General features: G+C 37.0%; 3 protein-coding genes across 3 annotated transcripts; 1 reads left to right on the forward strand and 2 right to left on the reverse strand.

The window, feature by feature from the left end:
- Positions 1 to 18,298: 18,298 nt before the first annotated feature.
- LOC122608994 lies at positions 18,299 to 19,270 on the reverse strand. The gene is made up of 2 exons (XM_043782058.1): positions 18,979 to 19,270; positions 18,299 to 18,918 (listed from the first exon to the last, which is right to left on the reverse strand). The coding sequence occupies exons 1-2, from the start codon at positions 19,268 to 19,270 to the stop codon at positions 18,299 to 18,301; spliced, it is 912 nt and encodes a 303-aa protein (XP_043637993.1).
- Positions 19,271 to 22,735: 3,465 nt separating this feature from the next.
- On the reverse strand, positions 22,736 to 25,875 carry LOC122607715 (hypersensitive-induced response protein-like protein 1). The gene is made up of 6 exons (XM_043780743.1): positions 25,833 to 25,875; positions 24,862 to 25,053; positions 24,664 to 24,784; positions 24,494 to 24,585; positions 24,277 to 24,373; positions 22,736 to 23,244 (listed from the first exon to the last, which is right to left on the reverse strand). The coding sequence occupies exons 2-6, from the start codon at positions 25,048 to 25,050 to the stop codon at positions 22,886 to 22,888; spliced, it is 858 nt and encodes a 285-aa protein (XP_043636678.1). The 5' UTR covers positions 25,051 to 25,053; positions 25,833 to 25,875; the 3' UTR covers positions 22,736 to 22,885.
- A 22,935-nt stretch (positions 25,876 to 48,810) lies between these two features.
- Positions 48,811 to 52,300, forward strand: LOC122606852 (homeobox-leucine zipper protein HAT5-like). Its single transcript, XM_043779729.1, has 3 exons — positions 48,811 to 49,365; positions 51,020 to 51,408; positions 51,682 to 52,300. The coding sequence occupies exons 1-3, from the start codon at positions 49,242 to 49,244 to the stop codon at positions 52,108 to 52,110; spliced, it is 942 nt and encodes a 313-aa protein (XP_043635664.1). The 5' UTR covers positions 48,811 to 49,241; the 3' UTR covers positions 52,111 to 52,300.
- The last annotated feature ends 19,789 nt before the right edge of the window (positions 52,301 to 72,089 follow it).

The following is a 72,089-nucleotide window of genomic DNA, read 5'->3' on the forward strand; positions in this document are numbered from 1 at the left end:
TGTCGTGAGTGCGGAATCCTCACGAGATAACTAGTTTGATTAGTAAATTGGTATATCGCTAATTATCAAATAAATAATCATCCGTATTGTCCTATCTTCGTTTCTATAAGCTATAGAACGAACTTAGGTCTCTGGAGTACTTGTATGTCGAACATCTATATCTTAGGGTATTCGTTCGTATATATATGTTTCAGGTCGAACTGGGCTTGCTGGGCTTTGTTCTTACGAACTTAGCTGCCAGCCCATCTAACGAAGTTAATCTTCGTTTGTACCAAACGAAGTTTATCTTCGTTTGCCTCTAACGAAGATATACTTTATCTTCGTTAGATGTAATACTTCGTTATATTCCTAAGTGTTTCATCTTAAGGAATCCTAACACATATTATGTTTGTACTTGTATATCACACAACAAACATCATACATAACACATATATATATATATATACAACTCCAAAACATGTAATCGATCATTACCAAAACATAAAGTCCATAATCTATCAATTACATATATAGATACGACATAAATTAACATAATGTCTCAATCTAAACAACATATTAAATCTAAGTTGCTGTTGTCACATCAACGTGCATCAACAAACTCCCCCTTGACAGCAGCACCTTCGATTTCTTAGTCTTCAAAATCTGATCATTCATCAAACAACAATCTTTTGCTATTTGCATGAATATCTTCATGTAAGCAGAGCTGAAGTATCTTACGATATCTACTTTCTTCATACTTCCAAAATGGCAAAAACGAGCACTCCGTATCATATAACTTCCTCAGATCATTTCTTGAGAAGTTCACCAGCTGCATCGGATCATAAACTCTTCTCAACAAAATCTGCTTCTTTGAATCTGCATACATTTTGGCTTCACCAGAATTTCGATCAATTTCCCAATTATCCATCTTGTCCAAGACATCTTGTGCCCATTTCTTGGCAGGAACCTTGATCATACATTTAATATCATGTTGAACAAACTCAACTGTTTTATCTGGCTTAACCACTCTTTTCTTCGATCTTGGCTCAATCTTAAATTGTGGTTTATCAGAATCTTTCATGTTCTTCCTTAACCAAAAATCTTTTCTAAGATTCTTACCAACAACGTCAGCTAAGCCATCATCACTTGGATTGATAATCCAGTTATTTCCAAGCTCATGTAAATCTTCTTCACACAAACTTCTGAAATGTCTCTCACACCATGCTAAGTACTGACAACCTTCTGGTCTTTTAAGCACAAACAACTTCAATTCATCATCATAAAACCAACTCCAGATGATTGTCTTGTACTTTGCAGCATCTTTATCTGAGATATGAGTCCAATACAAATTCGGTTTCCACGTTTCCCTATGTACTATCCAATCATTTACTCTTTTCTCGGGAACACGTCGATCCACAATATGTAATGAATCATCATCTCTGAGAGAAACTGGAAAATCATTTGAATTGAATGGTCTTGTCACATTAATCTCATATTCAGATGGAATCGACACATCACCATTCTTAGCATACACAACAAAATGTAGAACTTGAGTTAGGCTGCTGAATGGGACTTGAAGCATTCTTTCTCTAATATCTGAGCTCTGCTGATCCAACACTCTATTTTCTTCAATCAACGGATCTTCAGGAATTGAGCCCCACACTTCATCAAACCCATAAGGCTTCTTGAATATATCTAGATTTGGTTCAGGGACAAATTCGCCTTCCTCGAGCTCATCACCATCAAAGAATAAATCTGTATAATCTGGATCATCTATTTAAATTTACACAAAATGAACACCAGAATAAAAGAATAAACATAATAATTATAATAAAGATGAAATGTACTTGTATTAAAATAAGATAAATTACATTTTCATTACATAAAATGTCATAACTTATTACACACAATCAAGTATACATTCTATCTATCAATCTTTATCATAGACAAAATTAGAAACCTGAATCACGAGGAGCACCAGAAGGACCAGCACCAGAACCAGAAGCACCTTGCTGAGAAGTTTGAGAAGTATCACCTCCTGTCTCCCCCTCGATCGCTGCACCCTTTCCTCTATCTTCAACTGGGCGAGAAACATTCCTTGCAGCAGCATTATCAGCATCATCATCGTCATTCTGACGTCGTGGTTGAACCGCTGACAATCTGCAGACCTCTTCCGGAACTTCTCCCCCTTGATTTTTGACCCAGTTGATCAAAAATGTTAAGGCAGCGCGAGTAGCAGTGAGATCTAACTCCAAAGTGCGAACTCTGGTCTCCAAAAGATCAACTCGATGACCAAGAACAGGAACAACAGCAGCAGTCGGTCGTGGAGAATCAGGCATTGCTACAGAAGAAGCTTCAACAACACGTCGACGCTTAATTCTGGTATACTGAAGATCAATACTCCCTTGCCTCTTTGCTGGACTAACCGAACTTGCTCTGTTTATAGGATCTTCCATATCCTCAAAAATCTCACGTAATTCAGAGTCATGCTGAGCTGCAACATCAGGATCAATCTCAGCAGCAACAGCAGGAGTAGAGACAGCTGAATCTGAAAGAGCAGGAATGGCATGACAATTCTTGCTTCGACGCTCTCTATGAAACGCAACACCTTCTTGATCAAACGACTGATGCGAATGATCACTTTCAGAAGCAGCGGCGACATCATGAATCAGCTTAGTTCGACGTTCAGCAGCAGTAGAATCATCTGTGTCTGTCGCATTTGTAGCAGCAGAACCGTCGAAACTATCAACATCATCTCCATCATTTCCAACATCCAAACCAGCAGACTCATCCCCGGAGTCATCATCAGAACCATCAACAGAATCATCCGAACTTTCAGAATCACCAGACTCAGAATCGTCATCAACATCATCCACAAACATATCATTCTCAAGACGAGATCGATAGTTTGGATTAATCAGGTGACCAAAAAGTGGTGGATCATGAAGACCAGCCACATTACTCGTATTGGCTTCAAGATCAGCAAAAAGACGCGAAGGCCAAGCATGAAGAACGTAGCGAGGACCTTGGTCATAGTCTAAGTCTGAACAAAAATGTCTAACGATAGCCATCACAAATCGAGGATACAGAAGAAATCGCTTTCTCCCCCTAGCATTAATCTGATCAACAAACTCTTGATAAAAATATCGGGAGAAAGGATAAGGGCGATTATATACCAAAGCAACCATCTGCGACGCAATCTGTGCAGATAGTTGATCAAAGCCAGCCTTGCGATTGCTCAAACAGACAAGCAATGCATACGCCAGATACCTCCATCTTCCCTGAAAACCACTCTTGTCAAAAGGAAGTTTGACCTGGCCAACAAACCCCATTCTCTGAAAGCAGCGAAGAAGGAGTTCGAACTCGTAAGTCATTTCAACGTCTTCCTCTTCATCTACGTCTGATTCTGCTCCTAGATGCAAAATAGTTCGAAGCGATTCAGCATTGAAATCAAATGTTGTGCCTTCAACAGTTGCTCATACAAAACTTTGGCCATCAATCATGACTTCATGAGCAGTAGACCAGAAAGAATCAATATACAGCTTAATCAGTCTCGGCGAATCACAGAAAGCAAAAGATAATCGCGAGCGAGCAATGTAGTTGAACATTTCATGAAAATGTTCGCAATTATGCTGATCTGGATCTAGGTTCAGGGCAAGATTGTGCTTTTTCACAAATTGACGAGGAGCAAGAGCCATTTCTGCAAAACCAATCACAATATCGAAACAAATATAAATAATCATGATAAATGGATTGTAGAATTGAAAAACCCTAAGTTGAAAAGACCCTAATCTGAAAAACCCTAATTCTTAATTTCGCAAAATAAGTCTGAACGAAGATAACCAATAAATTCGTTAAGTAGACAGAACGAAGATAGAAGCTAAATTCGTAAGCAATAACTAAACGAAAATAGGTCTTAAGTTCGTAAGAATTAAACCTAAATTAACACCTAACGAAGTTTAAGTTCGTTAAGACTAAACTGTACATGCAAGTTCGTAAGTTATAAAACTTATCTTCTAAGTTCGTAACCTATAAACGAAGTCTAAGTTCGTTTGAATAAACCTAAGGGTGTTAAGCTAAATTCGTTCCTCATCAACTTAGATCTAAGTTCGTAAGGCATAAAAGTAACTTCGTTTCTACCCAAGGTAAATTCGTTCAATTCAAATCTAAATTCGTTTGATCAAACCAGGTGAATGATTACAAGAATTTTATAAACATAATCAACACAAATCAAATCGAAGATACATGGAAACCTAAATCATATTCGTGAATGAAAAGAACATTAAAAACTTACTTAGATCTCAGTTTGGACAATGAATCAAGAAAACGAATTAAAGTGAGAGAAAAGAAAAAAAGTTTGTGTTTTAGGGTTTTTGCTCGAAAATAAGAGTATTTTTCGTTTGATAAAGAAATAACGAAGAAAAACCCCTTTATATATGGAACTAACAATGGGCCAACTATGGATCGGGCATAACTTCACAAACGAAGTTAGCCAAACGAAGATAAACTTCGTTTGAACAAAGGTGTGTCGAACGAAGATAGCAGCTATCTTCGTAAGAACAAATCTGAAAATATTCCGTAGTTCAGCAAAAATTTCAGAGTTTCATCCAAGCAATCTTCCAAAACACAACCCTTTATCACAATCTGTACATAGCAAAAAAAACTCGTTAGATAGCAACCTGTTCATGCCTTGTATTAAAAACTTGCTTAGCACCCAAATTCATAATCATAATGTACGTAGATAACCAAACATTGTAATCTTGAATGAAAACCATGGTTTAAACGCTATCCTGAAAATAATCAATGTAAATATGAACCTCATTACCAATATGATTATGACACCGAGAACTTCCTTGGATCATAGATATGCATGACAGCAAACCATCTTGAAACACTTAAGTCCCATTCTAAATGCCGTCTACAAGACTTAACAAACAATGAACTATCCAACAAAAATTCACTGAAGAACTTAGTAAAGTTTCCAAAAGTATGTCATAAATCACAGCATGAAATTCAAAGGAAACTAATATCAAATTTGATTATTTTCATTAAATACATGAATCATAAATAAATAACTATTCCAAAAACCAGTTCATGTATTCATCCTTCACATGCTCTAATCTGCATCACAAATATTATCACTACACACCAAGGATCTTATTGTAATGATATCATCCATGTAAATAACAATGCAATAACAGAAGTCAGCATTCCAACGTTATCTTCTTAACCTGAACACTGCACACTTACCACAGAACTCATCAACGCATTGAGAACAAAATAGTATAATGCAGAAAATTCAAGTTACAATCATACTCAATCAGGGTTAACAAATATGAAATAACTAAAAATCTAACAAAAGATCAAGGGAGGTCATTTCTTGTCAAACCCTAAAATGTCACCACACAATTTAAACAAACCAATTAATAATTTGGTGACAAGTGAAAATCATGAAATTTCAAATGACTTTGACATTTCACATTACACTTGAAAAGATCTTTTTCTAAACTTTAAACAAATTAATGTCCATATTAGAAAATCTTCTTTGTCAACAGTCTACACAACTTCACTAAAAATTCACATGAAGAAATTCAACAAAAATATACTCAGAATTTGAATAGGATCTCTCATGGAATAAGAACTTATAAAATACTTATTTTGACTCAATTAAAAAGAAAAATAACACAGAATAAAATTGCAGAACAATAAACTAATCTAAATTCTAATTAACTAGACTTTATACATTATTCACATTAAGCATGATTACTGCTGATTAGATCAGTATAGCATGTTACATAAGCCTACGGGTGAGAAATAATTCTCTTATTATAAGTTTTGAACCATGACCAACAGCGATTACCGGTATGTTAGTCCTCTTAAACACTCGGTACGTCCAGTTTCCTTTGTGTTATGACACTTTCGACATACCCTGGCCAAGGACAGTCACCATGTAACCCGAGTAGCCTAATATGCCATTGGATAGATTGCGAACTTATGTAACCCACATTCAGATATACTTTCGTAATCGATACAAGCACTAAGATAAAAAATATTCAATATATTCAAGAACATCCTTAACCAATCATGAGACACTTTGTGGATAACTGAATTGAATTACTTTGTGATTTCACATATTTGCTTCTGCATTTCATGATTTATAAGAAACCCGTGATTTTCTATGAGATCCATGTAGCGAACTTTCCGACAACCTATCCCAAGTTGTAAGCTTTAGGTAGGCTAGGTATACAAAGACACCCCGAGGACATACTTGTCCGAATCTCAAAGACCACATTAGCCCCTTAATTTGCATTCATTTGATTTGCATAACAATATCACATTTACTTTTATGCTCATGATTGGTAGAGGTTCTTGCCTATTCATTGAACAAATCTTATAGTAATGCTAGATCTTTCACCAAATTTAAGGACTAGATCAATTCATTACTAAAAAGCAAGCAATCTCAGCCATATATCTGAATATGTTTCCCACAAGAACATTGTATAATTTAAGTTCAAATTAAAGGAAACCTTGGTACTTTGTGTCTACCGATATATCCCAAATTGTAATCACTGAACTAATCAGTTATATTACGATTAAGCAGGCTTAAAAGCTAAAGTATCGTCACTTCTACTCATTTAGCGCAGTAACCTTACTTTATTCATATATATATATATATATTTTTTTTTTTGACACTAGATATATACAAACTTATACTAAGACAACTCTTTTTGTATTTTTTTATGACACACGAGAAATACATTTAAGTTCTTTGAGAGAAACTACTCGGCATTCTTCATACCATTGAGTTGAAATAACAACTCAAGACGAGGTCCATCAAAAGCTTTAGTGTATAAATCAGCAAGATTATCATCAGTAATAACCTTTTCTAAATGAATAAGCTTTTTCTCAAAACAGTCACGTATGAAATGATACTTTATATCTATGTGCTTGGTGACTTTAAAGTTTTTCGGATTCTTGGTAATATCTATGGCAGACTTATTATCAATACAAATAGGAGTATTAGAGATATTCATACCATAATCGCGCAGTTGTTGCTGTATCCAAAGCACCTGAGAACAGCAATATCCAGCAGCAATGTACTCTGCTTCACAGGATGACTGTGCAACAGATGTCTGCTTTTTGCACTGCCACGATACAATTCTCCCCCCTAAAAGCTGACATCCACCTGACGTTGATTTCCTATCCGAGTTGTCACCACCATAATCCGAATCAGTATAAGCTACAAAGTCAAAAGAACCATACATGGGATACCAAAGACCTAGACGAGGCTTGGCTTTCACATAACGAAGGATTCTTTTTGCAGCTGTCAAGTGAGACTCTTTCGGATTAGCCTGATATCTAGCACACATAGAAACAGCAAAGGTAATATCTGGACGTGAGGCTGTCAGATACATCAAGGATCCAATGATGGCTCGATATTGAGTGGCATCGACAGATGGATCATTAGGCTTATCAGGACACAACCCATGATTAGTCTTAATGGGAGTAACAGCATCCTTAGCATCAGACAGGCGAAACCGAGTAAGCAAATCTCTAACATACTTGGTCTGATGTATAAAGAAACCATCTTTCAGTTGATCCACCTGTAGTCCAAGGAAGAAGGTTAATTCCCCCATAGCACTCATCTCAAACTTAGCCTTCATGCTGTGTTCAAATTCCTTGCACATTTGGTTATCAGATGAACCAAAAATGATGTCATCGACATAAACCTGTACAAGCAAGTAGTCCTTCCCTTTCCATTTAATAAACAACGTGCTGTCTATAGAACCTCTGGTAAAACCACTTTCCTTCAAATGAGTTGACAATTTTTCATACCATGATCGAGGAGCCTGATGTAAACCATATAAAGCCTTATCGAGACGATATACTTTATTAGGAAAGTCTGGATCCTCAAACCCGGCAGGTTGTTCGACATACACTTCTTCTTTAATATCACCATACAAGAAGGCACTCTTTACATCAAGCTGATACACCTTAATACCCTTATAACTAGCATATGCCAGAAATAATCGAATAGCTTCAAGTCTAGCTACAGGTGCAAATGCCTCATCGTAATCAAAACCTTCTTGTTGCTCAAATCCTCTAACCACCAATCGAGCCTTATTTCGAGTAACTACACCTCTATCATCGCGTTTACAACGAAAAACCCAACGCGTTGTTAAAGGAGATTCACCCGGAGGTAAGTCAACTAACTTCCATACCTCAAGCTTCCGAAACTGAGCCAATTCTTCTTGCATCGCCTCAACCCATGACGGTTCCTTAAGAGCCATTCCAACATTCTTAGGCTCAACCTAAGAGATAAAGCAGTAATACAAGTACCAAGTAATTGCCCCAGTATCCTTAACTTCAGCAAACATACACGACGGTTTCTTAGATTGATTCCTCGTGCGAACAGAGGCAGAAGCATCACCAATGATTTGCTTGACTGGATGATCCTTGTGGACTCTGGTTTGAGGAACCTTATCGACAGAAAGATTATCTCCCAAATTCGTCTGCACATGTTGCTCTGGAGTTTTGTAATCTAGAGTGTTAGGCTCCTCCTGAGTTTCACCTTCCGTGTCATCAGTATCATAGAAAGGAGAATCAGGTAGAGGTACATGCAAAGTATCATAGAAAGGAGAATCAGGTAGAGGTACATGCAAAAAAATACCCATGAGTACCTCGAGTAATCATCAGTGATCACTAAACAGTAAGACATCCCTCCAATGCTTCGTTTGTTCACAGGACCAAAGAGATCCATATGAAGTAATTCGAATGGTTTGGAAATAGAGTTGAGTACTTTGGATTTATGCGGATTCTTATGTTGCTTTCCTTTCAAACACGGTACACACTTATCTTCCATCCCAAACTTCTTAACAGGCACACCGTCAACTAACCCAAGACTGATAAGTTCATTCATTTTCCGAAAGTTGATATGTCCCATTCTACGATGCCATAGGAGAGATTCAGACTCATTTGCCTTGCTCAACAAACAAAGGGGCTCCTTTGGATTATCAACACCTAAAACTAAACCATAGATGTCTCTCTTCCTAGGAGCTTTGAGCATAATCCATTCTTCTGGAATAACAAAACCCGGCTTCAAGATGTATGCCTCCTTTTCTGTGAAATGAACATTGTTGCCCTTATCACAGATCTGTGAGACACTCATTAGATTGTGAGTAAGTTGTTCCACATAATTAACTCTTTCTAGAGTTAGTTGTCCATTGACGACATCTCCTTGACCGGTGATGTTGCCGCCCTTGGAACCAGCAAAACTAACATATGACCCATTTATACCAGTATAATTGGACAAGAGCTTCTTGTCCCCTGTCATGTGCCTGGAGCATCCACTGTCAAGGTACCACAAATGAATAGGTTTCCTAGGAACTCCCTGCACATCAAATGAGAAATATTAGTTATCATTGGGGACCCAAACCTTCATAGGTTTGGGTCGTCCCTTCTCATCCTTGAGAATCAGTTCAGTCCAATATCTATTGCTAGAAGCCATGGGTGAGACTTGATTCTCAACTTGTCTTCTTACTGGAGAAGACTTCTGACCGTTCGTTGGAGAAGGTCTTGGGGAATGAAGGCCAAAAGAAGGTCGAACACTTGAATGATTTCGGTCATAAAAGAAATTACGACTTGAAGGTGTGTGTGACCGACTTGAACTCCCACTGGGGGTAGTGAATCTTAGTCCCATAGGAGAAGAACCTTTTGGTGGAGAGTCATGTCGTTGAGGGATAGTAAACAGTTTTGAAGAAGATTGAACTTTAGTTTCATAAACCTGTTTAGCATTACCCAACCCCCTTTTACCTTCCGAGGTGGTAACCTTTGAAGGAGAACCTGATCGCCGAGGTCGATTAGGACATACACTGTAAACATGACCTTTTTCATGACAAGCAAAGCAGGAGAGGACCTTAGGTTGTTTCTTTGTATCTACGTTATTATTGGTACTTACAGATACACTATTGTCCACTGATTTACTTGTTTTACTAGAATCCTTATGGTCTCGTTTGGTCGGTGATGTCCTAGACTTACTTGGGGACTTCTATCGAGCAGGCATTAAGATATGCTTCAAAGCCTTAGTTGCTTCGACATTAACAACTAATTCATCTTCAGATTGACTATTCCTAGACTGCTTAGGTAAAGGAGTTTGACGCAACTGACTTAATCGCTTCATATCCTTAATATCAACATCCCAGACTTTATCAATCCTCTTAGGGTCAATTAATGATAACGGGAATTCTAACTCAGTGTAGACCCTACTACTCTTACGAAGTGTAAAGTGAGTAATACTGTCTTTTTGACCATAAGAAGTGGACGAATCTAGGACAACACCTTTCAATTTCTCTTCCTTGGTAGGTTGAGAAGAAACTCCTTTAGACATTGTTGTCTCCTCAGTCAAAGTAGGCTTAGGAGACGAGTCTTGAGATTTACCAACATCAACACTAGGTTGAAGTAGGACTTCCGGGATATTAGGTTCTACAGGAGTATAATTATTGTTGAAAGGAGGAGGCATGCTATTGTAAGAAACCTTAGCAGAGTCAGAACTCTTAGATGGAGAGTCCCCAAATTTTTGCATATGCATCAAAAGCTCATCATGTCTACCTGAATCAACCTTAGCTTGTAAGTCCACTATTTCTATTCTAGCATCAGCCAATTCTTTCTCAATAGTAGAACACTTCTTAGCTAATAAGGCATAAGCTTCACCACCTACTCTTTCTACAGCCACAGCATGTTTAACTTTGTCTTTCATAGCATTAATGTCAGACTCTAAAGATTTAATCCTATCCTTAAAAATCTTTCTCTTTCAGTGACAGTTAAATCTTTTTAATCAATTTATCTCTTTCTTCATGAGCAGCATTAACAACGGATTCTAAATGCTTAATTCGTTCATTCTTTTGTTCAATTTCATCAAACATTCGATTAACAATTTGGCAAACATGAACAATAGTACGAAGAGAATAAGATACCTGTTGATCTGCTTCTTTGCAGTCTGCCATGTACGCAACAAAGTCATCCACACTCATGCCTGCTGGAATTTCATACTCTTTCATCTGCTCTTCAATCGTCTTTTCAACCTTTTCAGTAGAAGAATCGTCTTTGTTCTCAGCAGCGTTCACCTCTCCAGAATCTTTCGTATCAGCAACCTCAACCTCTTCATCCGACTCAGAATCAGTGTCATATACCTGAGTAGAAGATTCCAAGTTCGAGCTTTGAGCATTTTCATACAGATGCTCATCACTGTGGTAAACTGAGGTGTCCAAGAAATCCTCAACAGAATCTGCTATTTGAGCCATATCATCAACTATTTCGGCCAAATAAGCATTATTAGTCTCATCCTGTGGAAGATTCCAGACATAAGAACCATTAGGTTGAGCAGCTACGATAGCCTTGTCATTGCTATTTCCAGTAGTATCTTCAGTCAACAAGAGAGCTCTACTTGCATTCTGATTAAAAGGACGATTACCACCTCTATCTTGACGGGTAGGGGTAATGTTGACATCTCTCTTTGGTCGTTGACATTCTTTGGCAAAATGTCCAAAGCCATCGCAATTATAGCACTTAACCTTTGACTTGTCAAAGCCCTGAGTACCCCCAATAAGCTGTCGACCTGTTCGCTGCATAAATCTTTGCACTCTCCTAGTGATCATCGCCAAATTCCATTTCAGATCCATTTCTTCAACATCATCTGGATCTATTTGGTCATAATCTTCATCAATGAGTGCTGGATCCGTGATCCTCCCAGCAACAAAAGCTTCATGTGCAGCACACATTGCAGCAAAGACATTCATCCTTCCCTCAGCAGATTTCATATCCATAGGCATAGACTTGTAACCAGCAGAAGTAGATGAAATGTTACCAAACGACATATTTCTAGGCTTGGCATTCTCATTTGTCTTTCGAGCCTTGAAACCAGCATCAGAAGCCATGAAACCTGCAGAATCATCTCCATCCATAACACAATTAGGACCTTCTTTCGTGCCAGAAGAACCAACTCCAGAAAAGAATGCATTAATATCAGCTGTAGGATTCTTCATAGTGGCATGATAAAGAGATGGATCTTGTGTGAAGTTGTCTTGGAGATCCTTTGCCTTATCCTTCATTTCTCTGTTTCTTAATGTGGATATAACACCATCTATACGAAGAGATGCATAATCAGCTCTTTCTTGCAATCCATGACGAAATTCTTTATAAGCTTTCGGCAGACCATCCAAGAATTTATCCACTATCTCAGTAGGAGTATACTTAAGATCAAAATAGGCTAACTCAGCAAGAAGATGTTGAAATCTCAAGATAAGATCCTCAACTAGTTCGTTCTTGGTAGCATTAAAGCAATCAAATTGTTTCTTAAGCATCTTAACTCGATTTTGCTTCAATAATGGATCACCTTCACAGTGAGCTTCAATAGCATCGAACAGTTGCTTGGAAGTCTTGTACTCCTGTTTAGGAAACAAGTGCACTAATTCTTGAGGAATGCACATTCTAAGAGTAGAAAGAGCCTTAACTTCAACAACATACAAGGATTTTTCTTCACCTTTTAATTCTCCTACTTTGTAATTAGTTGTAACACCGTTTACAGTAAGAGTTGGCCATTCATATCCTTCAGTGATCATAATCCACATATTCAAATCTTCTCGTTGAATATAATCTTCAAATCGACCTCTCCACGCCCAGAAGTCAGCCAATGAAACTAACTTCGGTGGAGAATTAGTACGTCCAACGAGATGATCATGATAGACAAGAGAATTCAGGTATTGAGCAACAGCAGTGTTGGTTGACGAGGAAGCCATTTCGGAATTTTTTTTTTGCACTAAACGAAGATAGATCTTAAATTCGTTTGAATGAGAGAAACGAAGATAGGATTAACTTCGTTTGCAGGAGGAAACGAAGATAGAATTATCTTCGTTTGAAGGAAAGAACGAAGATAAAGCAAAATCCGTAAGGTGAGAGTAACGAAGATAACTTGAAATTCGTTTGAAGGAACTTAACGAAAATAAAGCTAAAAACGTTGGAAGAACTCGAAACGAAGATGAGGTTAATTTCGTTTGCTAAATTCGTTTGAGAAAACAAAGTTAGCGACAGTAAGGGTGTCGGGAGGTTGATTTTCAGAGAAAAGAATCAAACAAAACGATCTCGAACCTTCGATAAGAAATCGATTGGCTCTGATACCACTTGTAAGTCCCTCGATAGCTATAGATCGCTCTCGAGATCGTCTATGATTATGTCGTGAGTGCGGAATCCTCACGAGATAACTAGTTTGATTAGTAAATTGGTATATCGCTAATTATCAAATAAATAATCATCCGTATTGTCCTATCTTCGTTTCTATAAGCTATAGAACGAACTTAGGTCTCTGGAGTACTTGTATGTCGAACATCTATATCTTAGGGTATTCGTTCGTATATATATGTTTCAGGTCGAACTGGGCTTGCTGGGCTTTGTTCTTACGAACTTAGCTGCCAGCCCATCTAACGAAGTTAATCTTCGTTTGTACCAAACGAAGTTTATCTTCGTTTGCCTCTAACGAAGATATACTTTATCTTCGTTAGATGTAATACTTGGTTATATTCCTAAGTGTTTCATCTTAAGGAATCCTAACACATATTATGTTTGTACTTGTATATCACACAACAAACATCATACATAACACATATATATATATACAACTCCAAAACATGTAATCGATCATTACCAAAACATAAAGTCCATAATCTATCAATTACATATATAGATACGACATAAATTAACATAATGTCTCAATCTAAACAACATATTAAATCTAAGTTGCTGTTGTCACATCAACGTGCATCAACAGGGGGTTTGGTCTTGTATTTATAGTGTTTTACAAAAGTCTTCTCAAACCGACCTACAGGTGCGGTGCACCAAGCATCAGGTGCGGCGCACCTGGCCTTGTTTCCAAAAATATCTCTGCCCAATATGCGACGCACCACAAGGTTGGTGCGCCGCACCTCCCTGTTTTCTCACATCTTCCAACTTTCTGATCAAAATATGCTCCGCACTAGCCTTACAGGTGCGACGCACCAACTCTGTTTTTAGCCAAAACTTGTAATTTTCATTTCGTCTTCACTCGTACACGTCCACGAACCATCCTAATGCATCCTTTAGTCATCCAAAAGCCGTTTCTAACCATTTCACCTGTTCTAAGCCTGCAATCACTAACAATACCATCAAAGCATCGAATATACATATAATTTGCACCTAATTAAGCTTAAAACGTCTTAGAAACAATATGGGAATGTATATATAAATGGACATATCAGGTTACCATACAAAATAGGACAAACAACGCTGGTTGTTTTGATAAGGCTGGGGTAACTATCAGAGGTTGGTAGGATCTCTTTGTTTTTATGAGTGATGCTTTATTTCCCAATGTCTTTAACGTCTTAGTAGATAGGGCAACATTGGAGGATGTGAACAAGTGCGTTGATCCCATTCCTTCTGATGATGACATGAGCCCCTTGTTTAATGAAATTAGTGAGAATCATATAGTAGCATTTTCGTACCCTGATAGTGTTCTTTTCAAAGCAAAGGTTATAGATGTTTTGCTACCTGGGGAACAAGAGATGAAAGGTAAGCACATGTTTTGCTTTATACTTGTCTCTTATGTTTCTGCTTTTGGCTTGACTCCTTTCTCCCTCTTTTATTTTTTATTTATAGATATGAGTTTCATAGATTTTGTGAGGAAAGGAGGTCAAGATGTTGTGCAATCTTCTGCCGAAGCTTCTATTGGGTCTCCATCCATACCTTATGTTACTCCAAAGGTAAGCCATGTTGAAGGGCTTGAATCTTCTCCTTCCAGGGGGGTTTATCCTTCTGTAGAAGGGTACCCTGCTGTTGTAGTCGAGGAAGATGATGATGTGGAGATTAATGGTGTGAAGGCAAGTGATTGGAATGTCCCTGAAGAAGGTATTGGTTCACGTCTTCACAAGAGGAAAGAGTCTGTGTCTCCCTTGGTCCCCTCGTTGAAGAAGAAGAAAACCAAGTTGAAAGGTATATGTCCTTTTAGTTGCTTAAATCTTTGTATCTTGGTTCTTCTGTCTATTTCTTAATTTTTTTCCTACTTATGTGCATCATATGCCATTTTTTGATCATGCAGATGATACTCCCCCCAGGTCTTACAATGACGAAGATGATGTTACTCTTGACTCTTTGCGTGGCATTAGTGATTTGGGTTTTATAAAATCGTATCATAAGCATGCCCAATATCAAAGCAAAATGAATGTTGTTGTGGAGGAGCGTCTGCAGGCAGTATGTTCTCGTACTAAGGAGTTATTGGAGCAGTTGGAGAAGAAGAACCAAGAGTGTGAGAGAGACTAAAGAAATCTGCCGAGGAGGTTAGGATCCAAACAAGTGAAGTCTCTTCGTTGGAAAGGAAACTGAAGGAAGCTGAGGTTGGTTGTAAGATCAAAGAGGATGAAATTGCTGAATTAAAGCGGAAGTTGACCAACTTTGTCTTGAACCTTAACTTGGAAAAAAAGGTGTCATCCGGGTTGGCTAGGCAGGTACAAGAGCATGTTCTGGAGCATGTCGGAATTATAACCGACGTAATTCCTTATGCTTGTAGGGCTTTAGTGGACAATGATGAGTTTGGGAAGCTTGTGGTAGCGGTGATCTCAGCTAACAGAGATGATGAGAGGTCCCTTGTTTTAAAGAAATTGAGCGATGATGGGAAGGTGGAGTTGGCTTCTTGTACTGGCTTCGTTGCTAATTTGGCTGATGCTATTGCCAAAGTTGTGGCTGATTACAAGAATGCCAATTTCCCAATTATTGACAAGTTGACCTCCGATCCTACTGCTTCATATCAGGCCTTGATGCACATTGTCCCTGAGAAGATTATTCCTGTCTCATCGTCAGTCCCCACAGACATTGACACACTTTTTCCTCCTATTGCAGCTCCCGTTCATGAAGCTAACACTGTTGGCCTCTGTGACACACTTTTTCCTCTTGTGACACACTTTTCCTCTTGTGGCAGCTCCCGTTCATGAAGCTGACACATGCCCAGAGACTGCTGCTGATGATACGGTCGCTCCTTCGTAATTATATGATGAAGCTGACACTGTTGGCCTCTAGCCTTCGAACAATTTGATTTTTATGTTCCGTTGTCTGGATAATAATTATTTTCTGGTCCTACATTGTATGTAGGTTATGTGTTATCATGGTTAATGTGGGTCATGATGATTGTGAACATATTATTTTTAGGCCTTTGCGAAGGTCAAAAAATCTTTGAAGGTTTAATACCTTTTGTGATTATTTTTCATTTGCATAGTCTCTAAGGTATTCCCTTTCGAATTTTCTGTGTCTCACGTTATGTGCATGGTTACGAAGGTTATTTCCTTTGTAATTTCCATGTCTTATATTTGTTTGCATGCTTCGTAGTAAGGGTCTTAATTATGATTCGGCTGTCATGTTATGTAGGCGTCCCTTTGAACATACATTTTTGGTCCTGGTTAGCACGTCTTTGATTAATCAGGTTGTACGTACATGGGAAGAGTTATAATATGATAGGGAGCGACCCTTCGTAGATGTAGGAGATCATCGTGTGATCTAAAAAAATTTTATTAATCACTGTGTGATTACATAAATTCCTAATATTCCAGGATTGCTTATTTATTCATCTAAAGGGTGTAACCCATTACATTTATCACTTTTGTGAAAAACATAAAGGCTACTAAGCAACCCGGACACGATGTGCCCTTTGTTTTACTCATCATTCCCCTTGGTCCCAAGGGGTCAAGTGGATTCCTCTGGGTCATAGGTCTTTAGAAGCTTTGATGAATCTGAGGTCGATCCTTGATGTGTGAAAATCTAGTTAAATTAAAATCCTTAAAAATACTCCGAATCAAATACCAAACACAATCGGGCAGTGGACCCGTCTGTATGCAATATAGATTAAAGCAAGTAAAGGTTCATTCCACGGAGACTACAAAGAGCTAGCGAGTTTTAAGTAGTTAAAAAGATTTTGGTTTTTAAAGACACCACGTCATCTTGATTTTATGTTGAAAAAGTTAGTTGATTGAAAGAGTTAGAAATTCCAAAGAATTTATCGAAAAGAGAATTGTCTAATATCAAATAGAATTAAAAGATCATCCACTTTGACTCCATGACACACATTATTTAGGTTGCATCTATATTAAAACCAATTCAACTCGTTGATTTTAAAACGAGGTAGAACAAAGAACTCACTAGTTGCGCACCTAGCTTATTACCCTATCCGACCCGTTAACCAATCTTTCGACCCCTAAGTTCCGGTGACCACCTTCACTATCAAGACCTACTAAATTGACGAATTTGTATTGTTATTGTAAACAATCTTGTCTATCGATTTTACCAAACCGTTAATACTTTGAATTCTATTATCTATTGCCGTTTATTGTCTTGTTACAAGTCAACACCTATTAATTGTACCCAATTAACTAAAACAATACACTCCTAAACCTAGATACATCTAGATCATTCATACACTATCAACGAATCAATAGATAAGAACGCAAGAACTCAAAACATTAAGATTACGACAAAACGTTTAACAATCAACTTGAATTCAAAAGATTATGCAACCATTATTCAATGTGTCACTTCATCTCAGTGGATGATGAAGTTATTTAGCTAGACATAATCATAAATAAATCACAAATAGTAAAATAAAGAGTAAACATCTTGTACCAAAGTGCGAAAAAGAATGAAAAGCTAAGAAAATTGATGTTTGAATGCCTTGAATCCCTTGAGCAACCCCTAGAACTTGGAGAACGTAAAAGCTGTTAAAAAGTGCCTCAAGAAACTCTAAAATCGACTGGAAGTGAATGTGTATCGAATGGGAGGGTTTTGGTCTTGTATTTATAGAGTTTACAAAAAGTCTTCACAAACCGACCTACAGGTGCGACGCACCAAGCATCAGTGCGGCGCACTTGGCCTTGTTTCCAAAAATATCTCTGCCCGATATGCGACGCACCACAGGGTTGGTGCGCCGTACCTCCCTGTTTTCTCACATCTTCCAACTTTCTGATCAAAATATGCTTCGCACCAACCTTCCAGGTGCGACGCACCAGCTCTGTTTTCAGCCAAAACTTGTAATTTTCATTCCGTCTTCACTCGTACACGTCCATGAACCATCCTAATGCATCTTTTAGTCATCTGAAAGCCGTTTCTAACCATTTCACCTGTTCTAAGCCTGCTACCACTAACAATACCATCAAAGCATCGAATATACATGTAATTTGCACATAATTAAGCTTAAAACGACTTAGAAACAATATGGGAATGTCTATATAAATGGACATATCAATCCTTCGCTCTCCTAGGAGCTTTCCATATCTGACAATTCCTTGTCTTGTTTGTAAAGCATAAAGATTGTTTGTTCCGGGACTTTGATCCTTTCTTGGCTTCCTTCTTCATCTTTCACCTTGGTGTTTTGTCGAATCTCCACTAATAGGTGACCTAGCTCTCCCTCTTTTATGGCCTTGCTTATGGCTTTCTTTAGGTTGATGCAGTCATTAGTATCATGACCATGATCGCAGTGGAATTCACAGTACTCATAACAATTCTTCTTGTTTTTGTTGCTGAGCTTTGGTGGGGGTGCGAAGGTCTTTGCCACTTTTTCTTTTTCTAGGATTGCCCTTGGGGTTTTGGTAAGCTTCGGGAGGACTGCTCTTTCCTTACCTTTGTCTTCCTTGTTGTACGGAGAATATTTGACTCGGGTATCTTTGTTATTAAACAATCTTTGCTTTCTTTTACCTCCGGTAGGCTCCCCGTCTTGTGTAGGTACTCCGATGCTATTAGCCGCTATGTCCCTGGCATCAAGCCATGCGTAGGCCTTGGCCTTTTTATCTTTGAAAGTCTCCAATAGCTTTTCTACCAGATGCTCGATAAGGGCTCTGCTTCGGCACCCGTGGATGAGGCCTGATATCCTTTGGGATTCTGGCAAGGTAGGTATCTCCTAAGTTTCATTGGTGTATCTATTTATGAAAGTCCTAGTACCTTCCTCCGATCCCTGTTTGATATTATGAGCCGCGATGTAAGTCTTCTTGTGCTTTTTTTGTTGGCTGAAGTATTCTCGGAATTTCTCTTTCAGGTCCGTGAAGCCAGTTATTGAACCCTTTGGGAGATTGTTAAACCATTCTTTGGAGTCACATTTGAGTACCCAACCGAAGGCTCGGCAAGCTACTGGGTCAATCCATTGTTGCATAGCTTCCACTCTTCTGAATAATTGTAGGAAGTCATCGGGATCAGTTTTCCCTTCATACGTCCCTAGGTGGGATGGACACTTCATATTCTTAGGCAACAGGTATTTTTGTATCCATTCAACTAAAGGTGAAACATTCGACTCGCCTTCGAGGGGGAACAACTGGTCTTGACTAATATTCAACCTTTCGGTGTTGAGCATTGCTGCTGGGGTAGTATATATCCCCAAGGATATCCTCCATAGTATGGATACCATGGAGAATACATTGATTGAAGTCCCATAGTAACCATCGCCTGTGTGGGTTGGGGATCAGGGAAGTGAGACTGAGCCATTGGGTAGCTTCGAGAGTATCCTGGAGGTATAGGACCATACCATGGAGGCATCGAAGGTGGTATTCCCCAATACGGATGATAATCGTATGGATGGGGGACTCCCTGAGGGAGCATTATTGTTGAATCCATGACAATTGGAGTTCTGGAAAACATCGCAAGTTCTGGCCCTGGGTCTGGGACCATCGTTAAGTCAGGGAAAGTGAAGCTTGCATCTTCTGTGAATTCGGGAAGTGGCCCTCGAGCTTCAGATATTGCATGCATTATTCATGGTTGCTCTTCCAACTTGGTCCTCCACCTCCCATTCTTCATTTGTTTCGCTATCAAAGTTTAACGCTCTTCCTACCCCTCGTCACCTGTTAATATACCCCAAGGCTTCATCAAGCAAGGCTCTGTTTCCTAAGAGTTGTTCTTCGTTGATCGGTTCTTCCTGCCTCGAAGAACCTGCCCTGTTGTTCCGCCTTTGATATTACGTGGAGGGTTCGGGGCGAATAAAATCGAACGACGATTGAGAAATCGTCATAAACTCAGGCTGGATCTGAATTCCATATGTCGGCGTGCTGAACGACAAGGATGAAATTCCAATCCCCAGAGAAACAGTTGCGCCGATTGGAGTTTCTTGACCTGCGGCCAACATGGTTTTAGTGAATCAGTGTAGTGGTTTAATGGTGGGTTTTTCTTGTCGATGGGTCCTACGGATGGTGTCAAATGATTGTGTACCAAACCGCGTCTATATGCGTTATAATTCGAAGGTAAGACCCTAAAGGGTTTTTAGGAATTGTTGGCGATTCCCCGAAGGTAGGAACAGTGTTCCTTTATGCCAACGAAGGAGTGTGAAAGTGGTGGTCGAATTGTATTCGACTTTAGGGTTTTTGCTCGATAGGTGATTGTATGTGTTAGGGTTTATTCGGTAGTTGTTCCGAATGTATGATTTTACCGAATGAAGGAGTCCTCCTCCTTTTATAAGAGGAGGTTCCCTGGGGAAGAAGGTTAGGGTTTCCCTATTCCTTCTTTGAATCAAACTCTTATTGCCATGTTTATCTGATCTAGTTTCCTTAGGAGGATATCCTAGAATACTCCGGACTAGGCAAGAGTTGTATTTATCTTTGGGAAGGATTTACATTAATCCTTTCGTATTTGAGTTAAGCACCTTCGTGCTTTTGCCCTTCATAAGGGTGCTTCGTATTGAGTATCCTTTGTATTGTGACTCGAAGGGGTACATCGAAGGGGTACAACTTTTTATTTATTCAATAAAATCGGCATAGGGATGAGCTGACTAGGTTCCAAACCCTTAAAACCTTTGTGTTGTATTGTTTAAAGTTTATAATATGGGGCAATTTTTCGACTATGAAGCCCCGAGCATCCAAATTCTCAGGACCGACGCGGTAAGAAAGTGGTAAAGAAATGGGTGAAAATTGGTATGTTTAGTGCTAACAATCCCGGACCCATGAAACATTGGGTACCAAGAGTTTAGTGTCCTTATGATTTATAGGAATACAATAAAGGAGTGATCAAAAAAGATGATTAGATTAACGATTGTGGATGCTCTAAACACATGACCGTTGATCGAGAAGTGTTCACCACGTATGCCAAATGCAACGGAGCTGGCGTTGTGTTTGGAAGTGATGTCAAAGGGAAAATCATTGTTAAAGGTAACATCGCACACGAAAAATTTGTGTTTGAAAAAGTTGCTCATGTGAAAAATCTTGCTTTTAACTTGCTAAGTGTTGGTAAATTATGTGATAAATGCTTGAAAGTTTTATTTAATGAATCACATGCGGAAATATTTAGAAATGTTGAAGTAATTATTAGATATGAACGTAAACAAGAGTCTACACATTGCAAACTAAATGACTATGAGAAACTTTATTTGTGTTTAGCCACCATACACAATATGTCTACCTTGTGGCATAGGAGATTAGGACATGCTAACATGCGACACATTTAAAAATTCTCTTCTATGGATTGTGTGAGGGATCTTCCTAAATTGAAATTTGATTGTCATTTTTGTGATGCATGTAATATAGGAAAACAAGTTATGGCAAGTTATAAACCAAAAAATATCATATCAACTAAAAGACGTCTAGAACTTTTACATAATGATTTGTTTAGTCCGTCGTCAATTCAAAGTTATGGAGGAAATTTTTATATCTTGGTAATTGTCGATGACTATTCTAGATTTACTTGGCCTTTCTTTTTAAGACATAAAAATGAGGCATTTGAACAATTTAAAATATTTGGAAGAAAAATTCAAAATAAACTAGGATGTACAATTGTGTCAATAAGAACCGACCATGGTAAGGAATTTGATAATGAAGCCCAATTTGGGCATTTTGTGATAAACATGGTGTAACTAATAATTTTTCGGCTACTCGCACTCCCCAACTAATGGGGTTGTTGAGAGAAAAAATTGAACACTTCAAGAAATGAGTAGAACAATGTTAAATGAACAATCTATTCCTCAAAAGTTTTGGTGTGATGCCATCGCCACCACTTGTTATATACTTAATAGAGTGCTATTTAGACGTTTAACGAATAAAACACCTTATGAAGTATTAAAAGGAAAGAAACCTTCTTTGAAACCTTGATATCGTCTATTTTATACATATTTATTTTTTACGATATCATTATTTTTATACTTCCAATTATGATTATTTTTATGGACTTTTGATGCTTAAAATATAATTTATTTGACTTGTAGGCTTAAACGGTGAAATACGATAACAAGCTCAATTAAAACTCAAATTGCAGTGTTGTACTCTACATTCCAATTAAACGAGATAAGAAGTCCAAATATGATATCAAGATATCAGAATGCTAGAATTTTTGATGGTGGGGTTAGACTAATAATGTGCTTTGCAATTAAAAGAAATCCATAATGAATGTGGCAGCCAATATGTAGAAATATTGATTAGTAACGTAACCATATTATTGTTAACGTGTACTAATGTCATAACTTATCTATAACTTGTCTAACCAATTCAATTATCTCATTACACCTTTAATGATTTGATTGTATGTAAGATGTGTTATATGAAATATGCATGATCACCTGGTCTCTCCTATAATGTGCTTTGCTTAAATCACAAACAGAGTCTGATTGTCATTTTAGCAGTTTCTTTATAGGGTAACCACTTTAGCCCGTTTATCAAACTGCGAAGCCACAAACGAAACAAGAGGATGCAGTACCTGAACTCGCACAGGTTCAACAAAGCCATACATATGAAAGCTATAACGACCATGGAATAAATATTACAGTATTTTTTGATAAATTTACATTTAACTTTGTAATTTATTTTGAGTTTTCAAAGAGAAAAGGTCCAAACAATAATATATAACCTATATACATGATTTCAAGTGACAAAGTTGCAAATCAGCTAGTGGCAGAACCCTGGAGAAGCCCATCACGTATCTGGGTGGCTACATCACGAACTGCACCAGGCCCATGAGGGATAAACACAGCTGAGGATTTGGAAGATGCACCGATTTCTTTCATGGTATCAAAATACTGGGTCACTAGAACCATGTCCATAACATCTTTTGCACTTGTTCCAGGAACATTGAGTGAGAATCCCAGCACACTGTCTCTCAAACCATCTACAATGGCTTGTCGTTGGCGAGCAACACCCAAACCCGACAGGTACTTGGCCTCCGCTTCACCCTCCGCCCTCTTGATTTGCAGAATTTTCTCAGCTTCTGCTTTCTCAGTTGCCGCCATCCTTAACCTTGCAGCTGCAGATAACATAAATGTACTTGATTAACAACTGAAATAGGCTCTGAAGGTGACGACATGGGCGGTTTGGGTCGGATTGGTAATTGCTCATAATGGGTTGATGTAAAAAGATAAAAGGAAATTTCGAACTTATCTTTTCTATTAATTTTAGATTTATAACTAATCCTAATGAATACATGGTACAATTTAACTACAAAACAATACTGGAATAACAAGTTTAAATCAAATTTGGAAAAATTTTTGTACCAAATTACTCTATACAGTCTAAACTTGAAACAAAGATAATACAGCTGATTATATAGAAGTTCTGATTATTAACAGAAATGGAATAAAAGAACAGATTTTGTTTATTTAATCCCATGAAAGTAGGGGGATGAGAACCGGCGATTCAGCCATGGCCATTCCCATATTTAAGAACCCATGTGACCGTCTGGACGCATTTAATATGCATATATGATATATACATTGCTCTATGTGTAGTCCATTCCGACCCCTAAAGATTTATACAGACAGTAGTCTTTTTAGATTACTTTACATGTATGGGTTGGAATTGCGCGGTCTTAAAGGCTCCATTTACGTTTGCTCATTTGTAACTTGTTATTCTCAGGTTCATCAAAATGGTGCAATAGTAGATGAAGTTAAACAGTAGACGAGGCCATTTTGGTCAACTAACTCATGAATGGTAGATTTTGGGTTATGCGTTTCTCTACCAAGTCATGTAGGTAAAACAGAAAAAAATTGCAAAAAAATAAATTGGGTTAAACCGGTTGGAAATCATCCAAAGTGAGTATTTTAATGCATTCTAAATCCTAAATCAAGTTATTCAATAATATAGATTATAGAAAATAATATACTATGTGAAATCATAGTTAACCCATGAAGTATTTACAAAATTATACTTTTACCAAAAACCATTTTCAGGTATTTAGGTCAAACTTGTTAAACCAACTACCCAACCCATCCATATTGTCATCTCGATTAGAACGCTACATACTGACAGGGCATATATATAGTATGAATCAAAAGTTTACCAGCATTGATCTCATTCATTGCTCTCTTAACATGCTCATCTGGTTCAATGTCAACGATCAATGTCTGAACAATCTCGTACCCGTAAGCAGACATAGCCTACAAACAAAGATTAAGCAATCCATGTCAGAACTATAATCTAATCGAGAAACGCCAACATCATATAGTATGGAAGAAGAAGAATAACAGACTATCAATTTAATTACAATATTACATTACCTTTTCAAGCTCTTCTTCGACAGCCTTGGCAATTTCATTCTTTTGCTCGAATGTATCATCTAGATCATGCTTCGGAACGAAGGCTCTTATAACTAAAGATTTGAAACATACAGTATCAATACATATATATACAATTATCCATAACTTGACGAATGCAGGTAGTAACATACCATCAAAAACATAGGCCTGGATTTGCGCCCTTGTGTTGCTAAGTTTATAAAACGCATCACCTGCCTTATCAGCCAAAGCACGGTATTGTATGGAAGCCACAACATTCACAAACACATTATCCTGAAAACCACGATATAAACTGTATTAGTAAATATCGGATATCAAACAGTCATTTCAAATTCGACGAACTAATATACCTTGGTTTTAGTCTCGCACTTGACATCCAATTGTTGAACCCTTAATGTAAGATGACCTGCAACTTTTTTACCCATAATCCATGGCACACAATGACATCCCGGGTCCAGAACTTCATCGAATTTCCCAAAAGATTCCTTAATAGCAACAGTAGATTGGTCTACTTGGAACAAACAACATAGGTTTCCCATGATCTTTACTCAAAAAACAAGTTCAACAACATTTCATCAAACACCTTGATTAAATGCATCAAAAACAAAGAGTACAATTCATTCAAAGCAACATTCATTAAATAAATGGCAAATCAACAACCCCCAAAATGTAACAGTCTATACATAAAAGGTTATTGTATATAACAAACTTTCAAATTGTCTATTGATACAAAAACCCGGAAATCAAATTATCTTTTGATATAAGAAAACACAAAATTTACGTATTATATAATATCAATTTCAATATCGATTTTAGCCTAAACATACTACTTTAGTATATTAGATAAATAGAATTTTTTTTTTTTTTATGTTTTTACCAATGACAAATATTAACAAAAAATTACTAAAATGATCATGAATATATCACTAGAAATAAAAATAAAACTTCATGTTATAACTAACTAAACAGTACGGATTTGCATTAAAATTAACATTTTGTTAGTCTAAATACTCTTTTATTTCTGTTGTAAGATGAATTACACATTATAACTAACACGCAAAAATGTGAGAGAATTACAACAAATTCATTAAAATTTATAAAAAACATATCAGAAATAGAGTTTGTTAATTCTTATTATTATTACTCGAAATTCATATGCTATATAACTAACTAAAGTAATGATTTAACAGTATAAAAATTTCAGAAAATTTACATTTTAATTGACCAAGTTTCATAATAATAATGATAATAATGATTTTGTAATTGTAAATTACATATTTCAGGCCGTTAGTATGAAATTAAAATGGGGTTGGTTAGTTACCAGGAATGTGGCGCGGAAGAAAGAAATGGAGAATGAAAATGAAAATGAAAATGAAGTTTATATTTATTTTAATTTTTAAATATATATATAGTAGTATTAGGTAGTATTTCGATGAAATTGATAACCGTCGCGGTTACCCTATGATCCATACAAAATTAAAAGTGGTCCTTAGTTTTATTTTGTTTGGATTTGTTATGTACACGCACCCTTGAGTTTCATTAGTGTGTCAAACTCAAAGTGAACCTTAGGACGTATGGATAAAGAATAAGAATTGCTAAACCGGTCAAACTCGAATACTAAAAAACATAAAATACAAACATCGAAACCAGACCGATATTGGAGGTCCTTTTCTACCTAGAACCTGAAAGCAGCCTCTCTACCTTTAGTAGGGGTAAGGCTGTCTACATATCAACCTCCCTCATACACCGTCGAAGACAGTATTAGGACCCAAAACCCGTGGAAGACGGCATTGGGAGTTACTTACTAAAACCAGACCGATATTGGGTCGGGCGGGTTTGGAGTGGCTCGGGTTCAAAAGATGCTACAATTACAAGTTCATAACATACTGCGAAGGAAATTATGATAAAATGATGAATATTGTTCCATCATAATTTTCTATAAAAGGAGAATACTGAAGAAAAATATAGGTAAGTATAGATAAATAGACACTCATCTATGCAGCAGACTGAAGAACAAGCTGGAAGTGGATTATATCTAGAGTTATTACTGAACATAAACAAAAACAAGAAGATTACATCAAAAAAAATTTAGGGTTTCAAAACGGTAACAATTGCTGCAGAGAGAGGTGTGGCTACAGTGCCCCCTCTCTTTCTTTATATACAAAGGTTATAATGCAAATTACACAAAGAGTCCTTTGTCTTCAATAATATTCATAAGCAGCTATAACTTGAAACTTCATACACTTGTCTATCTTTAGTGCCTCCTAGTTCCAATGCTTTCACCAAAAGTCCTTCTTCATCCTACACATCAACATTCTAAGTTAAACAATTAAATTGATATTTTAACACTCCCCTACAATTTAATTGTGGAGGAGATCAATTAGCCTCAAATCTTTCAACAGTTTGTTGTGTTGAGCAGATGTGAGTCCTTTTGTAAATAAATCAGCAAGATTATCTTCAGTGCCTATTTTCACAGTTTCAACAATTCCTAAATTGATTTTCTCTCTAACAAAGTATAAGTCAATCTCAAAGTGTTTAGTTTTTTCATGAAAAACTTGATTAGCACTAATCTGTATTGCAGCCTTGCTATCACAGAAAATAGACACAGGATTTTCTTGCCTAATTCCAAATTCATTCAAAATTTTTAGAACCCACAAAATTTCACAAGTCATGGCTGCCAATGCTCTAAATTCTGCTTCAGCAGATGATCTAGATATAGTGACTGCTTTTTACTTTTCCAAGATATAGGTGAGCCACTAAGGAAGAGAATGTATCATGTGATACTTTTCCTGACAGTCACCTTCTTGGCCCAGTCAGAATCTACATAAGCAGTCAAGGAGAGATCAGAGTTACCTTTCAAGTGAATCCCCTTACCTGGAGAACCATTCAGATACCTTAATACCCTTAAAGCAAGCTTAAAATGAGACAAATAAGGATTATGCATAAACTGACTTAAAATATGCACAACAAAGGCTATATCAGGCCTGGTGAGGGTAAGATATATCAATTTTCCCACCAATTTTTGATACTCAGTGATGTTTTTAAGAGGTGGATCATCATCACAAGGTCCTAGATTTGAGTCAATAGGAGTATGACATGGTTTACATCCTAATAAGTCATATTCAGAAATAATGTCCATACAATACTTTCTTTGTGTCATGCAAACACCATCATCTGTATCAAGAACTTCTATACCAAGGAAATATCTTAGTTTACCAAGATCCTTTTATAGAGAACTGGTGCTCAAGAACTCCTTGCACTGATTAATTTCCTTAACACAATTACCAGTTATAACTATAATATCAACATAGACAAGTAAAGCAATAAAAACACCATTTGAGTTTTTGGTGTACAAAGAATAATCACTAATGCTTTGTGAAAAGCCATAATCAACAAGAGCAGATGCCAGTTTTTCATTCCACTTCCTAGGGGCTTGTTTAAGCCCATATAAGGACTTAACCAACTTACACACTCTTCTATCAGTAGTAGAAAAATAACCAGGGGGAGGTGTCATATAAACATCCTCAATAATCTCCCCATACAAAAAAGCATTATTAATATCAAGTTGAAAGATAGGCCAACAGTTTTGAGTAGCAATGGTAATTAGGCATCTTATGGTCACCATTTTAACCACAGGAGAGAACGTTTCATCAAAGTCAATACTAGCCTTTTGGCTGTATCCCTTAGCTACTAATCTAGCCTTATATCTATCAATATCCCCATTGGACTTGTATTTAACCTTGTAAACCCATTTACACCCAATAGGTTCCCTCCCATGGGGAAGGTCAGTGAGAGTCCAAGTCCCATTTTTGTGTAAAGCATCCATTTCAGCATTCATAGCATCAATCCAAAGAGGATATTTGCTTGCTTCAGAAAAGGAGGTGGGTTCAAGGTGTTTATTAAGATTGGAAACAAAGCACTTGTTTTCAGTGTTAAGTCTAGTGTAATTCACAAAATTAGAGATACTGTGTTTGGTTTTAGTTCCCAGCACAAAATCATTTAGGTTCTTTGGCAATCTGGTGGTCCTATTAGACCTCCTAAGATTCACAGGGTCATTATTGAGATTAACAGGATTACCATTCAACTGGACAGAGTCATTAGGTTTATCATTATCCTTAGAACTGTGTGAATCCACATCAAATGTTGCATCCTGATCACTGGTAATCCCAAAAGGACTGCCAGAGTGATCAGGTAGACCATTCATACCAGGACCCAAGTTAGGGCTACCATGGTTAGAAGGTCCACTTCCATCACTTGAGCTAGGCTCTCTCCTTTCATCATTGGGATTTAAAGGTCTTAGATGATTATTATCAAAAAGATTATTATCAAAAAAGTTTAAATGAGTAATCTCATTTTCATAAACTTGTTGATTTATTTTTAAAGGAAAGACATGTTCATAGAAAATAACATCCCTTGAATAAAGGATAGTTTTATTATCAAGACTATATAACTTATAGCCTTTTTTTGCATCAGCATATCCAATAAGAACACACTTCTCAGATCTACTACTAAGTTTATCAAAGTTATTCAGGATAGTGGCAAAACATAAGCATCAAAAAACCCTTAGGTAGGAGAGATTAGGTTGACACTTAAAAATTATTTCATGAGGAGATTTTCCAGAAAGAACAGAAGAAGGTAACTTGTTAATCAAATAGGTAGCAGTTAGCACACATTCATTCCACATGTTAAGAGGTAACCCCCCTTGAAACATAAGAGCCCTTGCTACATTGAGCAAGTGCCTATGTTTCCTTTCAACAATACCATTTTGCTGTGGGGTGTGCACACAAGAAGTTTGGTGAATGATGCCCTTTTGTTTAACAAAATTGTTCATCTTATGATTAATAAATTCACTTCCATTATCACTCCTAAAGATTTTCACATTTTTATTAAACTGATTTTGAAGAAGATTGTAAAAACTTACAAGATTATCAAAGGTTTCATCCTTGTTTTTCATTAAATAAACCCACACAGCTCTGGAATAGTCATCCACAATGGTAAGGAAGTATTTATATCCTTGCCTACTCTGCACTCTATAGGGACCCCATAGGTCAAGATGTACAAGTTCACCAAAAGCATTCAATCTATGACAATAATCAGAAAAAGAACTACCATTTTGAGTTAAAGAATTGATTTTATGATGTAAATTAAAGGTTATTGACCTATCCACTTTGTCATAAGTCTCCTTAAGTTCTTCCCAAACAAGAGCAGCCTCTTTAGAAAAAACTTGACCCAGATAAACATCTTCAGACAAAGCACCAAGAATCCATGAAAGCACAACAGAGTTACATCTATCCCATTGCCTAGCTAAAACATCACTGTGAGTAGGTTTTTTATAAGAACCATCAATAAAACAAAGTTTATTTTTAGTCTCTAAAGCAAGTTCCATTGCACAAGCCCATACTATATAATTTTCAGTTCCTTTCAATTTTAAGCTAATTAAAGGTGTACCAGATGTGTCACTAGCATGCAAATTTAGAGGGTCACCAAAATCCAGATTACTAATAAGAGTTCCAAACACATTGACACCATCTTCTAAATCACCATCAAAGTTCCTCAAATTATCATCCATGATAGCAGATACTACAAACTTAGCAAATAAACACACAGAAAAAAAAAACCTTAAACAAGACAAAGAAGACAAAGACAGAAACACACAAAGATAAGAGAAAACCTAAAGGATGCAGGAACAGAGGCCAGATTCAAGAACACTCAAATGTCTTGACAAGTATGTTCAAGAATCCTCTCTTCTACCAAGAAAAGATTAGAACAGACAGATATCAGTTAAAACTCACATAAAACTTGATCACAATACGAGAAGATTCAATAATAAGCTCACAATACACAAATATATTCATTTTAGAAGGAAAATAAGCACAAAGTAACAAGAACCACATAAAGAAAGGAAGAAATCCCAACTGATAGGCCAAACTTTTCACACTTAGAGCACTCCAAGTGAGAAACAATTTGCTACTAGATGGGTAGGTAAAGAGGCTTACAGTGGGGTCTCCAACAGTAATTCCAAAATACAAAAAAGGGACATAATAAGACAACAATATACTCCAATAATATCATATACCAACCCTAAACAGGATTGATAAAGAAAATAAGAGAGATTTGTCAAATATATATCAAATCCTAACCTAAGAAGATTGGACCCGAAAGATTTGACAATAAACCGCTACAAATGGCAATATCCAAGGTCTAAAAAGATTTGAACCCTACACACGAGCAGTAAGAAGAGATTAAGTAAAGGATAATATCAAAAAAGGTTTCAAAATACTTTATATAAATATATGTATGTATATATTCTTATATATATATAAAGAATCAGATTAAAGAAAAATAGTTTTGAACTTGGCTCTCATACCATGAAGAAAAATATAAGTAAGTATAGATAAATAGACACTAATCTATGCAGCAGACTGAAGAACAAACTGGAAGTGGATTATATCTAGAGTTATTACAGAACATAAACAAAAACAAGAAGATTACATTGAAAAAGTTTTAGGGTTTCAAAACGGTAACAATTGCTGCAGAGAGAGGTGTGGCTACAGTGCCCCCTCTCTTTCTTTATATACAAAGGTTATAATGTAAATTACATAAATAGTCCTTTGTCTTCAATAATAATCATAAGCAGCTACAACTTGAAACTTCATACACTTGTCCATCTTCAGTCCCTCCTAGTTTCAATGCTTTCACCAAAAGTCCTTCTTCATCCTACACATCAACATTCTAAGTTAAACAATTAAATTGGTATTTTAACAAATACTTTATATTGTTGATTTTGGCCCAAACCGTTATTGAACTTATGACGAAAGAATACTATACGACTGGAATTTTGTTAATTTCATTATCATAAAATATCTATTCAACATTTGATAACGATTCGTCTCGGTTTTTAAACCATTACTATAAACTCCCTACGTAGACCAAGAAAAGTCTAACTGATGGTCCACGAATGTACAACTTATGTTATATTTAAATTAGACAAAAAAGTAAATAACAAGATAAATAACAAGAACAACAACAAGTTCAATTGTAATAAATCAATGCAAGTATAATCATATGTATCATTGATTAAACGATGAATACATGGTCGATCTTATACACTTGACTTACAAGAATACAAATGAACAAAGGTAATTGCTAAGTCTAGACACACTAAAAACTTGAACAATTACAAGCGACACACACTTTCAAGGTGACTAACACACTTGATACAATGCGGCTGTGTTGCTTTATATAGAGGAAGAATTAGGGCAACACAACCTTCCTTTGATGGTGATAGATGGTGGTTGTCGACATTCCATTGGCTCCTTGTACTTCCAAGTAAGAGCCCTTGTCTTCTTTACCAAAATGGGTATGAGAGAAGACCCAAGTTTTAGTCCCAACATGTACCTTTACCAAGTAAGGTATGTTACAGTTGGAAGAACCACCATGTGACTCTTCTCTTCATATGGTTTGAATACTTCCCGCCATGACAAACATTTGGTTAGCATACATCCCGCTGAAGAAAGTCACTGGACTCGCTGAAGACTTGCTGAAGATATATGTCAGCGAGTAAGTCTAATCAGCGAATCCAAGACTCAATAATCTCCCCCTTTTCGCTGAAGAGACTTGCTAAGTAAGTAAGAAGAATATAATATGAAGGAAAGATGTCTTTTATATCATTAAAGAGAATTACAAGTTGAAGCATAAAGCTTTTACAAATTTAAGACATTTAAAGAGTAGCAGCTTCTATCTCCCAAGCATCTTCCTGCTTGGCAATTCTCAGTACTGGATCTTCTCTTCTGGCCGGCTTCATCAGTTCTTCATCAATCTTGCTGATAACTGATCTAGCACTAATCATCTTTGCAAATCTTCTTCTGATGCTGATCAGAAAACCAGTGGATGCTTGTTCAATTTCTGCCAACCTAAAGAAGAGTTGATCGTTTCTGAAATTTTGGAAGAATATGCCAGCAGGGTTTTCAAGTACTTTTCCTTCTTCAAAAGAACACCTGGAGGAAGCCTCAGATTTAATCCAACATCACTTGAGATAGGAGGAAGGTCAGCAGGCAAGGGTTGCATGGTTTGCTTTCTTTTCTGAGTACGCTTGCCTGCTGAAGAAGAAACAGCTGCTGGAGATCCAAAGACTCCCCTCAGCATGGGTAGGTCTGCCTTGAATTTAGTTTCGAACTTCAGTGCCTTTTCAAAATAGCTTTTCAGCATCCCCTGAAGTTGTTCATAGCTGGCAGCCTTTTTGTCTTTGATTATCATATAAATTTCATACCATTCTGAAGCCCCCAAGTTGGTCAGCTTTATATCTTCAATTTTGGTTGGGGCACTATGTCCTTCCCTTAGAAATTTCAGATTGGTTTTTGTTCCCATGGCATCTTTATGAGCTTCAACTGCTGTTATTCTTTCAGGCCTCTTCCTATCTTTCATGATCTTCAACCACTTGGCCTTCTCCACTTCAAATTTCTCTCTCTTTTTTCCTTCAGTAGCTGCTCTACATCAGCCTGCTTTTGCCTGTAGAGAGCTTCAGGCCCACCAGTGGTCAGCAACATCCTTTATTCTCCATCCATCTCATCTTTCTCCAAGAGGGCCAGCTGTTTGATATATTCTAAATTTTTCTTTTCATTTTCTTTATTCGCTTTTAGCCTGTCCAGCTCCTCCAGGGCCTCTTCTTGAGTTTTTCCCTCAGCAGTAAGTGACAAGATATCAATGACTTGGAATTGATTACCTGCTGGGGAAGTGATGGATACATTTTGAGCAGCCAGAGGCGAGGGTCTTTTGAAGAAGCCAGCATCAGTCAGCTACTTTCTTTGTGCTGCTGTTATATTAGAGACTTCAGCATTTCCAAGGAAGCAAGGATGGAAAATATTGAGTACTTCCCTGGATCTGTCCCTAGCCATTTCTTGTGCAAATCCGCCTTCCCAAGCTGCTCTGACTGCACGAGGACTCATTTCCTGTTCCTCTTCATTACGGGGAGCTTCAGCAACTATCAATTGTTGCTCCCCCTCAGCATTTGCACTTTGTACTGTCTCCCCCTCAACACCAGCTGGGGGAGCATCAGTGATCTCCCCCTCAGCACCAGCAGGGAGCTTCATCAGCATTTTCTACAGCCACCATTGCTAAATCTTCATTTGTAGTTTCGGTGACTGCAGTAGTATCATCTTTTTCATCAAGAACCAGGTCAGCAGAGGCCTTATAAATATCATCTACAGCTTTCTTTACTGCCTCAATGACAAGGTTCATTATTTCAGCATTCACTTTCTCCCCCTTGGAGGTTGTATCATTAATAACAACCTTCACCGTTGCTGCTGGGGCTGCCTGTTGCTGAAGAAGTTGGGACAGCATCTTCTTTATTTCACCAACTTCTTGTTCCAAGTGCATTTGGCGCTTATGATCTTCCTCAGTGAAAGAGACTTGAGGAAGACTGGCCACTTGAGTTTCCAAGGCATTTATGGCCTTGGTATTGCATTCAACCTGGGAGATAAGAGGAGATACCAGGTCAGCAACCCTTTTTGCTTCAGCAGCAGCAGATTCACTGCTGCTGGATGCTTTCTTTGCTGAGAACCATACAGCAGTCCCAATTTTGCACAGCGATCGCGAGAACCCTCGAATGGCCTGCTGATCCTTTTTGATAACTTTAGTATAAGTGTGTAGCTTCTCTTGATCAGCAGCCATAGAAACAGATTTTTCTTTAAGTGTCTCGATGCTGGCAGTGTTATCATTTTGCTTTCTGTACCAGCTCTCCAAAATCTTCACCAAGCTATCATTTTCATGACTTTTGAGTTGAACAGCGAGTGTGGCAGCCTTGGTGAGATCATTTAGTTGGTGTTCCACCCTGGCCAGCTAATCAGAAGAGTTAGTGGAGTAAGAGATACCCATCTCTTTGGCAGTTTGAGAGTTGACAGGCTTGGCAGCAGATGAACAGCCAGGAACACTCTGGAAGGAAGAGGGCATGCCAAGGGAGAGCATGGTGTTCACTAGTTGCATGGGTGGAGTCTGAGGTCTGGCAAAAAGAGTCAGCACCTTAGTTTCTTCATCATTTGCTGCTGCATTATCATCAGCAGCAGCTTTTTCAACACTTTCACTGATGGCTGTTGCATTTACATCAGCAGCAGCCTCTTCAACATCAACCTCCATATCACTCGCTTCAAGTTCATCAGCCTGGTTGGAGGAATCCAGCTGCATTTTATCAACAACAAACTCACCCAACTCAAAATCACTTTCATCATCATCACCATCACCTTCAAGATTTTCAACACCAGCATCTGTCATTTCTTTAACAGAAAAATTTAAAGGGGTAGGGGAACCGGGTGCCTCAGCTTCAGTGTGTTGTATCACCAAAGCATCATCGGGGGTAGAATGTGTTGTCTCTAGCATCACCTGTGATTTAGCTGCTGACAGCGACTCAGAGGGTTGAGAAGAAGAAGAGGGAATTATTTGTTCGGTAGACTCAACTCTAATGGGCTGGGGTGGTCCTTGATCTTCACCAACCTCGCCTACAGAAGTTTGAGGTGGCTGCTTTCGGATACCCTTTTTCTCGTCAGCAGCCTTTTTTGAGACTGCTGATGGGCTGGCTGGGTCTCTATTGTCCTTGGGCAGTGAGGACTTCCTAACCTTAGTAGTATGGCCCTTTGGTACTCGTTGCTGCTGTTTTGGGACAACAGCATGAGGTGAAGTGGAAGAAGAAGATACAAGTGTTTTCTTGGCTTTCTTGGGAGCTTTGGAGGTTGCTGGGGGGATTATCAGCATACCAGCTCCAGCAGGGTTAGGTTTGTAAATTTCAGGATATATAGAGTAAAGTACTTGCTTCATTGCTGGAGTGAGCACATCATACTTTGAGTCGAATTGCTCTGGGTCGCAAGCTGGAATCTTATAAACAGAGCTTGCAACCCTTGGAGAGAGAATAAATTGAGCACCTTCAGGGAGATACTTTTCTTTCAGCTCCCTTCTGAAGATCAAAGAGAGGAAACGTGCAAAGAGCACTGAGCTTGATCTATTCTTTACTGTGACCTTCCCCTTTAGGTCTTCAAAAATTACGCTGGCAAAGTCAATATTGCGACCATTTGCCAGCGCATATATCATTTGCATTTGTGCAGCAGTGGCTTGATCAAAAGAGCCACTGTTGCCACCCAGACACTGGATTACGTGGGTGAACAGCAGCCTCCATACACCTGGTAGATACTTCTTTTGAGGGTTGATGTGCACTGGTTGTGCTGGTTCCATGTTGGTCCCATACCCAATGGTTAACAGCCATTCCTTCCATACTCCAATGGGGACCAACTCCACATATGGATGCTCTTCCAATTGTTTAGGAAGACGAAGAGCATCTCTCAATGAGTCTACAGAGATGAAGATAGTGTGTTATCCTTTCATTACAGTTCCAGTGATGGTGCTACTGGCAACCTTATAATCACATGTCCACCAAAACTCCCTCAAGAGGTGGACACACATTTCCTTGGGATCAGAGTAGATAGCCTTTCTGGCAGGACATCCCATGATGAAATCAAGCATAGAGAAGTATCCTTTGGTTTTAGATGGGATCTCTTCAGATCCCAGATAGTTGTTGGCCTTGATGACCAATTTCGAAGCTTGGAAAGATACTTGATTAGAAGGATTAATGCCTTCATTATCATATACTTTGGAGTTGAGATAAGAGAGATTTTGTTGTTCAGGAACAGATGAGGAATCCATTTTAGATGAGAGTGGAGATGAAAGAAGATTAGAAGATGAATGTTTTGAGAGAATCTGAAAGATTTTGGAAGATTTGAGAGAAAGAAATGAACGTAAAAGAAGGTGAAGGGGAAGAGATTTGCATATATATGGCATGGATATGGGTCCCATAACTGCGAAAAGTGAGTCGTCACATGTACTCTCTTTCATACGTGGCATAAAAAAAATTATATTAAATTGTGGGACACTGTTTATATGTACGTATGAGGGAAGTATGATGTGACTATATGAACCACGATTTCAACTGTACTCGAGTTCATACGGTGCATACAGTGTACAAGTTGCCCATTTGGGAGAAAATCAAGGTAACCGTTTGAGATATAAATAATAAAATATTTAACAAAATAAGTAGTGGAATACGCTCAGATAAATTGAGATATCCACTGAAGAGTCACGATTTTATCAAAAAGGATGGTTACCAAGTTTTTAATCAGCACCACAAAGAAAGAAAGAATGGATGCTGATGAGCATTAAACAATTTTTGGCAAATTGTCAGCCATCAACGGATTTTATATGCCTTTACCAGCAGCTGTTTGCTGTTGGACTAGATAGAGACTTTCAGCACCCTATTACTTTTATTATGCTTTTTCCCAAAGCATCAGGGATCAACGGATTTTAGATGTCTTTACCAGCAGCCGTTTGTTGCTGGACTAGATAGGGACTTTCAGCACCCTATTACTTTTGTTATGCTTTTTCCCAAAGCATCTGGGATCAACGGATTTTAGATGTCTTTACCAGCAGCCGTTTGCTACTGGACTAGATAGGGACTTTCAGCACCCTATTACTTTTGTTATGTTTTTTCTCAAAGCATCAGGGATCAACGGATTTTAGATGTCTTTACCAGCTTGCTGCTGGACTAGATGAAGACTTGTGGCTCTTCATTGCCTTGTAATGTAGCAAGTAAGACATACTTGAACTTGCTGAGGATCTTGATATAAGTCAAGAGATTTTAACTTACAAAAGATATGTAAGTTAAGCAGCAGAATCACCATTTAGCATTCCCAACCTGCTGACGAGATCCTTGAATCTCTTTTCATCTAAAGGTTTAGTGAAGATGTCAGCAAGTTGATCATCAGTGGGGATGAAGTAGATTTCAACATCCCCTTTCATGACATGATCACGAATGAAGTGATACCTAATGTCAATATGTTTAGTTTTGGAATGCTGAACAGGATTATGTGTGATGGCAATAGCACTAGTGTTGTCACACATAATTGGGATTTTAGAAAAATTTAAGTCATAGTCAGCAAGTTGGTTTTTCATCCAGAGGACTTGTGCACAACAACTTGCTGCTGACACATACTCTGCTTCAGCAGTGGAGATGGAAACTGTATGTTGTTTCTTACTAGACCAACTAGTCAGCCTTCCCCCCAACAGTTGACATCCACCACTGGTACTTTTCCTATGTAACATGCATCCAGCATAGTCAAAATTAAAGTATGCAACTAAGTCAAAGTTAGAATCTTTGGGATACCAAAGACCTAGAGAGGAAGTCCCTTTGAGATATTTGAAAATACGCTTGACAGCGAGAAGGTGAGACTCCCTGGGAGATGCTTGATATCTTACACAAAGGCAAGTAGCAAACATAATGTCTGGACGACTCGTTGTGAGATACATCAGCGAGCCTATCATCCCACGATAGAAAGTGGGGTTCACATGCTTACCATCAAGGTCAGCATGGAGATTGTTTGGAGGTCAGCTCACCCATCATACTCATTTCAAAGTGAGAGGACATTAGTGAGCTAAACTTATTACAAAGTTTCTTGTTGGAGGATCCAAATATGATGTCATCGACATATATTTGTACATATAGAACATGAGCACCCTTTCTATAAATAAAGAGGGTACTGTCTATAGATCCTCGATGAAACTTATGAGAAAGAAGAAATTCAGAAAGAGTGTCATACCAAGCTCTAGGAGCTTGTTTAAGACCATATAATGCTTTATAAAGACGATAAACATGGTTTGGCTTGGTTAGATCTTCAAAACCAGGTGGCTGCTCCACATAAACTTCTTCTTCGAGTTTTCCATTTAAGAAAGCACTCTTGACATCCATTTGATATACAGTGAAGTTTCGATAAGCAGCATGTGCCAAGAATAAGCGTATTGCTTCAAGTCTGGACACTGGAGCAAAGGTTTCGTCATAATCGACACCTTCTTCTTGGAGGTAACCTTGAGCAACTAACCTAGCCTTGTTACATATAACAACACCATCTTCGTCCATTTTACTTATATAAACCAATTTTGTTCCAATGGGTTCTTTGCCAGGAGGAAGAGGAACTAAGTACCGGACATGCTGTCTTTGGAATTGTGTTAGTTCTTCTTGCATGGAAGCAACCCATGATGGGTCAACCATAGCCTCTCCAATATTCTTAGGAGTGATCATTGACAAGAAATTTACATAAAGACATGTATTTCTAGTCGTTGATCTAGTCACAATGCCCTGCTGAGGATCACCAATTACTTGGTGAGCAGGATGACTTGAAGTCCATTTAAGTGATGGGACACTTGATGAACCTAGAGTGGCAGCGGAAGACATTTGTGTGGGATCAGCAGGAGAAGGATAAGAGGAGAGATCGATGGTTATAGAAGGTTTAACTAGAGTTTGATCAGTGGAGTTATTTAACTGATTTGAGTTATCATTAATGATGGGGTCATCAGCAGACTCCATGTCTTCAGCGTTAGCTGAAGCATCATGAAACTCTTCATCAGCAGAGTCATCAACTTGCACATCACCAGCCAGTGATCTAGGTTTGGCTGATGCAACATGGATTGATCTTAAAATAGGCTCAACTGGCTCAATCGTATAGATATGAGCAGCAACTTGCTCCAGCTCAGGATCTGCTGAACTGTCCTTAGTGAGTTGCTGATCAAGAGGCGGTGAGCAAAAAGCATCAACAAATGAGTCAGCATCCTCCATAGGAGGATTAGTGAACTCATTGAAGATCTCTTCAGTAGAAGATGGTTGGATATCCTTAAGAGCAGATGAGCTTTCATCAAAAGTGACATGAATGGATTCATCCACTTTTTGAAGACGAGTATTAAATACTATAAAAGCTTTGTTGATGGCAGAATATCCAACAAAGTAACCATCATCAGCTTTAGGATCAAACTTGCCAAGATGATCCTTGTTATTTAGAATAAAGACAGGACAACCAAATACATGGAAGTATTTGATTTGAGGTTTCTTTCCTCTCAACACTTCATATGCTGTCTTGTCATGTCTTTTGACAATGAGACAGCGGTTTTGAGTGTGACAAGCAGTGTTAACTGCTTCAGCCCAAAACCGACTGGGAACAGAGGATTCACTGAGCATTGTACGTGCTGCTTCAATAAGAGTTCTATTTCTCCTTTCAGCAACACCATTTTGCTCAGGAGTTCTAGTAGAAGAGAAGTTTTGTGAGATCCCTTGATCAGCACAAAAAGATTCAAGAGTGTGGTTTTTAAACTCAGTGCCATGATCACTTCTGAGTTCTTTAACCCTTAAGCTATTGAGATTTTCCATTTTCTTAATGAATTTGATAATTTCATCAGCAGCATCACTCTTAAAATTAAGAAAGATTGTCCAAGTATATTGTGAATATTCATCCACAATTACTAAAGTGTATCTACTACCTTTTAGACTTTGGACATTCACTGGACCAAAAAGGTCCATGTGAAGAAGATGAAAACAACCCTTGTTTTGTCTTGAATGTAGCTCTATGGCATTTGCCTTTTTCACAAGCACCACAGAGTCTATCTTTTTCAAAGGAAAGAGGAGGAAGACCACGAATAAGGTTCTTTTTGGCCAGTGAGTTTATGGTTTTAAAGTTCACATGCGACATACGCTTGTGCCATAACCAATTTAACTCGGATGTTGACTTAGCAAAGAAACAAGTCTCACTATCAGTCTTGATAGGAGTGAAGTCTACAAGATATACATCTAGTTTTCTTGGTGCTACCAAGACAACTTCCTTGTTGATGTTTACTAGAGTGCCTTGATGTTTATCAAGGATTACTTTGTAGTCAGCATCACACAGTTGACTTATGCTGATGAGATTATGTTTCAATCCATTTACATAAGCAACTTTTGAGAATTTTATGAGGCCATTAGAAAGAAGACCATACCCTTCAGTCTGTCCAGTGGAGTTGTCACCAAACACTACTGTAGGACCAGGTGCCTCTATATAGTTATCCAGCAGGGATTTAGAGCCAGTCATGTGTTTTGAACAACCGCTGTCCAAATACTACACTCCCTTTCCCAGCGTGCCCTGCATGGATATAAAGAAAGGATTTAGGCTTTACTTTGTTCATCCATGGCCATGTCAGCAAGATTAACAAAAGGTACTTCAGAGGAGGTAGTTGGCTCTTCAGAGAGAGCCTCCTCAAGAGTAGTATGATTTCCCACAGAGACGAGACCAAAGGTGTTATCTTCTTCATTGAAGGGCATTACACTGGTTTCATTACTGTGAAGATATGCTTAGCTGCTCACTACCTCAGGAGCACTATACTCAACTAGCATTGAAGGTTGCCCCCAAGCATTTGAGATAACTCTTTGAGAATGGGGAAGTTCAATGCGCTGAGCAGCAATGTATTCAGCGATGTTTACATTAGTGATAGAAGAGGTGTCACTGAGTATAGGTTCAGTAGAGAGGTTTTCACTGATCCTAGTAGAAGAAGATGTTTCAGCAGATATAGAGATGTTTGGTTGAACTACAACCCCTGGAGCATCTCTTGAGCTGACTGAATCACATTCAGAGGCAACATGTCCTCTACTGCTACAAAGATGGCATTTTTTGTCAGAGGGGTTGCCTTTTTTATTCTGAATGAAGAAGTCCCTCAGCTGAGAAGAAAGATCATTCACTCGCTGAGTGAGCTCATTTATTTGAGGAGAGGAGGAAGATGAAGCCTTGCTCTTTTGCTTAGACTTGGATTTACTCCTTTGTCTAAGTTTAGGAGGAGGCAATTGAGGAACGGGACCAAGGATGGACTCACCAAGATGATTTTGAGGATTTTGAGTTCCTCTAATCATGGTCCATTATTGCTTTACAGCAGGATAGGAAGAAAAGAAACCCTGCTGAGACTGATTCACTCTGTTTGGAGTGATGGGTCTAGTTTGACGATTTGGAGTCACTGACCTCATTTGCCTATGAGGTAAGTACTCCATGTTCGACACAGAGGATTGACTATGCTGAATAGGAGTTTGTCCTCTTTGAGGAGTAGTGGGTCTCATTTGCTGATGTGGCAAATGTCCCCGCTGAGGAGTTATAGGCCTTACTTGCTGATGTGGCAAGTGTCCTCGCTGAGGAGTGGTAGACCTATTTTGTGAAGGCAGTCTTCCCTTTTTAGGAGTGTGATGCCTTAGATTGGATTTTATAGGCATAGATTGAGATGCCATATGAGTTTGAACATCAGCAGGTACAGCCTTTGTGGGAAGTACTTGCTGATGTCTTGCATCAGCGAACCTAACTCGTCTATTCATTAGACGATCATGTTCACACATGGGATTAGCATGGGTAGGTTCCAGCTGAGAGGAAGATTGAGCACTAGAATGTTGCTTCTTTTAAAGGGCTCAACACCTTTTACAGATAGTCGCTGAGGAGCAATGGGTACATATCCATTACTTGAAATTTCCCCTTTAAAGGTTCTAGGAGGAGAATGTTGAATTCTCCCTTCATGTGGCATCATGCCAACAATGGGAAGATGAGAGAACATGTCAAAAGTACTGGTTGAGGGACTAGTACTTTTAACATTTGAGGAAGAGGGCACACTGGTGGAAGATGTAGCCTTAGAATCCATCTCAGCATGGTAGTCATTTTGTCCCTTGACAAAATACCACTTTTTCATCTCTTCAAGAGAGATGGAAGCTGAAGATGGTGGAGGAATAGAGATTTCAGGCTTTACATCATCATTAAATGAGTCAGCAATAAAGGCGGCAACATCAAAATTGCCACCAATCACTGCTTGTACTTGAGCAGGGACTTGCTCACTCAAACATTGATGATGAAATTTGGAAGCCTTTGACCAAGAGGTCACAATCTTCTTCAGATTAGAAACTTCAGCCTTGAGAGTTTCATTCTCAAGTTGGAGTTTCTGAGTCATCAACTCATGAGATTGAAGTTCAATATGAACATTTTTCAATTTCATAAGTTTTTCAGATTTTTCACTTAACTCTACTCTAGCGGAGTTAAGTTTAGATTGAAGTTCAGCACGCAGACTTTCTACGAACTGAAAATCACAAGACAAAGAATCAATAATTTTGGTCTTGTCATGATCAGAAGGAGAAGAAAGAAGAGAGTTTACCTTTTTAACAGTGATATTTACCCACTGACTAGAGAAGACTTGATCCTTTGTCAGAGCATCACCGTCAGCAAGTGCCATAAGGCACATGGCATCAACATAATCGTCATCATCAGAATCATCTGAGTCAGCCCAATCATGTTCTTCAGCAACTAGTCCTTTTGCTGGAACTTTGGCATCCTCTGTTTCAGCCACCTTTGCCTTCAGCTGATAGTATTTGTTCCTGTATTCATCAGCAGATTTAGAAGGTTTAGGTTTAAAAGCAGCTGGGAATAGAGACTCTGCACTCCTTCTGGTAGTGACCCTTTCTGCCACACCTCCAGCATTCTTCCTGTGATTTATCAACAGGAGGTTTGAGGGGAGCAACCGTTTTGCGATTGTTCCATCTTCTAGAGTATTTTCTACCAGCAACAAGGGCAAAGCCCATAAAATCATTAAACAAGTCTTCTTTCTCTTCATCGTCTAGCTCATTAGTGAGAGTTTGAATGGGTGTTGGAAGATTTGAAATACTGGCACCATCATAGAGATCGATGGGCTCAGTAGAAACAAGAGCTATAGGGTCAGAAATAGGATGGGAGGATATGCTGACAGAGGAGGAAGAAGAAAAAGGGTCAGCATGTCTTTTGGCATCAGCAAAGGCTCGAATGTTTTGACCCAATGCTCTCTCTTCAAATTGAAGAGTACCAAAGAGTTCTTCAAGATCAAAATCTTGAATTTTCTTTGTTGTACGAAGAGTTTGTCTTAAGTTTTGCCACTTAAGAGGAAAAGAGTCGATGATATTATGGCATACTTCAAAATTATCATGAGTAATGCCAACATTTGTCATATCATTGAGCAACCGTTTAAAGCGAGTATAGGTGCTCTCAAGACTTTCATCAGGAAGAGAGAAGAAGTTTTCATAAGCACGTTTCAAATCAATTTTCTTGATTTTGATGAGGTCAGCAGATCCTTCATAGGTGCTGACCAATCTATCCCATACTTCTTTTGAAGAGGGATACTTGATGACTAGCTTCATGATTTCAGTGGGAAGAGTGACAATTATCATGTTTTTCAGCCTAGCATCAAGATTTACCAGCTTTCTTTCTTCATCTGTCCATTGAACCTCTGGTTTAACCAGGTCAATGACTATCTCAAGAGCTTCAGGTGTAGCTCCAGGAGTCCTTTGGACATACATCGACACGTATGGACCCTCAGTTAATATAGTCATTAAATAGGGTTCCACACCAGAGATGTGAAGAAGCATCCTCTCCTTCCAAGACCCAAAATCCTTGGGCTCGAATTTAGGAGGTGTCGACACATAACCAAAGTCACGTGTGTTCACTAGGCTGGGAACAGAAGACATGTTCTTGTTTTAGAAAAAGAATTTTAAGAAAAGTTAAAGAACAGAATTTTTAATGTAAACACAAGGAGGCAAACAGATCTTGTTCCAATGATTTAGGAACGGTGGCTCTGATACCACTTGATGGTCCACGAATGCACAACTTATGTTATATTTAAATTAGACAAAAAAAGTAAATAAGAAGATAAATAACAACAACAACAAGTTCAATTGTAATAAATCAATGCAAGTATAATCATATGTATCATTGATTAAACGATGAATACATGGTCGATCTTATACACTTGACTTACAAGAATACAAATGAACAAAGGTAATTGCTAAGTCTAGACACACTAAAAACTTGAACAATTACAAGTGACACACACTTTCAAGGTGACTAATACACTTGATACAATGCGGCTGTGTTGCTTTATATAGAGGAAGAATTAGGGCAACACAGCCTTCCTTTGATGGTGATAGATGGTGGTTGTCGACGTTTAATTGGCTCCTTGTACTTCCAAGTAAAAGCCCTTATCTTCTTTAACAAAATGGGTATGAGAGAGAAGACCCAAGTTTTGGTCCCAACATGTACCTTTACCAAGTAAGGTATGTTATAGTTGGAAGAACCACCATGTGACTCTTGTCTTCATATGGTTTGAATACTTCCCGCCATGACAAACATTTGGTTAGCAGACATCCAGCTGAAGAGAGTCACTGAACTCACTGAAGACTTGCTGATGATACATGTCAGCGAGTAAGTCTAATCAGCGAATCCAAGATTAAACCCTAACAGTTTCGTGTTGTTATATGGAGTAACGTTCTCATCATAAAATTAAGCTGTATTGGATGTTAGGTGTCGCTTGTTAATTGAAATGTGCATAGCATTACTTTTTTCAATACCTTTATTTGCCAATAAAAAAATACTATACACTATAGAAAAGTCAACCACTTTCCTTGTTTATCATTGTAGTTTTGAATTACTTTATTTGCTTATCTTTTGTTATCTCAATCAATGAAGTTAAGCACTTTCATGGTTATTCGTCATTGTACTCATTGTGGTTTGAATTGGTTTCTTTGCTTATCTTATGCTGATTATGTCAATCAATGACATAGCTTTCGATGTTCTAGCTTGTGGTTTCTTTATACAAAGATTAATGTCTAGTTAACATTTATAAGACTTTTGATTATTAGTTATGTAACGAACAGTTTTTCGTTGAAGTATTAAATTTCAAAGCTTCTTATATGAACATCTTGGGTTCGCCAAATAAATGTTTATGTGAAATGTTAATTTCAAAACTATTTTTTTTTAATATTAGAAAACTGATCAAAATATATTGTGATCAGAATATAACACAATGTGTTTTAATTGTATTTTCTAAAAACATGATGTGTTTTTATTGTGTATTTTAAAAACACATTGTGTTAAGTTTTAAATCACAATGTATTTTTGATAGCGCGTAAAAATCAGAAAATTGTTCAAACACACTATGATATATGAACTAAACACAATGTTTTTTTGAAAAAAAAAAAACACACATTGTGTTAAATTTAGATCTCAATGTATTTTGGTCAGTTTTATAGTTTTCAAGAAAAATTTGAAAAAGAAAAATTTAGTTTTTAAATGATTATAACCAGAAGAATTAAAGGTTTCAAGTTGAGCCACGTAATCCGGGTCAAAAACTCATATTTTCAAATGATCCAACCAAAGCAAACTTTTCCAATTTAAATTAGTGTCTTCCAAATATATTTTTGAACGAAAATAGATCTATCGACTTAAACATGAGTCATTTGTTGCAACAATGCAAGATTATAATGAATACTAGATTGCGATTAAACCCTGCTCAGTAGTGATGTGACCATTTTCACTTTAATGGGATGAGGCCGTGGAATCTTCGAGGCAATTCTATATGTTTGGTTGTGGCACATTTTAAAACCCAGAAACAACGTCAATACGTCATGTACAATGTCAATCAGGATTTTATTGTTGATATATTTTAACCCTATCATTTCATTATCGTTATATTTTTATCTTTAATCGTGACACAAAGAACGGAGCAAGATATATCTCCATCTTGAAGACTAAGTGGGTCGCTAATGTGCAGTGGCACCCTTGGTTTGCTGAAGTGGATGCATTGGCTATGTCATTATCCATCAATGTTGCAAGGTATCATGGGGACGTGTAATTACCTCGGGTGCATTACAAAAAAAACATTTTAGAGTGATAAAGAGTAGCTCGTCTTTAGTTGTTGTTGGGGATTTTAATCATTGTTTTGTGTATCCAAATTTACATGAGTTTTTTTCATCCGTTGTTGACTTTGCACTGTGTTGAAAATAGATTTTACACTAAGAAATTTATAACAGTCAAAATTTGAAGTAGATTCTAAATCATGATTGTCTACTACGTAGAATAATGTGTATGTATTTTATACTTTGTTCTCTAATATTTCTGTCTAACTTTTCTTTTATAAATATACTTAACTAGCGTTATAACCGGCCGTTGGCAAGGGATAACCATGAACCATAGATTCGCATCTAGGCTTTTAAGTTTTAACGTGTCAATAGTTAACAACAGATTAAGTAATACATATAGTTAAAACAATGTACTGTAAGTTTAAAAAGTATTATGAATTTAAAAACGAAAAATAAGAAAACGATGATTTATGGTATTTTAGAATTGCTATATTTAATTTGTGTAGATTATATTTCTATATTTGTAAAACTAAATATATACCAAAAATTATTTCATAATAATAAAAGGAAAAGAACAAAATTTAGTATTGTGAGGTGGAGCTAAATTTTTATACATAGTATTGTTTGTAGAATTGTAGCGGGGCTCGAAAACTGTTTAATAATGAAGAAAGTGAAGCAGGACACAAAAAACCTCTTTATCTACGATTATCGCTGTCGACAAAGTCCTTAGGTTTGATATATACTAGCCTTAATACCCGTACGATGTACGAATTTACTATATATTGTTGCAATATGAGCATATTAAACATGTATAATAACATGCATACATATGATTGACATAAAATTGAATTAATAACGGATTTAAAAGACATATAGGTTAAAAGTTAAAACCAATATTCAAAAATATGCAAACCTCTATACATAGTCCACGCGGGCACCAAAAGATACTTAAATATTGTTAAATCTTGAATCGCCAAAACTTAACATTGGCTTGCATCTTGCTCGGTTCAACAATGACGAAAACAAAACTAATAGTGTTTCGTTCGAATTAATAGCATGAATAACAAAACTCCTTCTATATGTTTTGTTTTGTCGGCTAGAATCACAAAACCAATTGTTTGTTTCTATGTTATTAGGATGGAGATATCTTACCGGCATCATATGGCTCATACAGGATGAATTGATGGTATCCAATTGTAGTACCGGCCGGGACTAGGGTTCCTCCATTACCCTTTTTTTATTATTAGTTTGGTTTACTTACTACTTATTATTAGTTTAGTTTCTTTATATTCTATAGATAAAATATTGTAAATAATGTATGAGGATGCCACATAAGCCATTATCCTACGTGGCAATGTTATAAGATAGGTTTGAGTTTTTAGAGGCGCTAAAATCGTTCAGATCCCTACTGTTTTAATAAATATATAAATATAGATATAAAGATAAAGATATTTACAAATTGCTTCGGGCCTGCACCGGTGAATGGCGGTTTAATTAGGCTTGTTCTGACATAACCCATTATAGTTTAAAAGACAACTTGGACTGATCCATAAGCCTAAAACTATAGCCCAAAACATCGTCTCTTTAAGCCCGAAACCCGTTTTAAAAATATACAAAAACTTGGTCATGAGTGCCGAGTTCAATCTCCTATAAAATTTTCTAAAAAATAGAAAAACGAAAATATTGCTTCAAATTCGAAAGTAAAAATTGCATAGGAAAAATGTAGGTAATATTGCTAATAGATTTAGTTCACTTGGACTTGAATTTCTGCCCCTTCGTCTTATATTCGATGGCATTATCTTCAATGTCCTTAAGCAAATCTTTTACTAGCTAGTCTTTAGACAATGTAAAGAAGCGATATAATAATCTTCGTATTAAGTATTTTAATTAGTCTTTTGACCAGTATGTCCACATAGGAATTGAAGCGTAAAATACTTCCATTCCATTACAGGTTTAATTAGTTTTGAGTGTAAATCAAGTTTTGGCTTACACTAGTCCAAAGAGTTAACACCTTTAGGGTGGAGGGAATACTCACTCCTTACCCAATCCTATCCAATTCATCCTCCAATCAAAACCCTTCAACTCACAACTACCCAATTCTACCCAATTCTTACCCAAATCACTGACAATACATACCCAATTCTTACCCAATCCTACCCAATTTTCTTTTCTTTTTCAATTTTTTAATTACAAAAATATATTAACTTCTAAAATTATAAAAAAACAATACATAAAACTTTAAATATATAATACATAATAACTACAGGGACTAAAAATGTTCAAATTAAAAGTTTTTAGTATTACATATATGTATTTACAAAGTTCTGAAACTACAGGGACTAGTCTTGGTATATTTCGAAACTCCCTATCTTCTCCAAATAGTCAAATACTACCTGTAAACCAAGTATATATGTATGCATATATATTTATATAAACGGGAAGGTTTAGAAAAAAAAAAAGAAAAAAGAAAAACAAGAACAGAGGGCGACGGCTGCTTTTCGACGGTCAAAAATCCAACCCAAAGCTCGGCTAGTTAACCCGATTCTCTACCCGATTCCCTTTACCCGATTGATACCCAAGAGGTTGCGGCGGTATACCCGATCGTGGTCAGGGTACCCGGCCCCTTACCCGACCTGTATTCCCTCCAGCCTTATATCCATGAGTTCGGGTTCAAGTACCACTAAAATGTGTGGTCAACTAATAAATTAAGACTACACGTCACACAAAATAATAAAAGAGAGCCCAAGACAAAGGGGTAGGGGCATATGTTTTAAAAATATTCACTACACCTCTCCCACACTCTTAATCCAACCAACCAAAAGGAATCCCACCTCAAAACTCAACTCTTCTCCAATTCCATCTCCTCCTTCTATACTTTCACACTGTAATTCCTTCTTTATACCAAAAATAATATCATCTTTGATATATATATATATATATATATAGCCACAAATTTCACTTCTCATCAATCTGACTGGTTTGTTTTGGGTGTGATGGGTGTGAGCACCAGGTGTTCCCATACTTCCCACATCACCGAGATCATCATCACCAGCTTCTTTCGGCACAAGAGGATTTAATCAAACAAAAAACATATACTATATTTCATATATACTAATTCACTAAAAAGTTAAGTCGTTATTAACCAAGTTTGACCAATCTTTATGGTTGATTGAAAAAGTATTCAGGTTTGTTGTACGTATAAAAGGCCGGGTTGACATGGCAGCTCGGAGTTTTCTTTTTGGTGGCGGTGATGGTCAGGGAACAACAAAAAGGCTTCATGGCTCTTCTACTCTTAATCCTCTTGATTCTTTCTTGGTTTCAAGATCCGCTCATTTCCAAGGTAACTATATATTATTTGCTTACTTTTACATATATAAATGGTCGATCAAATTTTCTCTGTTCAGGTTACCCAGAAGGCGTGTTTTTTACTAACCTTTTCGAAATGTTATATTCCTTAATACTGTATATATTATGTTATACCGTAGAACGTCTATAAATTTATACTCGATAAATTAATAACTTCAATCAAATTAATAATTTGTTTAGTCCCAACTTGGGAATCATACAAAATTGGACTCCAATAAAATAATAAGTTAATAACTTTTTTGAAATCACAGTGTATTTATATTGGTCTCCATGAAACTATAAATTAATAATTACTAAATTATTCCAAGTTTTAGTAGAAAATAATATATAGTCACTTTTTTTTTTTGGAACTTTAAATTTATATTGAGTTTATCGATAAATCTCGTCAAACTCAAGAATGTAGTGTAAGAGTTTGGAATTTGTTTACTCGTATTGTAAAAATAAGTAGTGAAAAGTTTTATCTTTAAATCACCCTTAACTTCGTCATCAATCAGATTTTCACAGTTTTTCCAATGTTTTGAACCTCATAACATTTGTTATTTTTACTAGTATAATCTAGCAAGTGATTTACATCTATTTTATGTTGATAATGCATACGGGTAATCAAGGTTTCATACTCACGAATGTCTTTTTCAAAATTTACATCATAAAACCTCTTTAAATTAATAAATTATTAATTTATCGATATAGTAATTCTCGTTAAATTGATAAAATATGTTAGTCCCAACATTATTAATTTATAGAGGTTTCACTATATATATATACAGTGATGTAAAACAAGTATTAAAGTAAAACAAATAAGACAAGATCTTGACTCTTAAATCATGGTTAAATTGATGCACGAAGATTCACGAAGCAATTAATGTACGATGATTTACATGATGCACGACGATTATCACTGACAAAAAACCTATTGTTTTATTTGTTTTACTTTAATACTTGTTTTATTTTACCTAAAACCTATATATATATATATAGCCTGCTATTTTTAGTTGTATATGTTAGAGTTTTGGATTATGTGTTGATCAGTTTTAAATCCAACTCAGCATATTTGAAATTGTATATGATTGTTTCATGATGATATGGTTTTGTCCTAATTTGTCAAATTATTCTTTATGTTTTTGATGCTTCCGCACAAATGAGTAACTTTATTGTAACTATTTATAAGCATATCTAAAAAACAGGGTTCAATGGAAATCCAATGAAATGATTTCTCTTTTTTGTAACTTGTTGTATATGTGCTGATGATTGATAGATTGCTTGTATCATTGATGTTGCGTTGGATAATGAAATTTCGCATTTCAGGAAAAAAAAAAAAACAACAAAAGATACTATTCGAGTCTTTTAGTTTTGACTCAATGATTAAATATAATTTGCTCATCTAATGACAATAAACCAAGAGTATTATTGTGGATACAAATGAATCATACATATTTTGATCTTATTTGATTGAGTCTATGTGGTAGATACATGAATAATGGATCTTGGTGGTTGACTTTTGTGCTCAATACCTAATACGATCAAGACACTTAACTAGTTGACCTTTCTTGTTCTTCATAAAAATGGGTCTTATAATTTGATTTTTACCTTTAATTGATTAAAAAATGTCTGATTTTCGATACTTATAGGTTCCCGGTCAATGGTTAGTTTTGGAGATAAAGGAAGTGGATCCAGGGGGCACTGTTTTCAATCGTTTGATCACGAAGAAAATGGAGATGATGATTATGATGATTACTTGCACCAGCCTGAAAAGAAAAGGCGGCTCACAGTTGATCAAGTCCGGTTCTTGGAGAAAAGTTTTGACTTAGATAACAAGCTAGAGCCAGAACGCAAGGTCCAGCTTGCAAAAGAGATCGGACTGCAGCCTAGGCAGGTTGCCATTTGGTTTCAAAATCGCCGAGCACGTTGGAAGAATAAGCAACTTGAGAAAGACTATGATGATTTGCAAGAGAATTACAATAAACTTAAAGCCCACTACGATAATCTTGTTAAAGAGAAGGAAAAACTGAAATCCGAGGTAATATTAGTAGAAAACAGGTGTTCACATTTTTGTGATTAATAGTAACATACTTTCATTAGGTAGAGGTAAGGTCTGCCTACATCTTAACCTCCCCCATACACCGTCGAGGTATTGGGGCTCAAAACCCGCCGAAGGCAGCACTGAGCAGTTACTTACTTACTTATACTTTCATAAAAGTATACTGCTATCACTTAACCATAGAAATAAAACTTTGCTTATTTTAGTTTCAATCCTTAAAGTCTGCAAAATGTAAGTGATCTCTTGTTTTAGGTTGAGGAATTAAGCGATAAATTGATTCTACATGAGAAGGGAACTTCAGATTCATCAAGCACTAGAAGCCCGTTTGAGCCAGAACTATGTAAAACACATGTTGATCACGGGTGTGAAGAAGATATATCCAAAACCATGAGCACGGAATATGGGCAAAACGGTACTATCATAGAGAAAAGCGTCGTGGCTGACAAAGAGGTTTACATGTCTCTCTTAGAACGAGTTGATTCATCGTACGTATATGAACAAGAACAAAGTGATGGATCATTGGATGAAGAAAATAACTTGAGCACAATGTTTCAACCTTTGGTGGGTGATTACACATTACCAAAGGTTGAAAATGGCGGATATGCGGAGCCACATTCGGTGAACTCTTATTACCTCGGGCTCCCTGGAGATGATCAAGCCTTCGGTTTTTGGTCATACTGAGTCAACTCAGTGGTGCATAACTAACTCAATTGAGTTTCAGTAGCTCAATGATGTTGGTTGTTTGTGATTTACTTGTACTTTATTTTTGTATCTAAAGGTTTATGTTTGCTAAAAATAAGCGATGATAACGTTGTGAATTATCCATAAATTATTTGTAAACTATGTTATGATATGTATTTTATTTTGTTCACGCATAATTTGCACAAAATTTGTTAGTTTCGGGCAACATAATTTTTAGGATTACAAGTGTACCTGCACAGTGGTTAATGATGAGTGATTTAAGTAAAATGAAATAAAAGATGCCTTAATAGCGCAGTGGCATCCCTGTGTTACAATGAAAGTTTGGGCCCTGGGAAAGCAGGGTTCGAATCCGAGCAATCAAAGGTTTTTTTTTCAATTTAGCGTCGTGCCTTCTGTAGCGGTTAAATTGGTGTGGTTTTTCCTCCCCTGTGGTTCCCTGACTCGTGGATCGGTCGCTAGTGGCTGCCTACCCAATTGGATGTAATGGCTAGCCATCCCGTGACACGAATGTTAAAAAAAAAAAATGTTAATGGTAGGCTACATTTATACTTTTAAGCTTATTTAAGTAAAATGAAATTAGGGTTGTGGTAATTTGAAAACTAAAACTTTCGTAAAAACTAGAAAATTTGTCAAAACACAATGTGATTTGAATTTGACACAATGTGTTTTTATAAGTTCATATGACAATGTGTTTGAATAATTCTATGATTTTCAAGAGCTATCAAAAACAATCTGTGATTTAAAACTTAACACGCTGTGTTTTTAGATTACACAATAAAAGCACATTGTGTTAAATTTATATCACAGTATATTTTGGTTAGTTTTTTAATTTTCACAGAAAATTTAATTTTCAAATGAACATTTCACACAAATTAATAAAAGAGATGCCCACGCAAAGGGGTAGGTGCATATGTTTTAAAAATATTCACTACACCTCTTTCACGCTCTCAATTCAACCAATCAAAAGGAATCCCACCTCAAAACTCAAGGGCGCGTTTGGTTCACAAAATGTTTTTGGAAGGAATGAAATCTATCAAAGGAATTGGAATTTGAAGGAATGGAATATGACAAAATGTTTTTTATTTTTTTGCAAATTCAAATGTGTGAAGGAATGAGATTCCTTCCTCCATCCCTAAAGGGCAGTTTGGTTAGAAGAATGTTTTTGAAAAAATTGGAATTTAAAAGTATTAATATATGTCTTCTGTTTGGTGACAGAATTCAATGGAATTCAGTTAAAGGATTCCAAGTATAAAAGTATAAAATGACAAAATTGACCATTATTAAACTTTTATAAATTCTTTCATTTTAATAGATATATACTATTATATATTCTTTTACAACAACAACAACAAAAACAATAATAATAATAATAATAATAATAATAATAATAATAATATATACTCCTTTAATAAAAACAACAACAACATGCCTCATTAAAGGCTCCATCTGAAACAAAAATTCCATCAAAAACAAAAAAGCCATCGTCGGTGCACCTAATCGTCTTTTCACCCTATCAAGATTCAACATGCACACACAGTAGTGGTGTTTTACTCCGGCAGTCTCCATCGAGTTCTTTTTTCTTTTTCCAAAGAGCAACGTTATCAAGATCCCCTTTTTACCTCTATTGATTGTAACACCCGAAATATTTTAAGGTAAAGAAATTAACCCATTTTTATAGTTTTGACATTTAATTAATTTCCTAGTATCTTATTTTTCGATATGGGGTTAATTTAGTTGGAACTTTAGCGGATAGCGGGTAAAATATCCACCAAATTGAGAAGTGGGTCGTGGCACCCATAGGAAGTGCCAGACATCTTCTTTTGAGTATGAATCATACTTCCACCTTGGCTCACCTTCATTCTTCATGCATTCCTCTTTCATTTCTTTTTTTTCAAAATCAAGTCAAATTCCTTCAATTCAAGCATAAGAACAATTATATTAAGCATCACCATCAAGTAATCTATATTCAAGAATTCAAAGTTAGGGTTTGTGGGTTTAGTGGTGGTGGCTGAAAATTGGGAGAAAAGGAGGAAGGGATTGTGAATCTAAAACCCCAAGTAATTGTTTTTCTTGTTGAGGTAAGGAAGTTCCCCAAATTAGCTTTATCTTTCTTTTGAATTTAGGGTTCATGAAGGAACCAAATTGGGGTTTTGCTAGAAATTGAATTATGATTATTTTCCCCAATTACTTAGTTAACCTAGTTGTCATTGAGTTATATGATATGTTGTTTATGAAAATGATGAGTGCATGTGATAAATTTTAGTTCTTGAGAAAAGATGAATTTTGACTAGTTATGGAATTATTGATGAAAATGGTAGGTTGAACTACCTAGTGTGTTTGTTAAAGAAAATGAAGTTCAATGACAAATGGGTTGGGTTTTGGGTCTAGGAAGGCTAGTGATTGAGTATGACTAGGTTGAGCTAGTCATAGTTGTGAATGTAAGCTTATGCATTTTTATGATATGATCATAGGTTGAAAATTTGCTTGTGCTTGTTCATTTAGCGTTATTATCTTTGTTGCGGAGGAGGTGAGTATATTTGCATACCCTTATGTTTACGTTGGGTCAAATACCATGAGATGTGAATGTTCCAAGCATGGTAATTGATTTGGCATGAAGCCCATGTGGGGCATTGTTTATGAGGCCTAAGAACCTCCGGGGCCTAAGAATCCCGATAGTTGATGTGATATGAGGCCTAAGAACCTCCGGGGCCTAAGAATCCTGATAGATATGATTGTTATGATTGTTTAGCTTATATGGATCCATATATGTATTGTTTGTGTGCAAGATGAATATGTAAATGTGACATGACGATGCCATAGGTTACATGTGAAAGTCCTTGTACTATGCTCTCCTTCGTATTCGTAAATGTATGCAAGTATATTCACTAAGCCTTTGCATATATCTTAGTTGTTTACACTTTTATAGGTAGTTCCGGGAGAAGGAACTAAGTGTGTTGATAAGCTTGAAGTTGTAGATATCTTTGAAGAACTTGAAGGTAATTAGGTCATTCTCGAACGAATGACGATCTTTTGGTATAGAAGCTTAGACGTCCCACACCTCATGGCTCATGGTACATTTTGGTTTGAGGTCATGTTTTGGAACTATTTCTGTAAATGTCCAAGTTGTAAAGTCTTTGAAAATGGTATTGTTGTTTATGGGCGAAAATGTTGTCAAAACGGGTAAATGACCCGTTAGGGTTGTTCTTGGATTTGTAAAACAAGTTATGTTGTAATTATGTTTGTAATGCGTCTACTTGTTGTTGGAAACCTTTGAAAAGTGTTTTGAGAAGTTCGCTTTGAAATTTGAAGTTTCCAAGTTGGATCAAGTGTTAAAATGAGTTTTAGGGTTGCTGTCAGGTGGTCCACTGCGGCGCAGTGGGGGTGACTTTGCCCACTGCGACGCAGTGGAATCCCACGGAAACAATTTTGGCTCTTCCCACTGCGGCGTAGTGGGAGATGTTATGAACCCACTGCGGTGCAGTGGGACATGTTCCAGTTCTGGCCGAGGATATCCACTGCGGCGCAGTGGGAAGTCCTCGACCCACTCCGACGCAGTGCGGTGTATGAAAAAAAAAAATTTAATGTTTTCGGTTTATCGAGTCATGTCCTTTCAAGTTGGTATCAGAGCCGAGGTTTAAGGGATTTAGGTAGTCCCTCGCGTAGAGAGTGCCTAGACTTAAACTTTAGTTGAGACTCTACCTTAGGTGTCCGAAATTCTATATGGGACCGAAGGATATGTTTAATGATGCTAGTTTATCGACTTGTTAGTATTTGAGGCACAATAAGAAGTCGGCCTTATTGTGGTTGGAATACTAACAGATTTATAAACTAATGGCATCAAACCTTGAACGGTGTTGTATAAAGTTTTAGGTTTCGACCATAGCTCGTGAGGAGAAATAGGTCGTGTGCTTAAATTAGTTCGTTTATTCTTATTATAGTATGGAAGAGCAACCCCGTCATGAAGAAATCGAGCACAATGAAGAAGAAGAGCCCGTATTTGACGAGGCTAGCATGGATATATCGGATCAAATAGGGAGAGCATTAGAAAAATTTACTCCTATCTTGCTCAAGAGATTGAATCAAACCTTGGAAGGAGCGGTGAATGATCACATCGCTCAAATGATTAAAGAAGAAGTTGCAATCAATGTGCAACGGGAATTTGAGAAGCGTGATGCCAAAGATAAAGGCAAGAAAACCGAAGATGAAAAGGAGGTGGAAGTTACGGGGGAAAGAACCTACAAGAAAAAGTTCACTTTTCGGGATTTTGAGGTATGTCACCCACCCGAGTATCACGGTGATCGGGATCCTATTGTTTGTACTCGGTGGATCTCAGAAATTGAAGGGGCATTCCGTACTAGCCAATGTCCCTCACATTTGAAGGTGAACTTTGCGTTTGGTATGTTAAGGAATAGTGGAAAGAGGTGGTGGGATAGATTGTTGGCTATTAAGAAGGGGGCACTAGATGATGTTGAGTGGCCCGAATTTAAAAACATGTTTTTCAAAGAATTTCGGTCGGAGGCCGAGGTAACTAACTTGAGGAGTGAATTCCTCAATGATTGTCAAGGCAAAATGACCTTGAATGAATTCCGAGCTCAGTTCTTGGACAAGGCTCAATTTTGTCAAGAATTCCTTGAAAACGACTAGTTGCTCAAAGAGCAATTTTACTTGAAGTTGAGGAAGAATCTCCGGGAGAAAATTAGTTTGCGCCAAATGGAGTCTTTCTCCATGTTGGCGGTGTGGCCCGGGATCATGAGATTGAGATGTCAAGAGTTGATGAAGGTGTTTTGAAAAGAAGGTATGAAGATGTAAATTCTCCAAGCAAGCGGCCTAGACAAGAGGGTAGTCCCGGGAACCACCCCAATAAAAGAAATGTTCCATTTTGTCGCCAATGCAAGAAAAATCATCCGGGGGTTTGTAGAGCGGCGGACAAGGGTTGTTACACTTGTGGGAAGCCGGGGCACACTAGCCGGGAATGTAGGTCTAAACCCCAAAGACCCATTATATGCTTTAAGTGCTTTGAAGAGGGCCACATGAGAAGCTCATGCCCAAAATTGACGGAGGAGGAGAGGTTAGAAGAAAGAAGAAGGGAGGCGGAGAGGAAGAATGCTCAAACACATGGGAATCAAAGAGGAAGGTCCTTTCAACTCTCCGTGGAACAAGGAAGAAACACCGATGACGTTGTCACAGGTACATTCCTTGTATACAATGTGCCTATGCGTATTCTCTTTGACTCGGGAGCGAATAGATCATTTGTTGCTATTAGAATGATTCATGTTATTCCTGTGTCTAAGTCATGTCTAGAAAATGCTTTGCAACTTGAGGTTGGTAATGGTAAGATGGAATTAGTAAAGGAGGTGTATAGAGGGTGTGAGATAAAAATTTCTTCGGAACTTTTCCAAGCCAATTTAATTCCTTTTCCAATGGGAGAATTTGATATAATCTTGGGTATGGATTGGTTGAGCTCATGTAATGCAAAAATCGCTTGTGATGAAAAAGCCGTATATCTAAAAACTTCCAAAGGTGATGACTTGGTGGTTTATGGTGATAGGAAGGAACGTTCCAAACCCGTGTGCACTTTTGCTCGTGCTAAACGTTACATATCCCATGGATGTCACGCTTACCTTGCTCACATTGTTGATGTTGAGAAGAGACCTCTTTCTATCGAAAACATTCCCATTGTGAAAGATTTCGTCGATGTTTTCCCCGAAGACTTGTCGGGCGTTCCTCCCGAACGGCAAGTTGAATTCTCAATTGACCTTATTCCGGGAGCTAATCCCATTGCTAAAGCTCCCTACCGTTTGGCTCCAACGGAAATGCAAGAAATGATGAAGCAACTTCAAGAGTTACTTGAGAAAGGTTTCATTCGACCTAGTAACTCCCTTGGGGTGTACCGGTACTATTTGGAAAGAAGAAGGATGGAAGTATGCAGATGTGTATCGACTATCGTGAGCTCAACAAGGTAACCGTAAAGAACAAGTATCCTTTGCCTAGGATCGACGATTTATTCGATCAACTTCAAGGGGCTTCATATTTTTCAAAAATCGATCTTCGTTCGGGTTACCATCAACTCAAGGTGCGTGAAGAAGATATTCCCAAAACCGCTTTCCGTACTCGTTATGGTCATTTTGAGTTTGTTGTCATGCCTTTTGGTCTTACTAATGCTCCCGCGGCTTTCATGGACCTCATGAATCGTGTTTGTCGACCCATGCTTGACAAGTCAGTGATTGTTTCTATCGATGACATTCTTATTTATTCCAAAAGTTCTTCCGATCACGAAGTTCATCTAAGGGAGGTGTTGGAAGCCCTTCGTAAAGAGAAGCTCTATGCCAAGTTCTCCAAGTGTGAATTTTGGTTACGGGAGGTGCAATTCCTTGGTCATGTGGTTAATGGTGAAGGAATTATGGTAGACCCGGCTAAGATTAATGCGGTGATGAAGTGGGAGCAACCCAAGAGTCCGTCGGAGATTAGGAGTTTTCTTGGTCTAGCGGGCTATTATCGGCGTTTCATTCAAGATTTCTCTAGAATAGCTTCTCCCTTGACCAAATTAACTCGCAAGAATATCAAGTTCGAATGGAAAGATGAACAAGAGATGGCTTTTCAACAACTTTGTGAAAGGCTAAGTCAAGCACCGGTTCTTGTCTTGTCCGATGGTCTTGAAGATATGGTGGTGTATTGTGATGCATCATCTAATGGCCTCGGTTGTGTTCTTATGCAACGAGGTAAAGTTATTGCTTATGCTTCTAGGCAATTGAAAGAGCATGAAAAACGATATCCCACTCATTATTTGGAGTTAGCGGCGGTGGTTTTGCTTGGAAAATTTGGCGCCATTACCTTTATGGAGTCAAGTTTACCATTTATTCCGATCATAAAAACCTCAAATACTTCTTTGAGCAAAGAGATCTCAACAATCGCCAACGAAGATGGCTAGATCTCTTGAAGGATTATGATTGCGAGATTTTGTATCATCCTAGGAAGGCTAATGTGGTAGCAGACACTTTGAGTCGGAAGAGTTCTCATCATGCCCTAGTCGTTTCTCCTCTTTGGGTTTTGATCACTAACGATTTCTTGGATCAAGTTAGAGAAGCTCAAGAGAAGGCTTTGCAACGGGATCCTAAAAGAGAAAGAATTCAAGGCCAATTGCAATATTTCACTAAGGATTCTCGTGGCCTTACTTTACGCTTTGGGAGGATTTGGATCCCATTCTCTTGTGAGTTAAAGCAAGTTCTCCTTGATGAGGCTCACAAATCCAAGTATTCCATTCACCCCGGTGCTATAAAGATGTATCATGATTTGAAAGTAGAATATTGGTGGCCCGGTATGAAACGTGATGTAGTGAAATATGTCGAGAAATGTTTGACTTGCGCACAAGTGAAGGCTGAGCATCAAAAGCCTTATGGTATGATGCAACCATTGGAGATACCCAAATGGAAGTGGGAAGAGATCACCATGGATTTCATCACTAAATTGCCCAGGACGCCTAGAAATCAATTTGATACCATATGGGTGATAGTTGATAGATTAACCAAGAGTGCCTTGTTTCTCCCTATCCGTGAGGCATCGTCATCCGAAGTGTTGGCAAAGATCTACGTGAAAGAAGTTGTAGCGAGACATGGAGTTCCTATCTCCATTGTTTCGGATAGAGATAGTCGTTTCACTTCTCACTTTTGGCGGAAATTTCATGAAGATATGGGTACCAAGCTCAAGCTTAGCACCGCCTATCACCCACAAACGAACGGCCAAAGTGAGAGAACCATTCAAACGCTTGAAGACATGCTTCGAGCATGTATAATTGACTTTGGAGGCACTTGGGATCTTCACCTGCCTTTGGTAGAATTCTCATACAACAATAGCTACCATTCTAGTATTCAAATGCCACCGTATGAAATGTTGTATAGAAGGAAGTGTCGATCTCCAATTTGTTGGGGAGAAGTAGGACAAAGAGAAATAGGTGGCACGGAAGTGGTGCTGAAAACCATTGAGAAGATAGATGTGATCAAGGAAAGATTGAAAGCGGCTCAAGACCGACAGAAGTCGTATGCGGATAAACGAAGGAGGCCAATTGAATTTAATGTCGACGATCGTGTCTTGTTGAAAGTCTCCCCATGGAAGGGTGTGTTACGTTTTCGAAAGCGTGGAAAGTTAAGCCCTCGTTTTATTGGCCCATTCAAGATTGTGGCTAAGGTTGGCAAGGTTGCATACCGTTTGGAGTTACCGGAAGAATTATCGGGAATTCACCCTACTTTTCATGTGTCACATCTTAGAAAATGCCTTGCCGACGAGTCTTCCTATGTACCATTGAATGAGATCGAAGTTGATAATAAGTTGAATTATATTGAAGAGCCGATTGTCATAGTCGAGGAAGAGCTTAGGAGAGTAGAAAATAAGACGGTGAGAACTTACAAGATTTTGTGGAAGCATGGTAGGATGTCCGATTGTACGTGGGAATCCAAACATGATGTACTAGTTTATTATCCGTCTTTGCATATGGCTTGGATCACGAGGCCGTGATCCGTTTCTAGTGGGGGAGAGTTGTAACACTCCAAATATTTCAAGGTAAAAGAAATTAACCCCTTTTTATAGTTTTGACATTTAATTAATTTCCTAGTATTTTATTTTTCGATATGGGGTTAATTTAGTTGGAACTTTAGCGGATAGCGGGTAAAATACCTACCAAATTGAGAAGTGGGTCGTGGCACCCATAGGAAGTGCCAGACATCTTCTTTTGAGTATGAATCATACTTCCACCTTGGCTCACCTTCATTCTTCATGCATTCCTCTTTCATTTCTTTTTTTTTTTCAAAATCAAGTCAAATTCCTTCAATTCAAGCATAAGAACAATTATATTAAGCATCACCATCAAGTAATCTATATTCAAGAATTCAAAGTTAGGGTTTGTGGGTTTAGTGGTGGTGGCCGAAAATTGGGAGAAAAGGAGGAAGGGATTGTGAATCTAAAACCCCAAGTAATTGTCTTTCTTGTTGAGGTAAGGAAGTTCCCCAAATTAGCTTTATCTTTCTTTTGAATTTAGGGTTCATGAAGGAACCAAATTGGGGGTCTTGCTAGAAATTGAATTATGATTATTTTCCCCAATTCCTTAGTTAACCTAGTTGCCATTGAGTTATATGATATGTTGTTTATGAAAATGATGAGTGCATGTGATAAATTTTAGTTCTTGAGAAAAGATGAATTTTGACTAGTTATGAAATTATTGATGAAAATGGTAGGTTGAACTACCTAGTGTGTTTGTTAAAGAAAATGAAGCTCAATGACAAATAGGTTGGGTTTTGGGTCTAGGAAGGCTAGTGATTGAGTATGACTAGGTTGAGCTAGTCATAGTTGTGAATGTAAGCTTATGCATTTTTACGATATGATCATAGGTTGAAGATTTGCTTGTGCTTGTTCATTTAGCGTTATTATCTTTGTTGCGGAGGAGGTGAGTATATTTGCATACCCTTATGTTTACGTTGGGTCAAATACCATGAGATGTGAATGTTCCAAGCATGGTAATTGATTTGGCATGAAGCCCATGTGGGGCATTGTTTATGAGGCCTAAGAACCTCCGGGGCCTAAGAATCCCGATAGTTGATGTGATATGAGGCCTAAGAACCTCCGGGGCCTAAGAATCCCGATAGATATGATTGTTATGATTGTTTAGCTTATATGGATCCATATATGTATTGTTTGTGTGCAAGATGAATATGTAAATGTGACATGACGATGCCATAGGTTACATGTGAAAGTCCTTGTACTATGCTCTCCTTCGTATTCGTAAATGTATGCAAGTATATTCACTAAGCCTTTGCATATATCTTAGTTGTTTACACTTTTATAGGTAGTTCCGGGAGAAGGAACTAAGTGTGTTGATAAGCTTGAAGTTGTAGATATCTTTGAAGAACTTGAAGGTAATTAGGTCATTCTCGAACGAATGACGATCTTTTGGTATAGAAGCTTAGACGTCCCACACCTCATGGCTCATGGTACATTTTGGTTTGAGGTCATGTTTTGGAACTATTTCTGTAAATGTCCAAGTTGTAAAGTCTGTGGAAAATGGTATTGTTGTTTATGGGCGAAAATGTTGTCAAAACGGGTAAATGACCCGTTAGGGTTGTTCTTGGATTTGTAAAACAAGTTATGTTGTAATTATGTTTGTAATGCGTCTACTTGTTGTTGGAAACCTTTGAAAAGTGTTTTGAGAAGTTCGCTTTGAAATTTGAAGTTTCCAAGTTGGATCAAGTGTTAAAATGAGTTTTAGGGTTGCTGTCAGGTGATCCACTGCGGCGCAGTGGGGGTGACTTTGCCCACTACGGCGCAGTGGAATCCCACGGAAACAATTTTGGTTCTTCCCACTGCGGCGCAGTGGGAGATGTTACCCACTGCGGCGCAGTGGGACATGTTCCAGTTCTGGCCGAGGATATCCACTGCGGCGCATTGGGAAGTCCTCGACCCACTGCGGCGCAGTGGGGTGTTAAAAAAAAATTTTTTTTTTAATGTTTTCGGTTTATCGAGTCATGTCCTTTCATTGATCTTTCTTCGGTGGCTGTTGATGGTGACTGTTGTTCCGACCCCCATGAATAACTACCAGCGGTGGTGGATATTACCCCGATAAGAATCAGTGATTAGAATCAGTGATTCAGTGGTGGTGGATTTTACTCTAATAACAGCAGCGTTAGTGGCTACTGTTACTCCGCTTATCAGTAGTGGTGGTTGGTTGGTTGCTACTGTAATTCCGGTAAGCATGCTGGCAAAGCAGATGATATAGAGAAAAAAGAAAGGTAAACTAAATATATAATTTAGATTTAAATGTAGAGGAGGTTTTTTTTTGTTGTCAAATAGTTGAATTCCAATAGAATTCAAAACATTCCATCAATATATTGAAGGAATCTCAAATTCTTTGTTTCAAGGAATTTGATGGAAAGTTCTAGATTCCAATTCCATCATTTACTTAACCAAACATGATCAAGAATGGAATTCAAATTCCAATTCCTAAGAATTTCATGGAATTCTATGAACCAAACACCCCCTAAGGAATGAAGATTCAATCAAATGATTGAATGTTTATATTTCTACGGAATGTGATTCCTCCTTCTTTGAATAACCAAACGTACTAAGGAATGAAATTCAATTCCAATTCCATCTATTCCTTCTATACTTTCACACTATAATTCTTTTTTTTTTATATAACAAAATAATATCATCTTTGATATATATATATATAGGGTAAAGTTATTTTGAGAATTTTTTTTTACGAGAATCTTTGAGAACTTTTCAAATCAAGCCCAACCGATGATTGTTCTTTACATGAAAATTTTTTTTTTTATTGTTTTCTGAATAACTTATGTGTAATTTTAAGATTTATAATTGTGTGGAGCATGGATTATCATCCGTTATACAATTATGTGGAGATTTGGATTCTTGATTACATGTGCACGAATATTGCTATGATCACATGTATGCAAGTCGATCACATGTAATCATAGCAATATCCGTGCACATATAATCAAGAATTCAAATCTCCACATAATTGTATAACAAATGATAATCCATGCCTCCACACAATTATAAACTTCAAAATTACGCATTAGTTATTCAGAAAACAATCAAAAAATAATTTTCATGTAAAGAATAATCATCGGTTGGGCTTGATTTGAAAAGTTCTCAAAGATTCTCGCAAAAAAAAGGTTCTCAAAATAGCTTTTCACTATATATATATAGCCACAAATTTCAATTCTCATCAATTTGACTGGTTGTTTCAAAGTTTGGGTGTCATGGGTGTGAGCACCATCACAAAGAATTTTGGAGTCTTGGAAACATAAGGAGATGCCACATATGAAGTCTTATGTGACAGTATTTAAAAATAACTTTGAATTGAAAAGAATGGCTTAGAAGGCTAAGATTGCTACTGTTTATATATATATATATATATAGAGAGAGAGAGAGAGATATGTTATTACGAGAACTAAATATTTGTCGAGAACTGCAAGAACTATTTTAAACCATTAGATGAGATTAATCAATGGCTAGTAAATAATATGCATTTAAAAAAATAAATAAATAGTTATAAAATATAAAAGGATAAACATGGAATTATAAATTAATAAGAAAAAAAACCGTATTTCCAAAACAAATCTCCAAAAAGTTCGGCAGCCACATTTAATACTTTAAGTAGTTATCTGATTTCAAAATTATTTACTAATTGTCAAGATTAAGACTCTTATCCATCGTTACACATAATTTTTTTATTCTTTAATTCAGTAACATAACTTTATTAATTTAATTAATAATATATGTTAATAATATTAATAATATGGGATTTATGTATAGGTTGCTATATTTAACTTTTGAACATATAAATCACAAAAATAATTTGTTTCCGAAACTATAACTTTGTTGGTTAGTACACATGTAAATGAACATGTTCACACATGTATAAATACAATTTTTTTTTTTTTACAAAGTTCACTAATGTATTTAAAAACAAGCATATATAAATTATGTTCATATGTGGGCAACTTTAATTAACACATGTGTACGATGATGTTCACATGTGTACGTTTATTTATACATGTGTACGATGATTTTCAAATGTAAACAACTTTTATTTACACTTGTATATGATGATGTTCACACGTAAATAACTTATAAAGTAAGACTTAATATGTGAATAAATTGTAATACCATGTTTTAATAAATTATTAATGGGATTTATGTTTAAAACTTTGTATTATATAACTGTTAAGATTTTATTAAATGATTAGACATAAAGTGTCAAATTGTAATTTATTTTTAGCATTTTATTTATTAGTAGTACAATATTAGGAAACCATTTATAAAAAGAACACGTAAACTTGTTTTTCTCACCATAAATTTTAATCAAATTAAATCTTTTGAATTTTAATTTACCATGTTAAAAAAAAAAAAGTTTTCAAAAGTGCAGAATAAAACAAACGTGGGAGAAAATTGATTGATCTTGTAATCATAAAATTAGGGAATCACAATTTATGCAGATATTTAAGGGCCAGTTCAAGAAATTTAATTAATATTTGTTGTTATATAATTATTGAAGTACAAAATTACCTTTATCTAAAAAGGTTGTTACACATTTTATTGGTTCTCATTTATATATATATATATATATAGGGGTAAGATAAAATGAGTCCACATAAAAAAAGTCCATTGATTTTCGTAACTTACACACAATGCCGGCTTAAGCTTTTTGGTGGCCTTAAACGAGATCAATTTTGGGGGCCTAGTTTCTTAACATACGAAGTAAAGTAAACGGAAAAAAAACATACTTGCTTTTACCAGTTGATGCTGCTAGGCTTTTCATTTTAACTTTTTAATTCTTTTCAAATTATCATATTCATATTTATGATACATTGATAATCAAGAAAGAAAGTTAGAAAGTTAGAAGTTTACTAATTTACAAAATCACATTTAAATATAAATAAGTTAAAAAGTTCAGATGCACAAATTAGTTAACATAAATAAAAATAAAATTAAAAATTAATTAGATATCAGAAGAAGACGATGACAACATGTTAGCATGAAGTAGGTTTTTTAATTTTGAAAGAAGAATAGAAAATACAGATTTTTTTTTAGATAAGTTTTTTTTTACCGAATAGCCTCTTGATTTTTTTTTAAATATATAAACATCACCTCCTATTATATTGGAGGGCCTTTGAAGATTGGTGGCCCAAAGCATGTGCTTGGGTATCAAATATAGTTGGGTCGGCTCTGTTTACACACCACCATCATCATCTACTACGATATACAACACTTTTTTTGTAAAATACTAAGACTTTCTGGCGACGCGGTGGCCGGAAAATCATGGTGGTGGTCGGAGTTAACTTACACATGTGTAAGTTACATGGATTTTTTTTGGACTTTTTTGTAGGTGGACTCATTTTATCTTTCCGTTATATATATAGATATAGACATAGATGTACCCGGTGGCCGGAGGTCCCTAGTGAAACAATCTCTCTACTTTTATGTAGAGGTAAGACTGTTTACAGCTTACTTTCTCTATACCCCGAGTAGGGATTGGGTCCTGTTGTTGTTGTGTTGTTGTAGATATAGATGTACCCGCAAGAATACTTATAAAAAATGTGTTTCGACAGTGTGCTACGAGTTCATAAAACTTTAACGTTTTCCATTTTTTCAGTGTACATGTTTATTTAGAAAAGACAAAATAGCATATCATTCACCTATATATGATTGAACACCTGTCGTGTTTTCAAACTTATACAATAATAATACGAACATAAATTTCTTTAAGTGATAATAACATTTGTCATGGGTTGTGTACACCTACAAGTCTTACACAGCTGGCTTAGACATGATGGACGTGGAGACAACTTAGTTTACATATGATGGATCTCGACTACTCTTTTAAGACTAGACGGATGCCTGCACGATGCGGCGAGATGGTGGAAAGCGACGAAGGTTTGGTAACAGCGACAGTAGTGACGGCGATGTGGGGCGGTGACGGTGGTGGCGGCGTGGTGATTAATGTAAATAAATTGATGTAAGAGGGGTTAATATAGTTTTTTAAGGGTTGAATTATCTATGTTGTAATTTATGTCATTAAGAATATCATAGGTAAATAGGTGAAAATGTTTAAATTAGTGAATAACGAAGAGGGATAATATAATCAATTCAAAATCGTAATTACTTAGGGGGCGATGGGTAATTTGTTTTATAAAATAATATAGATAAAGAAGTATAGATATAGATAGATACAACACATGACTAATTTTAATATATACTATAAGACAGTTGAACTAATGATTAATTAATCAATCACATCGTTCGATTTCATCAAATTGACTTTTGATGATGTCATCATTTATATAAACTACAAATTAAAAAAACCTAATAATCATTATCCAAATATATTATTATATAAATATTTATATTAATTTGTAAAAAGAGTCTCATTAATTTACACTTTTTTGTTTTCCATCAATAATTTACACTTTTTAGCCCTAAATATTTAATTATATTTATTTTTTGCCATCAACTTGAGAGAATTTTTTAAAATTTACAATCATTTAATTAAATTAAAAAAAAATTTACATATGAAAAAAATTATTTGTGATCTTGTCATCAATATGTCTAAGCTAATAATGACAGTGACGAACCTATGATTATTGTACTACAACTTGCAAAATATAACACTTAAAACTGTGTTTCTTTAAAATTATAAGTTTTTATGACTTAAATGTATGAAGATCTAATATTGATAATATCGTAAATCTCGTGTTCAGTGTTGGATACAGGTATAAAATCTAGTTTATGAAACTATATTATGGAAATCTAGACATCAATTCTTGAGTTAATTACATTTTCCTTCCCTGTGATTTGTACCAATTCTCACGGACCATCCATGAGATCGTGAAGTTACGTATTTTATCCCTGGCTTCTAACCTCCGTCACCGCTTTTAGTCCATGCCACTGACAAACATTAAATAGGTGGTCATGTGACCTACAAACCGAGAAAATAATAGTCATTTTATTATTATAGGACCAAAAATGTATTTAACTATTCTGAAAGTAATTGTTTTTTAAATAATCATCATCATCATCTTCATCAAGCCACACCATCATTTTCATTTAACCATTTTCAAGCTATTATATATACAAAAACTAATAAAGCTAAACATTTATATATCAATTTTCTATCCTATCAATTAGGGAAAGAGATCGACAAAAAAGAAATCAAAAAAATAACTTTTGTTTTTGCTGCTAGCATTCTATAACACCCCAAGAATTTTAAAGTAAAAGAAATTAACCTTTTTTTATATATATAATTTTGGACATTAAATTTATTTTCTCGTATTTTATTTTTGGATATGGGGTTAATTTAGTTGGAACTTTAGAGAATAGCGGATATTTGTACCACCAAAAATAGACAAGGGGCGTGGCACTCATAGGAAGTGCTAGCCATTTTCCCATTCTATGACTCATACTCCCACTTTGTTCTCCATCATTTCTCCATACAATCTTCTCCCCATTTCTTTCAAAATCAAAGATTAATTCCTTCAATCTAAAGATAAAAATCATAATAATAATCATCACCATCAAATAATCTTCATTCAAGAATTGAAAAACTAGGGTTTGTGGGTTTTGTGGTGGTGGCCGAATTTCAAAGAGAAAAGAAAGGAAAAAGAATTTCCAACTTAAGTCTAGCATTAACTTATTGTTTGTTGAGGTATTGAATTCTCCTAATTTAGTTTTCATCTTTCTTTTGAAATTAGGGTTTTTGAAGTGAACCAATTTGGGGATTTTTGCTAGAATATGAATTATGGTTAATTTTCCCCAATTCTTAACTTAACCTAGTTGTCATTGAGTTATGTGATGTGCTTGATTATGAAATTGACAAGCTCATGTCAAAATTTTAGTTAATGAGAAAGGATAAATTTTTCTAGTTATTGATATATGGATGAAAATGGTAGATTGAACTACCTAATGTTATTGTTAAAGATGAAAGTAACTCAATGACAAATGGGTTGGGTTTTAGGTTTAGAAAAGGCTAGTGATTGAGAATGGCTAGGTTGAGCTACTCAAGTTGTGAATGTAATCTTATGCATTTTTTATGATATGATCATAGGTTGAAGCTTGTTGTGTATTATCGTTTTAGCATTATTTTCCAAATTGCGGAGGAGGTGAGTATATTTGCATACCTTTATGTATAAGTTGGATCAATTGACCACATCATGTTGAAGCCTTTTTGTCCATGGTGGTTTTGACCATTTCATGTTGAAGTTTGTAAATCCATGTGTGGTAATTGATGTGGCATGAGCCCATGTGGGGCATTGTGATTATGAGGCCTAAGAACCTCCTGGGCCTAAGAATCCCGATAAATGTGATTATTATGATTGTTTAGCTTATATGGATCCATATATGTGTTGTTAGTGTGCAAGGTGAGCATGTAAATGTGGCATGACGGTGTCATAGGTTACATGTGAAAGTCCTTGCACTTTGCCCTCCTTCGTATTCGTAAATGTATGCAAGTATATTCACTAAGCCTTTGCTTATATTTTTAGTTGTTTCCCCTTTGATAGGTAGTTCCGGAAGAAGGAACTAGTGTTGTTGATTGGAAAGAGTTGATTAGAGCTTGAAGTTGGTTTTAGCAAGATTTGAAGGTATTAGGTCATTCTTGGTTGAATGACTAACTTTTGGTTTAGGGGCCTAGAAATCCCTCTCCTCATGGCTCTTCGTACATTTTGTTTTGATGGTCATACTTTTGTTATAATCATGTAAATAATCAGGTGTATAGCTTTTAGAAAGTTTGTGAAGTTGCAATTTGGACGAAAATGGTGTCAAAATGGGTAAATGACCCATATGATGATGTTCATGGGATTTGAAACAAGTTGATGTTGTAATTATGTTAAAATGTGTCTATGTTGTTGTCAATCTCTGGAATGTGTTTTAAGATGTTTGTTTTGAAATTTGAAGGTTACAAGTTTTATCATGTGTTGAAATGGTTTTAGGGTTGCTGAACTGATGCTCACTGCGGCACAGTGGGGGTGGTTTTGCCACTGCGGCACAGTGACATCCCGCGGCAAAAGATTGTTTTCTTCCCACTGCGGCGCAGTGGGAGTGTGTCAAACCCACTGCGGCGCAGTGGGGCTTTTCAAGTCTCGAGTCCGAGATTTCCTACTACGGCGCAGTGGGGAGTGCTCAACCCACTGCGGCGCAGTAGGGTATAATACAAAAAAAAATTGTGTCGTGTTTTCGGTTATCGAGTCCAGTCCTTTCAAGTTGGTATCAAAGCCGAGGTTTAAGGGATTTAGGTATTCCCTCGTGTAGAGAGTGCCTAGACTTAAACCTTAGTTGAAACTCGACCTTAGGTGACCGAAATTTTATATGGGACCGAAAGAATGTTTGATGATGCTAGCTTATAAACTTGCTAGTATTAAAGCACAATAAGAAGCTGGCCTTATTGTGGTTGAAGTACTAACAATTTATAAACTAACGACATCAAACCTTGGGACGGTTTAGTATAAAACTATAGGTTTGGTTTTAGTTTGAGCGTGTAGAGATAGGTTATGAAATTAAATCTGTTTATTCAATCTTATTATAGTATGGCCGATCAACGTAATGACGAAGATGAGCACAATAGACACAATGAAGAAGAAGGGCCCATATTTGATGAGGATAACACAGATATCTCGGATCAAATAGGGAGAGCACTAGAAAAGTATACTCCTATCTTGCTTAAGCGGTTAAATCAAACGTTGGAAGGAGCGGTGAATGATCACATCGCTCAAATGATCAAAGAAGAAGTTGCGATTAATGTGCAACGAGAGTTCGAGAAGAGAGATGCCAAGGATAAAGGCAAGAAGACCGAAGCTGAAAAGGAGGTGGAAGTGACCGGGAAAGAATATATAAGAAGAAGTTCACTTTCTGAGATTTTGAAGTATGCCACCCACCGGATTATCACGGTGATCGTGATCCCATCGTTTGTACTCGGTAGATATCAGAGATAGAAGGGGCATTCCGTACTAGTCAATGCCCTACACATTTGAAGGTCATATTCGCGGTTGGTATGTTAAGAAGCGGTGGGAAAAGATGGTGGGATGGTTTGCTGGCTATTAAGAAAGGGGCACTAGATAATGTCGAATGGCCCGAATTTAAAGAAATGTTTTTCAAGGAGTTTCGGTCGGAGGCTGAGGTAACTAAGTTGAGGAGCGAATTCCTGAATGATTGTCAAGGCAACATGAGCTTGAACGAAGTTCGAGCCCAATTCTTGGACAAGGCTCAATTTTGTCCCGAATTTCTTGAAAATGACCAATTGCTCAAGGAGCAATTTTATTTGAAGTTGAGGAAGAATCTTCGGGAGAAGATTAGCTTGCGTCAAATGGAGTCTTTCTCCATGTTGGCGGATGTGGCCCGGGATTATGAAATTGAGAAGTCGAGGGTTGATGAAAGTGTTTTGAAAAGAAGGTATGAAGATGTAAATTCTCCAAGCAAGCGGCCTAGACAAGAGGGTAGTTCCGGTAACCACTCAAATAGAAGAAATGTTCCTTTTTGCCGCCAATGCAAGAAGAACCATTCGGGGGTATGTAGGGCGGCGGATAAGGGCTGTTATACTTGTGGGAAGCCAGGGCACACTAGTCGGGAATGTAGGTCTAAACCTCAAAAACCCCTTATATGCTTCAAGTGCTTTGAGGAGGGTCATATGAGAAGCTCATGCCCTAAGTTGACCGAGGAGGAGAGGCTAGAAGAGAGAAGGAGGGAGGCGGAGAGGAAGAACACCCAAGTCCATGGAAACCCTCGTGGAAGATCTTTTCAACTCATGGTGGAGCAAGCAAGAGACACAGATGATGTTGTCACAGGTATATTTCTTGTATATAATGTGCCTATGCGAATTCTCTTTGATTCGGGGGCAAATAGATCATTTGTTGCAACTAGAGTAATTCATGTTATTCCCGTTTCTAAGTCTTGTCTAGAAAATACTTTGCAAGTTGAGGTTGGTAATGGTAGGATGGAATTAGTGAAGGATGTGTATAAAGGGTGTGAAATGAAAATTTCTTCGAAACTCTTCCAAGCTAATCTAATTCCTCTTCCAATGGGAGAGTTTGACATAATCTTGGGTATGGATTGGTTGAGCTCTTGTAACGCCAAGATCGCGTGTGATGAAAAAGCGGTATATTTGGAGACTTCTAAGGGCGAAGACTTGGTGGTTTACGGTGATAGGAAGGAGCGTTCTATATCCGTGTGTACTTTTGCTCGTGCCAAACGTTACATATCTCATGGATATCATGCTTATCTTGCTTACATCGTAGATGTTGAAAAGCAACCCTTATCTATCGAAGACATCCCTATTATTAATGAATTCACCGATGTTTTTCCCGAAGACTTGCCGGGCATTCCTCCCGAACGGCAAGTTGAGTTCTCAATTGATCTTATTTAGGGAGCTAACCCCATTCCCAAAGCTCCTTATTGTTTGGCTC

This window comes from Erigeron canadensis, chromosome 7 (genome assembly GCF_010389155.1).
Source record: "Erigeron canadensis isolate Cc75 chromosome 7, C_canadensis_v1, whole genome shotgun sequence".
Classification (NCBI taxonomy): domain Eukaryota; kingdom Viridiplantae; phylum Streptophyta; class Magnoliopsida; order Asterales; family Asteraceae; genus Erigeron; species Erigeron canadensis.

What these genes read in the sequence shown, in the direction of transcription:
- LOC122608994 (XM_043782058.1), bottom strand. Translation starts at nt 19,270, where the DNA reads ATGAAGTGTCCATCCCACCTAGGGACGTATGAAGGGAAAACTGATCCC. An exon ending in CAAACAGGGATCGGAGGAAG is followed by an intron (nt 18,919 to 18,978) that starts GTACTAGGACTT and finishes CTACCTTGCCAG; the next exon opens with AATCCCAAAGGATATCAGGC.
- LOC122607715 (XM_043780743.1), bottom strand. Translation starts at nt 25,050, where the DNA reads ATGGGAAACCTATGTTGTTTGTTCCAAGTAGACCAATCTACTGTTGCT. An exon ending in CCAGGCCTATGTTTTTGATG is followed by an intron (nt 24,586 to 24,663) that starts GTATGTTACTAC and finishes TCAAATCTTTAG; the next exon opens with TTATAAGAGCCTTCGTTCCG. An exon ending in TCGAAGAAGAGCTTGAAAAG is followed by an intron (nt 24,374 to 24,493) that starts GTAATGTAATAT and finishes CTTTGTTTGTAG; the next exon opens with GCTATGTCTGCTTACGGGTA.
- LOC122606852 (XM_043779729.1), top strand. Translation starts at nt 49,242, where the DNA reads ATGGCAGCTCGGAGTTTTCTTTTTGGTGGCGGTGATGGTCAGGGAACA. An exon ending in AAGATCCGCTCATTTCCAAG is followed by an intron (nt 49,366 to 51,019) that starts GTAACTATATAT and finishes CGATACTTATAG; the next exon opens with GTTCCCGGTCAATGGTTAGT. An exon ending in AGGAAAAACTGAAATCCGAG is followed by an intron (nt 51,409 to 51,681) that starts GTAATATTAGTA and finishes CTCTTGTTTTAG; the next exon opens with GTTGAGGAATTAAGCGATAA.